The sequence below is a fragment of the Nicotiana tomentosiformis genome, chromosome 2, assembly GCF_000390325.3.
Source record: "Nicotiana tomentosiformis chromosome 2, ASM39032v3, whole genome shotgun sequence".
Classification (NCBI taxonomy): Eukaryota; Viridiplantae; Streptophyta; class Magnoliopsida; order Solanales; family Solanaceae; genus Nicotiana; species Nicotiana tomentosiformis.
The window spans coordinates 57,270,407-57,342,495 of NC_090813.1; the positions used below are offsets into that span (position 1 = coordinate 57,270,407).

A 72,089-nucleotide genomic window follows, 5' to 3' on the forward strand; every position below is an offset into this window, starting at 1 on the left:
CATGCTCCTATATAAGGACTGAAATCTCATTTGTAATGGCAGGATACAATTATTATTGAAATTTATACAGTTATTCTTTGCTTTACTCTTAAAGTTCTAAGCCGTAATTTTGGGAGTGATTATCAGTTCATTTCATATATATTTTATCGATTATTTCCATTCCTTGATCTATTCTTTCAAATTGTTGGGAAAGTAAAGTAAATCTTGGTTATCAGTAGCCCAATTTCTTCTAGATATTGACTTTGACCGAGAAATCTATTTTTGGGTTAAACAGACATATTTCTAAATTTCGAAATAATTCAACTTTAAACTCTTCATTTTACCCATTTTACCCTTAATGAGAAGCTATTATAACCACACAAATGTCATGGCCCCATAAAACTTTTAGCCCTTAAGCTTTTAATGCCACAAGTTTTAAAAGTCTTTTTTTTTAAAATTCCGTATCGAGTCAAACTATCTAATCTAAATTGAAACTGGGGTTATATTATAAGGAGTTGTTAGTTTATGTCATTTCTTTCCAAAATTCTACTTAAATCCACAAAGTATATCCACAGTCCCCCGCTGCCCTTTTAAAATTTGTTAATGACAGTGTGGGAGACTCATAAGTGCCCTTCACATGTACAATGCACCACCGCCCCATAAATAAATAGTATCCAATTCACCTTCCACCTCCCCATTTCCTCATACACACACTAATAGAGAGAAAAATAAATTTTGAAAAAAATGATATTATATAGCCGCTTGAAAAAATATATATTTATATATTATGTATATTATATATAAAAATTATATAAATTTTATATATTTTTTCGGCTATCGAATGTAAATAATTTCGCACACGAGCTAAAAGTGATAATACCTCAGTAATGGTGGTTGGCAAGTGTCAACATTGTCCACGTAATAAAGAGAAGTAGAGATAAATATGTATATATATTTTTGTGTGTTTCAAATTTACACAATCAAGAACTTATGAAATAATTTCAAGCAAAATACTTAGATAAATATTAATTGGTAATATGATAAATATAATTTAATTTGTTATCACATGTTGAATTATATTTGATAATATAATTTTTTTTTTTTGAGTATCAGTATGTATAACTTAAGTTCATATCTTTCTAGTACTACAATGGCCATTTGGTCTAATACGCGAGCATACGTACATCTATAATTGTGAACGGATTTTAACCAATCTCATCAGCTGGGTATGATAGCTATTGATTGTACATCGAACTTACATAAAGACACACAAGTACACGACAATTATACATAATTAAGTATTTTCAAAATAAATGTGATATACACATACTCCAAACTCATAGTCTATTACTTAAATATTTAGTCAGTTATTTGAAATTACCTAGTAAAGTTACTTTTTTTTTTTATAACAGAAAGTTACTTAAATATTTCTATAGCACTCATAAGCCTAGAAGTCAGAAGGTCACTCAACTTGATTTCTCAAACTTTTGGTAGCCAAATACCTATTTTTCTCTCTAAATTATTAACTTTTACATATTTAATACTTTTTAATATTATTACTTTTTCTCTTTTTACTCTATATTATGGACTTATCTATAAGATAAAATTTACTTATAAAGTAAAAAGAAAAAAAAATAATTTTCAGGTAGTTTCAAATACTCCAAACTAATAAAGTCTGGTAATATCTCTTTGAGTAAGTTTCAATTAGTGCGTGTTTAGATTGGAATAGGAGTAAAGTTGATCCTTCCTTTCACCTTTATATTAGGAAAAATCCATATCCCAACTTTTAAGGATCAAATTTGACTTTCCATGAGATAAATTTGGATCTATTCTCATTATCGGGGGACTTGGCGTCAAACATATAATTATTTGTCTAGGGCGGTTTTTTTTATTAATAAATCATGGATAATGAATAGGTCAAGCAAGGACTAAGCAAAACCCTAATCTGCATTTAATTCCGACCAACGGAACTAAATAAATCTGGAAGTAATCTAGTTAAAATGAAGAATGTGTTGACATTACTAACTATGTTTAATGTAGGAATTTAAATATTATGCACGTGTAACAAATAACTTTATTTAATACTCCCTCCGTTCATTTTTACTTGACATGTTTTTGACTTTTCACGCCCCTTAAAAAATAATAAATAAAGTGCATAACTTACCATGATATCCATATTAAATGATGCATATTTTATTGGATTTGAGAAAATGATTTGAAATAAGTAATAAATATTGTGGGTATAACATGAAAAAAAATTGTCTTCTCTTGATATGCGTAAAGTGACAAGTAAAAATGAAAATCTATTTTTAGTATACATGTCAAGTAAAAGTGAACGCATGGAGTAAGTATTACATTGATAATCTATAATAAATACTCCAGTAATTAATACTCTCTCCGCTCCACTTTTATTGATTTTTTTGACATTTTTACACATGTTAAAAATTTTATCTTTTAGCATTAATTAACAATAAAATTGACCATATTAACCTAAAAATATAACAAATACTCTTAGGCTCTTTACTTCAAGGGCTAACTTTGAAAAAAAGAAATTAATTCCTTCTTGTTATCTTAAAAAATCAAATATTGTGGACCACAAAAAAAAAACTAAAAAATCAATTAAAGTGGATCGGAGGAAGTATGTTATAACATGCTAAATTACGCTGATTTGAATAAAATCTCTCTATTACAACTTAAATCTATATCTATAAATTATTAAAAAGAGAGGAAAAAACATTCACATTAAGCCAAGTGACATCATCACAATAAGCCGCTTGTCAATTTATGACAAAGTTAGTTAGGTTAGGTAATAATTATTATTTTTAATTTAAATTTTAAAAAGTTATAATGCATTATATTTTATTAATAATTAGTTACTCTTTTTGAATTTGAATATAAAAATACTTAACTATTTTTTCGGAAATAATATTGTTATATATTGAAAATATTTATTCTGAAACCTATTATATTTTAAAGTAGGAAGTTGCCAATACATATAATTTCATATATTATATTAAAGGAATGATAGTGAAGCAAGAGGTCAAGCCAAGTGTCATATAATACTAAGAGTGTATTTAAAATTGAAGGCTAAAATATACCATTTTTAATATTCTTATTGAATTATATCATTTTGATATGTTATATATATATATATATATATATATATATATATATATATATATATTTGAATTGATATACCAAACGACCTTCAAGAGTACCTCTTCCTAGCTGCCTCACCTTATTATTGATAAATTTAGACCATTGAAGAATTAACCAAGCTTGAAAGTGAAGGCAAATGGTAGTTAAGCTTGATTTGAGGATAATATATTAAAAGTTATCTAAATTATATTAAAAGAATGGTAGTCAAGCTTGATATGAAGTCAAGTAGCGTATTGAGAAAAAGTAAAATAAATATATAGATTGATGAGACTTATTTAAATTTGAGATAAGAAAGTGATTTTTCAATTGTGATAAAAAATACAATATATAATACCACATAATTAAAATCTTAATAAAATCAAAATCAAATAATAGTGATCAATGAAAAATTTCAAGTAACGATTAAATGAACTTACTCACAAGAAAAATACAATTTTTATTATAAAATTATAGAAATAAACTTATTTGAATTTGAGATGATAAAGTATCTTTTGAATTATGATGAGAAAATTCTTACAAATAATAAAACATAGCTAAAACCATAATAGATAAAGTCAAAATAAAAAGACATAGAATAATGAATGAATTTCAAGTAAAAGAGTGATAAATTAATAATCAACTTTCTCAGGAGTAAGAAATCTATATTATATATGTTATATTAAAGGAGGTAATAATCAAGGACAATAAATCTAAAGATAAACTTATAAAAAATTCACATAAAGTGTAATCATACTGAGCAACGAATAAAACAATAACGATAATAGAGGAAAACATGGATAAAAAATAGTGTAAAATATAAAATAATAAGATTTATTAGAATTTCAAATTAGAAAGCGTTTTTGGGTTATAATGACAAAAATCATACATATATAAATTATCACGTAAATTAAATCATAATAGATAAAGTCAAAAATCAAATATATAGGTAATGAAAGAATACCAAGCAATGAAGCATAATTTTAAAACATAGTTGACTTTAATAATTAAATCTTAAAAATTAAAATTTTAATAAAGAGTCAAAAGAGAAGAAAAACTTAATTTCTAGGAATATAATTCAAAAATACCAATTATTAAAAAATTAGTAGATTTATAAACATCAAAGAAAAAATTAATTTATATTTTGGACGAATTCAAAGGAAGACAATGAAAAAATGTTTAAAAACCAATTGGAGTAAGAAAAGTATATATCTATATTATATTAAAAAGAAAGAATTAACGAAAATATTAAGTCAAGTAACAAGCTAATAAAATATCTAATAGCAAATAAAATAATACTAAATATAGTAGATTATGTAATAAAGAAAAATGAGGAACTGAAAAGTTATTAGATAACCATATGAATTTTTTTTTCTAATTTCATAATTTTTTATTGGGCATGTTTCACTGAATAAAAACAGATTAAAATTTAATTCAAGCAATATAATATAATGTGATCAAATAAATTAGATCACACAACGCGATTTATATTCTCCGCGCATCTTGTGTGCGCTATACTAATTCTTGTAATAGCAATATCATTTCTTTATGGATAGATGTCATCATTTATTCAACTGGCCGAGTTCGTGGAAGGGCACGAGCTAAAAGAAGATGAACCTTTTAGTCCTAACCATCTCTTTCGATAAAAAGAAAAAGAAAAAGAATTATTAAGTTTATAACGTTGGAAACCAAATTGGCCTACCACCAAAAAGGCCAAAGCATCATCTTCTAAAAGATTTTGTTTTTGGGTTTTAAACTTCGTATAACTTATAAATTAGAAACCAAACATTGTATAACTAAAATGAGTATAAGTTATATAGAAATTTATGTATTACTAGTCAATAGTACGCAAATTACGCGTGTATCTTGTCTAAAGGAGATTTTTTTATAAAATAATTATATAAATATTCATAAACAAAAATCACTAGAAGAATTAGAAATATAGAACATAGAAAAGAGTCCATTATTTGATTTACCGTATTTAAAATTATATTTGAGTTATAAAATAAAAGGTAAGTCATGAAAATGAAGAACATAATTTTATATAGATAACTCAACAAGGAAAAATATCACCACATAGAAGTTCTTAATCATGATCAATATATTGAAAAAGAAAGAATCATCAGTCAATATACAAAGATTAAACTATACTAATTTATCATAATTAAGTGCTAAATTAAGGTTGTGATAATGTTAAATATAAAGGTATATATCTTAAATATAGTACGTGTCCTAATATTACAAAACATATGTAATTTTTATGCTTTATTACCATATGTATTTGAGTAGCTACGTAAAATGTTCTTTGTGTATATAAATGAAGCCGTTATACCTATTATATCTCTGATTTACACAGTATTACATTTGTATTATATAAAGTTATTTTATTGTAAAGGAACCTTGGGTGACATATCTTTTAGAGTTTGTCGAATAATATGAAGTACTACTATTTTTATTTTAAAACAGAGTGGATCCTTTCCTTATTTGAGATAAAATCTCAATTGAATTTAAACTCCTAAATATTAGGATCTAATTCAATAAGAAAAGATTTAATAATTAAAGCATAATTAATTTTAAAATTCTAAATATTAGGAAAATAACTTAAATTACTAATTTATTTAATACAAAATTTATTTTTAAAAGGTAAATAGTATACATATTATATACAAGGTAGAAGTTGGGATAAGTAATATATGAAGACATAAATGTCCTTACATTATGTAAATTCAAATAATAATCACTGTACTATTTATTCTTCACGTAACAATCCTCATACTATTATTCATTATATAACAATTCATGCATCATAATCTATGTATATCTAAACTATCAACCAGTCGACCCCAAAGTGTATTTGATTTCCAGGCTTGCAATTTCTTCATTTAGACCAGTTAAGTGACCATCACTTTGAAAAGGAGAAAATAATAGAGAGCAATGAGCGAATCTTGATCTAAGGATTTGAGAGCAATAGTAAAATTATTAACTTGATATTAGTTGAAAATAATACAAATAGAAATTATAAGAAAATGCAAATAATGAGCAAAAAATTCTGATCCATACGGAGTATTGCCTAAGGAATTACCTATGGTCAAACACAAATTAGGCCTCGATTCGTGAAAGACTATATAACTCCAAACATTGTATTTTTAATATAAAAATAGTGAATAATTATGAATTATTCACAAACATTTATGTTAGACCAAAATTCATCCATTTCATAAATTCCTTAACTGCCGTTTCATATAAAAGGACCAAACTAAGAACTCATTGAGAATACTATTGATAAAAATGCCCGTTAAAGAAAGAAGACAATGTGCATAAATCAGACAGCATATAAGAACAAAAGCAAAAGCGTAAAAACGTTCAATTTTGTTTCATCAATCTTGCTCGCAGCATAGAAACAAAAAAAGCAAAGAAGATAAAATAAAAATTCCATCAACTATATTAACTAGGAATAAACAAAACGTTCACATGCACAGCATCCAAGAAAAGTTAATCACAGATTCTCCTCTTTTTCTTCAGCTTATATTAAATTAAATGCAGGTGTCTTCATTCTCTGTCCAATTCTTGGTGGTGGCAATAGGCTTCCCATTAATGTTTCATTCACTGTAAAGCACAAATAATAAAGAGCTGCTTCCTTTGTGAACTTCACTTCTAGTGGTATTTGGAAAAGGCAAAAAAAGCAACAGTCTTTAAGCTTGGGAATTGCCAAATGGAACAAATGGGTAGTTGTTTTTGGTGAAAAGGAGTAATTTTGTTGTGAATTTTGGTCTAAATGGGAGTTCATAGGATGTGGGGTGAGCTCAAAATGGAAAAAGATTCCAGCTTTAAGTTGTTGTTGGTGTTATTTTGGGGGGTATTTGTGGGTTGTGGCTTGTGTCTGGAGAATGAAGATTCAGATACTGCTGTGTATATTGTAACTCTGAAACAAGCTCCTATTTCTCATTTCTATAGTGAGCTTAGAGTGAAGGGTCACCACCACCATCACCACTCCAAGAATCAAGGTTCAGGAAATTTTAGTAGACTGGATAAACCAAGGTATTGTTTGTTAACTAATCTTCTAGCTTTTGTAAAGTCCAAGTTGTTTGGAAGTTCAAGATTGTGTATGCTAAAAGAGGGAATTCTTGTAATTGATAGTTTGTGTGTTTGACTGATGAGTTATGGCATGTAATGAATTACTTAGGTTAAGATTCTTGTGGGGTGAAACGTGATTGATAAGATTTGGAAAATTATAACACTTCCTCTCTCATAGATTAATTGTTTGAGCTGTGTATCTCCTTCCAGTTGTAATGGAGAAGTTTTAATATTACTCAATTATCATATTTTGGTATTGTCCTTAACTGTCATTTTTGTATTTCTTGCATTAAGGGACTAGTGCTATTGCTCATGGTCTGGCTTCTTACATTATATCTCTTGTGAAAGTGAGAAGCTTTACTATTTCCCATCATATTATTGATCAGCTTTATTTGAACCAGCAATATTTCGCATAAACATGGCCACCATGCTTCCTCCATATCACGGATGCACGATTCTTTATTGAGGAAAATATTCAGAGGAGAAAAGTATCTGAAACTTCACAGTTACCACTACTTGATCAATGGATTTGCCGTGCTTGTTACTCCCCAGCAGGTATGTTACCAGTGAGTGGTCTTGAAATTTTGTTTCATTAACAGCTGCATTGCCTTTTTTGTTGCTAATCACGACACTGTTGATAGTTGAGTCATTATGTAGTTTTGTGTGTGTTTTGATCTCAATATCAACTCATGCATATGATGGTATTTCAAGGCTTTCAAGCTTGCAAGTAGGAGAGAAGTGTCAAATGTGATTTTGGATTTCTCGGTCAGAACAGCAACCACACATACACCACAGTTCCTGGGTCTTCCTCTAGGGGCATGGGCTCAAGAGGGTGGATTTGAAACTGCTGGGGAAGGCATTGTGATTGGTCTCATTGACACTGGAATTGATCCAACGCACCCCAGCTTCTCTGATAATACACCTGAGCGACATTATCCTGTTCCAGAGCATTTCTCTGGCATTTGTGAGGTCACTCGAGATTTCCCTTCTGGATCATGCAACAGGAAGCTTGTTGGCGCTCGCCATTTTGCAGCCTCTGCTATAACCAGGGGGATATTCAATGCAACTCAGGACTATGCTTCTCCTTTTGACGGTGATGGGCATGGGACGTAAGTGTTTCCCTTCCCTATGGATCATTTCACTATAACCTTTTTTCCTCAAGCACTTCAATTTCTAGTAAACTAAGTGCGTATCAATTAGTTCCAACAAAGCGGCCGGGATCTAACTAGAATTTCATTCCAATCTCAGTATTGTTGGAATTGGTCTCAAAGAAGCAATTGCCTTTGGTTGAAATGCTTATTTTACATTCCATAGTGTGTCCCTTAAATATTGTTGGTCTGGATCATGATCAATCATTATCTTTATCATTTTAAGGCTCAACTTGAGCTCAAGTAACCATTGGGATAACCAAACACCTTCATTCTTCAATAAATTACAGTGGCATGAAACCTTCTAAGCCTAACACAAATATCATGGTTTTTCTGAAATAATCTTTTTGCTTTTGAGATATCCAATGATCCCTTTTGTATCCCATGACAGATCTCTTGTTCATGTAACCTACAAGACATGCGTTTCCATAAAATTCAAAATCTGGTACAGAGTAGGGTAACCAACCAAACCTGCAACGTAGTCTTTGATTTGGGAAAGAAGCAACCATATCATTTTGACTATACACTTGTTGAAATTCATTGCTTCAAATGTGATAATGTACCATCTTCCCTCGGTATAGCTGAAAAGACTGTTTTATTTAATGGGAGTTGCTTTATTTAAACTTTGGTGACATTAAAGTACTTTGAACTAGTATGCTTACAGCCATGGAATGTACACTTGATGATCCCAAGGATTTAAACCCACACTACATACAGACAAACGGACACACACACACAGGAAAAAAAGGAAATTGATGATTGTTCAGACCTTCTTGATATCGTCGACATGCTTTTTGCAAGTATACAGTTGCTTATGTCTTCATGGAATCTTTTAGTTACTGATAGTAATTCTATTAGCAAGTGGCTTGAATTTTCTTTAAACATGCAGGCATACAGCTTCAATTGCAGCAGGTAACCATGGGATCCCTGTTGTTGTAGCTGGACATCACTTTGGATATGCTAGTGGAATGGCTCCTCGTTCACAGTAAGAGACCTGAAAATTCAAATCTTTTTCTTTTTTGATTTGCAAATTTACCTATGGATTGTGATGCTCAATATGTAACTATAGTCTGTTCTTTGGAAGAGATCCCGAAAGAGATACTGATGATGTTGCTGTACTCGCTATTGATGTGTATACCTATACTAAATTACAATCAATTTTCATGCTTATTCTCTCTTCCGCTCAACTTCCAAAACTTTTCCCTCTTTGTGAGGTTTGTTTAATGGTCTGTCTGGGCATGCTAGTCTACTGGAATATGTGATCCCGTATTTGCTTCTGCAGTGACTACTAAACCAGCACCTTTTGAAAGCTATAGCTCCTGATTATAACTTTAACCAAAGTAGCTTTTGTTACAAAGCAACTGAAATCAAAGTGTTTTTTCGAATTCAGAACACTTAAAATGCTTTTGAATTTCCTGGTAATACTAGATTAGAACTCAGCTTGTAGGACTACTACTGAAGATATTTGTCTCTACTGCTGAAAGGGGTTATGATTGCCAGAAATCTTTCTTCCTGATGTTTATGATATACTTAAGTAGTTCTATAAATATGGATGCGTTGTTTCCAAGGGGAGTTGGATCCTGGATAAGTTAGCAACTGCTTCAGTTGTGAGCCCTTTGCAAAACCGACTACAGATCTACTACATCTAGTCTGCTCTGTCGACCTAACTAAGTGCTCATGTCGAAGCAATTGAGTTTACTTTGAGTTAATTTCCTAAAGTACAATATTTATTGAAATCCTATGAACTAGACTGAGATATTGATCACCAGTTGATATTTGCAGTGTTGCAGTTTATAAGGCATTATACAAGAGCTTTGGTGGCTTTGCTGCAGATGTCGTTGCCGCCATAGACCAGGTACCTTTTCATTTTTAGTTAGAGAGTAGAGAAGAAGGGTACAAAAGAAAGGAATGTATCTGTGTTTGGACTTCATACAAACGAGAGAAGAAAGTAAAATAAGTGCTGCAGGTGTTGTTTCCCTGCATTGCTTGTACTTTGATCTTTTTGATTGTGTATAAGCTTTCAAATAACTGCCGAAAATGGGATATGATCTTCTTTTCTGATTTTTGATGTGTGGACATTTACGTTGACCTAGAATCATTCCCCTCACTGGAATTTTGAGATTTCCAGTTCCATCTGATGGTGCTTTGGATTTTCTTCTCTTGAGCTGAGCTTTTCCATATAAAAAGCTAAAAGAAAACAAAGAACAAGACAGCATTTTCCAGTCTATTTCCATGAGCTCGACATTGAACATGCAGATGTAGATTTGCTATAAGTGTCACAATACCTTCAGCAAAGTATATGTGCTTAATCTTATGACAGGAGTGGTCGCCCGAATTCCACAATGTGGCAACATCACACATTGATGCTTGTGTTATTAGTGGTAAAGCAGCCTTGTTAAAAATGGCGGTATAGAAGGAAAAAGATCTCATTGTTATTGGACAACTGTTCATGTATGAAAACCTTATTTCATATTAAATTGTACTCTCTTCTTCATCATTGTAGTAAGCATAAGGTGCATCTTCACAAAGCAAAAACAAGATATATCTTCATTCCTTAGCACTGATACTTATCTGTTTTCATTGATAGGCAGCCCAGGATGGTGTGGACATAATCAATTTATCAATCACTCCAAACAGGCGTCCTCCTGGTGTCGCTACTTTCTTTAATCCTATAGACATGGCCTTACTGTCAGCAGTTAAGGCCGGCATCTTTGTAGTACAAGCAGCAGGAAATACTGGACCTTCACCTAAAAGTATTTCTTCCTTCAGTCCATGGATCTTCACTGTTGGTGCTTCAACCCATGACAGGGTTTATGGTAACTCTATAGTGCTTGGAAACAACATTACAATACGTGGAGTTGGACTTGCACGTAAGTCTATCTTGATGATCAATTTAATAATTATTCTGTAGAACTTATTGTATAAATAAAGTTCAACAATTTTTTCTTAATAAAATATCGGTCGAGAATGAAAGATGACTTTTACAGGGTTGATTTCGTGTTTGATCAAGCTACGCACTTGGACATGTTAAGACCTGTTAAAGAATATGCACTAGTAGCCTAGATATTTTGCCATAAGGAATATTTTTCTTGTTAGTTTTAAACCATATTTGCTCTCCTATCTTAAGTAGTAAAAAAAAGTTGCATAATATTTCTGGAATAACATGAGTGAAACTGTGACGATCATCTGAAATTAAAATTTTCCGGGTTTTTTTCTTTTGATCTACTATACATCTACCAAACTTGAGTCTTCCTTGTTCTTTGACATATCCATCATCAGCATACAGTCATGAATTTGGTAAACAAACCATTTGCATGTTCCAAGACATTTTTGGCTTGTACATACTACTGTTCTTTCCTATGCATAAATTGGTTAGTTTTCACTGGATAAAGATAATGGAATTAAGTAACCATTAGTTTTCTTTGGGTGCAAAGGCAGTTGTTTGATTTTAGCTTGCACTCCACTTCAGCTATTACTACAATTTATTGGGGCTAGCCCTTTGTCCATTAAGGTTCTTTACAATTTAAAGAAGTTCCTGTCATGTGATTGGCTTCAAAGTTGTGTATTTTTCTGCAGCTGGAACAGATAGCATGTACACTCTAGTTATGGCAATTCATGCTTTGAATGACACAGCAGCTAATGATATGTATGTGGGTGAATGCCAAGATGCCAGTAGTTTCAATCAGACTCTTGTTCAAGGGAATCTTTTAGTTTGCAGCTACTCTGTCCGCTTTGTTCTTGGACTTTCCACCATCAAACAGGCCCTGGAAACTGCTAAGAACCTTAGTGCAGCTGGTGTTGTGTTCTACCTCGATCCTTTTGTCATCGGTTTCCAAATCAATCCGACTCCAATGAGATTGCCTGGTATCATAATTCCATCTGCAAATGATTCTGAGGTATGTCTTGAGATATGCTACTCCCTCCATTTCATTTTATATGGTAGTGTTTGACTGGAAAGGAGTTAAAGAAAGGAAAGCCATGACATTTCATTGACTATACGAGCATCTCATTAAGGGTACACTGAGAAGTTTAAAGTTAAAGAAATTCCAAATATAGAAAGGTGCCATTCTTTTGGAACAAACTCAAAAGGAAAGAGCCATATAAAATGAAACACGGGGAGTAATTTTTATCATCTGGCCAAGTCATCTTGGATCGCTAATGAAGTTTGATAAAAATCTTATATGTACATTATCATCAGCTTACTCCAAATTCTTTCAACTTTTGGTTCCCATGCACCCAACTGTTTATTTGCAATTTGCATTTACTGATTTCAAGTAACTTGGCAGATCTTACTTCAGTACTACAATTCTTCATTGGACCAAGATGAAGTTACTAAGAAAATTATAAGGTTTGGGGCAGTTGCATGCATTTCAGGGGGTCTTAAAGCAAATTTCAGCTTGTCTGCTCCGAAGGTTATGTTTTATTCTGCTCGGGGACCAGATCCAGAAGATAGTTTTCTTGATGATGCAGACATACTTAAACCAAACCTAGTTGCTCCAGGAAATTCTATATGGGCAGCTTGGAGTTCCGGTGGCATGGAGTCGGTTGAGTTTGAAGGTAGTTGAACTAAAGAAAGCTTGTAGGTTACTGTAAAGCTATCTCTCAACAAATGAAAAAATGCTACTTGTACATGTATGAAAATGACATTATATATTTGCTTACGTATGGTACTTGATCCAATATTTAGGTGAAGATTTTGCAATGATGTCTGGAACCAGCATGGCGGCCCCTCATATTGCTGGTCTGGCAGCACTCATTAAGCAGAAATTTCCTAGCCTTAGTCCTGCTGCTATTGGATCTGCACTTTCTACCACAGCTTCTCTTTATGATAATAATGGCGGTCCCATATTGGCCCAGCGCGCATATGCTAACCCAGATTCAAACCAGTCTCCTGCAACACCTTTTGACATGGGAAGTGGATTTGTGAATGCTACTGCTGCATTGGATCCAGGCCTTATTTTTGATACAAGTAAGGCACTCTTCTTTGCTCCCGTGTATCTTTGCTGTGGAAGTTGAGGAAAATTTATTATTCGTTCTAAAATTTAAGTAGTTATCAGATGTTATTAATATGTGAATGATGGACATGGTGGTATATCCACAGTTCTGCTTATATTTTGGCAAATTGAGAGAAAAGAGTATGTCTGAAACTGGTTTAAGGAAGATGTTCTGGAAGTCTTACATTTGTTTTACTTGAAAGGTCTATGTTGACTTGACTTAGGCCTCACTACAATGCTGATCACAATTTTATGGAGAAAGTTACTTCTCAGTTTTTAGTCTATCATTTTAAGTAGTTATCCTGTATTTTATGTAAGATTATATCTACTGGAGACATATGGTGGTTACTCCCACACATGTTTGAGCAACCAGTGTATTTTTTGGGTCGAATTGGGGGTTTGAATAGATAGATCTTGTCGTATCTCTTCATCTTCTGCCTGTCTCTGATATGGCATTTGAAAATGTTCATTGTAGGCTATAGTGACTACATGTCATTCCTCTGTGGCATAAATGGATCGGCACCTGTGGTACTGAATTACACTGGTGAGAGCTGTGGAGCATCTACAATGAATGGAACTGAGCTGAACTTGCCTTCCATCACAATATCGAAACTGAATCAATCCAAAACAGTACAAAGAACATTGATAAATATTGCTGGCAATGAAACATATGCTGTTGGTTGGAGTGCACCTTATGGAGTTTCTATAAACGTCACGCCAGCACGCTTTTTTATAGCAAGTGGGCAGCAACAGGTCTTGAATTTTGTCTTTAATGCTACTAAGAACAACACTGCACCAAGCTATGGAAGAATTGGATTATTTGGTAACCAGGGTCATGTTATAAACATTCCTTTGTCAGTCATAGTAAAAATTTCATACAACACAACTAATAGCTGATTCAGCTGTTAAGACTTCTCTTTTTTGTAATTTTGTTGAGTGTCCAATTTTTTGATTTGTTAGGCTCTGTAAATGTGTTTGAAATGTAGATAACTCATTGGTTGATGATAAATAACCATGATGTGATTTTGTTCGCCGACTGATTATTGTTGTAGTTCTTAAAGTTGAGGAAAAATAAAATCTTATGGTAGAAGTTTGGGACCAAGGGCTTTACTAAGGGGTGCCATGTGGCACGGTTTCACAATTTTTATTTTATTTTACTTATAAATAATATTCTTCTAAAAAAATACATGTGCGTATGCTCAATATAGCTAGAAAATAATACAAAATAAACATTAATCTGATATAGAAGTAAAACTTTAAATCAGATTGCCAGTCTTTTGCAAAGTCTTGTTCATCAGTTTTTAAACAGCCCCTCTGCCATTTCAGGGGTAGGGGTAAGGCTGCGTATATCTTACCCTCCCCGTACCCCAAAAATGGGCAATCCTGAGCCAAATCCAGTTTTCCGAAAACAAACAAAGGTTCAGAAAGGGAAACTACTGGGTTTGTTGTTGTTGTTCATCAGTTTTATGGTCAATGCTGGAGGAACAAAGCAAAGGGGAGGAATCTCCAGAATTGAGTTCATTTAATTCACATAAAGTACAGAACCACAATGCTAAGATTGCACTTCAATGATCCAACAATCACCAAATAGCTTCTATAAAAAATGAAATCACATCGCAAACAAAAGCTTCCAATCTGCAAATCAATCCGTGGAGCGATGGTTTGTGAGATTCTTCTGTACAGGGTGTCTCTCAGACATTTTCTCATGATATAATCAACAAATCTAACAGGATAAAATAGTAAAAGAAGACTTGAGTTTTATATATTTGATTGTAGGTCACACCACAAACTCAGCACACATGAAGCTTTGACTCATTTCCATCAACTAGTGAGAGTCTAGGTCAGATCATCTTCATCCAAAGGCTCTTCATTGTCTTTCGTGGCTTCATTCTTGAACGCACTAACATCCCCCGTAGGCAATTTCCTCGCAATCTTGATGATCTGGATTTATTGCAATTTGTGTTAAATGTTAAAATAGCAAGTTGAATGGATTATTGAATGGCTTAAGTACACACTCATAAACAACAGAAGTACAATTAGATGTAAGTGCAGGAAAGAAGGGGAAAGGGAAGGAAAATAGATATCACACAAATGAAGCTTCTTGCTTATGCATCTTAATTTCCTTACTTTTTCGTCCAAGTGCAAATCAAACTCTCAAGCTCATCATTAACTGTGAAGCATTGAGCATTGACAATGATCTAGAAGCTACTCACGAAACAGCTATGCAGACCAAACAAGAAATTTTTTTGCAGTTCAATTAACGAAGGACTCTTTGAATTCTGGGAGAAAGTTCTGAAGCAAGTAGGAAAAATATTATACTGAGTAAAATGGCTTACGAAAACAAATATCGAAGAAAAGTACAAGTTTTTATCAGTCGGGACGATTTAGCTGAAAAGATGCTCCAAAAATCTTATTGCTAGAAAACTACAGAACCAGTCACTTGCGGGAGAGAAACAGTTGGATTAAGGAATGTCTAGTTTAAATAGAAACCTGGTGATACCCCATTCCAACCATTCTTACCAAAAAGCTGAGAACTAACCGACCCACTTATTGTCATTCAAGACGATGTTACAAGCCTAAGCACAACAGCCATCCAAATAATTGAAATAGTAGGCAATTGCAACTCAATATTGTCAAAAGAGCTACTCTGTGCCATGCTAAATTTGTTAGTGTAAGACAGTACTTAGCACTCGTCATCTTGACTCTAAAACTCTAATACTGTATGACTAACCGTGTGATCAAGATTTGATACAGTGCTTGATTGCGCCACACGTTTAATATCCTCAACATCGCCTTCAGCATAAGCAGAGAGAAATTTACCAGCACAGCGACCTTGATCGCTATTCAGGAAAACTTCAACCCTACAAAGAAGAGCCAACAACCGTGTCTTTAGTAGGATAAGAATTAACCTGATAAAATCATGAGTAAACTAAAAATATAAGAGAGGTTATCAAATCCAGAAGCAAACATGAACTTGAAAAATAAAACTGTCCATATAGATTCATCAGTCTGAGAAAGATAAACATGAAAAGCTGAATAGGTAGGGATACACAGAAGCCTAACGATTTTAGCCGTCCATTCCTTGTTGATCCTCTTCCCTTAGCATAATGTCCCAGATGCTCAACTCACAAAAATAAATAAGAATTAAAAAAATATTCTAGGCTAAAATAGAAGGATATTAGACAAAGGCAAGTATCTGGAGGTCCATAGTCGGTAGTTCTTTTCTTCTACTATCATTTGTTTACCAGATATTCAAACAACAAACTCTTCCCACTTAGATATGCGACTCACATACTAATTGTGTGATTTGCTGAAGCCTTACACCAAGAATAGAGGAGAGAACTTGTACAATTTGCTTACAGGACATTCATTTACTGCTCTATCACAAAGGGAACAAATATCGAACCAGTGAACAAAAATTTGCAGCAGCACATTTATTCATATATTTAAAAAAACTCTATATTAAATAGGAGCAAACTGAACTCTTGTAGTAACCATCAGTCCTTTTCAATAAAACTTGTTCTATGACAGAACTAAACAACATTTACCTTAACCATGCATGTGGAAGATCCGGGGTATGATTTCAAATAATGAGCGGATGTGGAGTCCAACAGGAGAAATACAAGCTAAGAAGGATCCAAGTAGATGGACTCTAAGATTCTAGGGACTTGATGAGGATATTATAATCCAGAGATGCCTATTTATTGGCTATTCCAGATTTCACTAAGTCTGACTAACCCAGGTGAAAGTAGTATGGGATCTGGCACTCCTAGACTTAAAGATAAGGAAGTAGATTAATGTAACTGGGCTAAACAAGGTTGAAGAAGTTGCCCGCCAAAGGGCACTGGAGAAAATGCATTGAAATGGTAAAAGCATCAATCACATCATTATACGCCTCATCCTTGGATCATTGTGTTGGAAAACTCAAAGAACGCTTTTGGACCTGCCTATTTTTTGGGTTTTCTCCATACAAGACATATTTCCTTAACCACAAACACCATAAAGAGATGTGCAAATGAAAAAGGGAATGCTAAACAGTGAACTTCACTAGAGAAAGATTGTATTGCACTAGAACCTGTGATAAGATTCAATGGGACTGAACACATCCAGAAACTGGTTTAAAACTAAGTTGCTCCAACACGGCAGTTTAGATGCCGCATCTGTGTCGACACGACACTAGTATGGGTGTGGATATGGCATCTTTTCTGGATGTATCGGATCTGGTCAAACAATTTTGGGTACTTTGACCACGACGGCCGGAAAAATTCGAGACGAAACACAATTTGATTCCCAAAATCAGAACCAAAACTAGGGTAAATTTGAAGAAAATAGCATACTTTATCTAGGAAATCAATCCTTTACTTATCTACAACTTGAGAATAAAAAATAAATCCACACTTTACAAGCTATACGTAAGTATTCCACAAAATTTCTCATAATTTAGAGATATTTTTATATTTTTGAATTATTTTTAGCCGGATCCCTACACCCGTATCCGTACTAGGATCCGTATCCCCGAATCTTAGAATTTACATCTCGAAGGATCCGACTTCTAGATCCGCACCCATGTCGGACACCCGCACTGTGTCCGAGCAACTTAGGTTTAAAATGCATTTGTATTGAGACAAGTAAGACATTTAGGTGCAGTAAAACTAAATAAATAATCCACGCAAAGCAATAATGGTGGTAAAACAGCTAACTTGAACCAGCTGACAACTAACTGAGCATGTCATCCCTACTTGCTAGGCACCCGTATATCAGTACATGAGATCGTTCTTTTCCTTTTTAAGGAGTGCACACGATATTGTTAGTTTCTCTATTTGAGTATATGGGTCCACATGGAGTGATATACTCATAACAAGAAATTAAAATTCTCAATTTGAATGGTCTAATGGTTATTATCTGCATGGTAAACTTCCTTTGCCAAGCTACCGGGAAGCAGTCTAAAATGAAAAAGGAAACAAGGCCAGCCATGCTACAAAGCTTTGAAAAGATGAACAAGAAAGAAAAGATGCTGGTCAGTACACAAAAACTATAAGCGTCAAAGAAAACTACTTTTTCCTATTTGTTAGATCTCATTTCACCTATACTATTTGCTTTCCCCCTTTCCCACCTAATAAAATGTTATTCTTTTTTCCATCAAACCAACTTTCAAACTTTAAGTTTTTGCAATGGACTTCGCTTGTCAGATCTCGTTTCACCTTCTCCATATGCTTTCCTCCCATTCCACCTAGTAAAACTTTTATTCCTTTTTCCATCAAAACCAAATCTCATACATAAATTTTTTTAATGGACTCCACTTGCTCTCGACTTCCAATTCTAGCGTTAAAAAGTAAAACAATACATATGGAGAATTAGAAAATTAATTCTTGTAGCACTTAATTGCTTAAGTCATGAGCATAAAGGTACACAAAAAGGTAAAATCAGCATACTTGAGCTGATGAAATACATAAGTAACTTACTGACAACAATCATTGTAGCACTTTTCCGCTTGCCTAAAGTCATGGGCATACAGGTATACAATGATTGCACTAAGATAAGCCTGCAAACAATTGATTACTTTAGCAAATGCTGAAAGGTTGAAACCTTCACTTCACAGAATAAATTTTCAAGTATTTTAACACTATATTTATCTTTATTGATAAAAAAAAAGTATTTTAACGTTATATTAAAAATTTATGCCCACATTAATCATGAAGAGACAAGTCATGGATGATGAGTTAGATATGGGATCAACAGATCGTTACAGAGAACCTGAGATACCCACTCCAACATTCATGCATGTGTTAACCAAGGACTACTATTCTCTAAGAAAAAGAAAACTGAAATAAAAAAAAAGAAAATACAATAAGGCCCATATAAACTGAAACCATAATCACATCCTCCTGAGACAAGACTATCTCCTCAGTAGCTTGAAGAATTGGATGAAATGAGAGGATGATGGTAACAACGCCAACAAGGACAAAGTGAAAACAGCAAAAAGAGGCAAGAGGGAAAAAAAAGAAAGAAAGTCACCAAAAAGGGAGGAAGAAAAAAGCATACATAGAAATCTTAGCAATATATATGAGCCCATAAGTTCGATTATATCATTATTATGTGGAAAATCAGAAACAAACCAAAGGATCCAAATTTCCTATATTCTAAACCGAAACCAATCCCATAACTGAATAAATTCTGTCTAAATAATCCAAAGAATATCAGCTTTTTTGTTAAAACCGAAAAATGCACACGGCTACAGATCACTCATTAAAAATGTCTAAGAAAAGAAAACTAAAATATAAGCAGCAGATGTGAAGTTTAGGCATTAAGAAAGCCACAAGGGTAGACGAACTACCAAAGAGGCCACATCAATATCGCTGACATTGGGTCCTACATACATATGCAATTGACGGACAAAAGAATGGCAAGGGAAAGGCAAGAGAGAGAGAGAGAGAGAGAGAGAGAGAGAGAGAGAGAGAGAGAGATTGTTGGTTTGGGAAGGAAGCAAAAACTGCCATTTATTATTGTTCAAACACATTGCAAATAGTTGTAGCTAATGAAGAATTGCAGTAGTAACCATTCCTTCAGAATGCGGAAACTACAGACTAAAAATTCTGGGTTTCAAAGGCTATGGCATAACAAACATGGACTTTGCTAGACTTTCTTTATCCAAGAATTAAACAAGATAATGTCAAAGTAGTGTTCAACAATAACAACAACCCAGTATAATCCCACTAGTGGGGTCTGGGGAGGGTAGTGTGTACGCAGACCTTACCCCTACCCTGGGGTAGAGAGGTTGTTTCCGATAGACCCTCGGGTCCCTCCCTCCAAGAACTCCCCACCTTGTTCTTGGGGTGACTCGAACTCACAACCTCTTGGTTGGAAGTGGATGGTGCTTACCACTACAAAGTAGTGTTCAGTAAATGAAAATGTGACTAAAGGGCTTTCCAACCTTGCACTGGCTATGTGTTGCGTTGCACTTATCAGCAGCTAATGCCAACCTTAATAGGATACCTGCAGCGTCTTCATACCTGCATGTGGTGAGTTCAAAGTCATCATCACTTACTAAAGGTAGAATCTGTGTGAACCGCTTCAATTAAAACTTAGACTGTTAGAAATGAGTCACTTTTATTTATTTTCTTTAGGTTTTGTATAACGTCCCTCACGTGTGGGTCTGATGCTTATTCCTAGACCAAACACATGAATATTTTTTTGATAGTACGTGGTATCTGAGGCTGAAAACCAGGACCTCTAAAAGATATATTATTGAGTTGTGCAAATTAAAACAACAACAAACCTAGTATATTCCCATAGGTGGGGTCTGGGGAGGGTAGTGTATACGCAGACCTTACCCCTACCTAGTGAAGGTAGAGAGGCTGTTTCCAATAGACCCTCAGCTCAGAAGAAGAAAAAGAGGAAGAAGAAGAAAAGAAATTAGAAAAAGAAAGAAAGGGGAGAGAGAAGAAAAGGAGGGAGAAATGGTGCAAATTGGTCCACTTAAAAGTTAATAGATTTAAAGATGTGAGCTCTTTTTTTAGGTCTACAATGGGAAGACCTAAAACTTAACAAAATTCCGATATATAGAAAGTCACAGTCGCTCCCAACTTGGTTCCGACCTTTTAGCTCAACAAGGTATGAATATTTTTATATTTAGAAGGTAAAAAAAGAAAGAAAAAGAAAGAGGTCAAAAGATACATTAGATTAATACACATTTAGATACAACTTCTAAATTCTAAAAGTAATATCTGCCTTAAATGTAATTCTTACTTTTCAAGCTTCAGATAAACCCTTGTAGCATCACGATATAGATCAAAGGCCATTTGTTCCTTCCCATCCTCTTCAAGCATGTCACAGGCTTCAATATACAACTGAACAGCTTCATCAGGTGCACCATCTTCTAAAGCACTATAACATTAACAACCTTTTATCAGATACGACACATTGTTTCAATCTCAGGCAAAAGGAAAAAGTATCAAACATATAAAAGGAATCTACAGTTAGAACTGGATATTATAGAAAACTGTTAGATCCACCAAAACTACCCCCTCCCTAACCAGAGTTTCCCATTGAACAGGTTAGTAAGAGAAACAGAAACAGGGCCAGTTAGGCACAGAATTTAGACTTATGCCAAACACAAAACTGGCATAGTCGGATTGTGCCAGTGATTATCCGCTTTTTCCCATTTCTTTGTTTCACACAGTGTTGTAAATAGCGTGAGGCGAGGCGATGCGAGCTGCCATCGCTATTTTACAGTGTGGCGTAGCGTTTTCAAAGTGGGGAGTGCCTCTGCCTCTGTAGCGTGTGGCGAGCTGTAGCGTCGCTTTTTTGCAAAAAAGAAAAGAAGAAGGCAGCAGCAGCGATCTGTTAAAACAAAAAATTAGGGCTCGCGATTTCTTTACTCTTTCTCCTTCAAGTCGACAGCAGACCTACAGCAGACCAGCGATTTCCTTTCTTCTTCAAGTTTCTTCATCAGGTATGCTTCTCTTCATCTCTTTTCTCCTTTCTTCTTCTCCTTTCTTCTTTCTTTGAGTTTCTGTTCTGTGACTCTGTCCAATTTTTTTCTTTCTTCTTCTTCTTCTCTTCTTCTTTCTTTTTGTTTTGGGCTCTGTTTTTTATCACTGCTGCCGCAACAGAACAGAGTCTGTGTTGCTCTGTTTTTTCTTCATTTTTCTTCTTCTTCTTCTTCTCTTCTTCTTTTTTTTTTTTTTTGGCTCTGTTTTTTATCACTGCTGCTGCACTCAACAGAATAGTCTGAGAAGAGCTCTGTTTTTTCTTCAGTTCAGAGAGCTTCTTCAGTACTTCTTCTCTTCTTCTTTCTTTTTTCTGCTCTGTTTTTTGTTTTTCAATTTTTCACAGCTTCACTTTGGATTTTTGAATTTTTAATTTTTGAATTGATATATTTATTAATATATTATTGCTATTGAATTTTTAGTTATATATATAATATTTTATTTTTTTGTATAAATTTCACATCAAAAAGGCGAGCGCTTCGCTGCTCGCCTCAGTGAAGCAGGCTCTCGTCGCTATTTGTCGCCGCACGTTATCCATGGTTTCACAACTATCAATCTAGCACATAAAGCCGGGAAGCCACCACATCTAGAACACTCGACTCCCCTCTTAGGATATCCACTAGAAGACATCAGCCAACTCCACAGGAGAACAAGGCCTTCACTCTTCAATCTTCTGTTCTTATATAACCCCTTTCAAACTTTCCAGCATTTCCCATGCCCAGTCCACCCTATTCTGTTCTTCCTCTTGACTTTATTCAATTGCCATTCTGGAGTTCTTCAATGGTGGGCGGAAAGACACCTAGTGGTAACTTTTAATAACAATTGCATGACGCGACATCTAAAATGTAAAAAAAATGGTAGCTTTGACTGAAACAGTGAAATGCTTGAATTTTATTCACGCTTAGATTTCTGTTGTACCTCCTCAGTACTTTTCGTCCTGCATTTTTTCTTAGCTGTACTTCTGGAAAGTAGAATTAAGTTTTGATGTAAGCAGGTAGTTGAACAGGTTGGATCAACATAAATGGAACTCAAAACCTCTTCTCTTGAGTTTGGTCTCTAGTTCAGTTTTAAGCAAGACTTGGCTTAATTTGGTACTTAGCTGTTCAACATTGAAATTATATCATGAGACTAATCATGAATATCACTTTAATTGATTTTTTGCATATTAGCATTAGAAACCTTTTTAATTCAGCAATGAGTAAGTTCAACACTTCTGTTAATTCTGATCAGTCTAGCAATATATCATGCTTGCCTTTTCTCCTAAATCCTGTCAAGATCTAATCATCTAATGAGAGATATTTAAAGTCAATTGACCACTTTAAGATATATACTGGAATAAGGCAACCGGCAGAATGTGGATTCCATATAGTGCACATTATACAGAAGCAATTGTTAAAATATGCGCTAAGGAATAATCAATGTTTAATCCCACTTCCGGGTTTCTACAAACATATTTTAAATTAACTTGAATTCAAGGCAGAGGTATCTTTGTTTATCAACTATTATTACTTAAAATACGGCTGAATGTTGTTCAAGGAATTGTAAAAATGCAAGTCAAACAACTGACAGAAACTAGTTAATCACTGATATGGTATAATCAGATTCAACAAATCTACACCTCAATCTCGAACTAGTTAGGGTTGCTATATCAATCCTTCCGTTTTCCAGAGCTAAACAAGGGGTTCCCTAGGATCGGGGAATCTCTAAATCTGTAATCAGATAAGACTTAGAAATCAACGATTTCAGAAATTGTAATTGATATAGCATAAAACAGATTGTGCCATAGACCCCTGCACTTTTGGACAGTTTTTGGGTTGTAAACTGGTAATAGGCAATTTACAATAACCACCTCCCACTTTTTTGCACTAAATTGGAAACAAAATAAATGGAATAAAAGCTGAAATATTCAATGAGTTTGTTGTGGATTTATAATTTTGTGCACTGAATCTGGCACATAATGAAAGGACAATAGCATTAAAGATAAATGCAACCAAATGAGTCAGCGACATACCGTGCACCTTTTCCAAGCGCGTCAGATGCAGGTTGGGCCCTCCCACATTCATTGTACAGCTCAGAGGCCCTTCTATAAAAGTCAGCAACTTCTTTCCAGTTGCCTAGTTCCTTCGCCATGGTAGCAGCAGACTCCATATGTTTAGCAGCATCCCAAGGCCTGATTTACTTGTCAAGGATCTCAAAACCGACTCAATCGACAAACGACAAGAAAAATTCAGAGAAACCGATTGGGGAAAAGGATACGAGGAAAGCATCTCTTGCCCTTTTGAAGCTTTCTCAAATGCTTCTTTTGCTTTCTCATAACTTTTAGCAACCCTAAATCCATTAGCTGTAATGCAAGAACATAGTGTCAGTCACGTGATTAACATGCTCAAAATGTTCCAATTTATGTAACATTTGTTTTACTCGAATATGAATATCGTACATACCTGCCTGCTCATATAAAACAGTAGCACTTCTCCAATCGCTACTCCACCTGGTAAAACTTAATTTTGTCCTATACAGATAGGGGAACAAATAATTACATAAAACTTAAAACGTGGAAAGAAATGAGGATTAAATATACAAAGGCTTCTTTTTGTACTTTGCATCAAAGAAACAGAATATGGTATTTTGCACCGCCATAACTACATCTAATCTCTCGGATCAAGCGCATTAACTAAAAATTTTGCTTTCAAGTCCCAAATCCAAATATTATTCCAGAAAATAAAAATATCAACGTTAATAAAGATCAAAAGAGTAATCAAGATGCTCCAATCTCTGATCAGAACACTATTTTACTGGTTGGTGACTTGGCGTAATAATTAATAGAATATCAAAATCTGATCAAGAAAATGGAAATTTTCTTAGTTAAATCAAGTGCTTAAACATCACACGACGGGAAAAAAGTAAGCACATTCCATTGCCACTCTCATAAACAATTCTTAAAATTATAACAAAATATGCCCTTTATAGACAGCTTAAGAGTTAAGACAATTACATGTAGATGTTCTGTATAAGCGTGTGAGAGTGTATTATACCATATTTACACGAGTAACTCAGAGAAAGAGACACCCTCTTACACAGGTTTGGTCAGACACCCTTAAAATTGTTTATATAACAACAAATTTATCTGACAAGAATTGAATCTTGGAAAATATACAAAGAAAATGACTCATAAATAGATAATACAGAATTCATAGAGGTGGTAGGTGAGGTTTTTACAGTTTATCGGCTTTGGCGATCAACTTTTCAGGATCGGAACCCATGGCTGATGATGTGCTGTTTGTTCCTTTCTTGCTTCTCCGGTCAATCTGAGAATCCGGTTTTGCTCCGCATTTGCAGGGACCGTATCAGAATGAAGCAACTTTCGATTAATTGCGGAGTTGGCCCCAATGTATGGTGTCGTAACTTTTGACCCAATTCAATATGGGATTGACTCCATATTCCTTTTAAGTTTTCAAATTTATATAATCTCCATCAATCGTATGGTGTCGCAACTTATAATGGTAATCAACATGGGATTTTTATATTTTTTTGACCCAACTCAATGTCATTTTTATTTATGTTAGTCTGATATGAATTTAAATAAAAAATATGATCAATAAGGATATATATAGCCGATTCTAACTTATTTGGGACTGACTCATAATTAAGTCCTATTGAGGAGCTGTACCTAAGGATTTTATCAGCGAAGAGCTTTATACAATCTATAAGGCTATATTTGATACAAGATTGATTACAAGCTCCTTTAACTTTTCAAAAGTGTAATTTTTACATGATACTATAACATAAACAAAGTTTGACTCTTCATTTTGGAGAAAAGGTCCAAAAAGACCCCTTATCCCTTGATATGGAGCATTAGAAATTAAGTTTACCAAAGTGCAACACTAATAAGGACCTCAAAAGAAAAACTCACTATTTTAAGGAGAGAAGGAAAAGAAAAAGAGAATGAAAGAAGAGAGGAGCTGCGAATTTGATGTGAAATTGTGAAGTGCTCAATTGAATGTCTCTGAACTTAGGAGAGGTGATGTGGGGACGAGGGTAAGCTACGAAGACTTTTTTTTAAGCTATAAGAGAAAAAAGTGGATGCGAGCTGGAGGATATATTACTAAATTTTAAGAACAAAATATAAAGAGTGGCCTCAAAATAGGCCATATGCTGCAAAAAAAAAAAAAAAAAATTCTCCAGTACAGAAGCCAAAAATTGACTTTACAAGGAACCAGCATTTCCTCAGTTGAGTGGGCGAGAACTCTATGGTCCTCACACGAGAGCCTAAAAAATATAACACAGGAGATAGATCTGTAAAACACAATAAATCTTTATAGAATCATTTTCTTCTATACAAATTCTAACTGGTAATAGGATATCATCTCCTCTACACTTAAGAGGAGACTGATGCAATCTAAAATGTAATCCAGTAAGACTCGTTACTAAAAGGATTCAATTAGCAAACTCAAAATAAATGAGCAACAAGGGGAAAACAAAGGAGCCCAGAATCAATCTATTCTCATCAGGAAAGGAGAACGAGAACAAGAACATTCTCTATGATATTTGATATTGATACAGGAGAAGGTACTGGAGTTTAAGGCATTGGTACATACAGTTGCTTTCATTAGTATACACTACCATATCTACTACAGAAAAATGCTTACCCTTTTGGGAAAGATAATGCTTTTTTCCTCTAAAACCATAAAACAAAAGAAAGGAAGAAGGATTTCTAATTTCCAGGGCGAAAGAATACAATCATAATGAAATTCAAGCATCTAGTCGATCACAAAAATTTTGTATGACAATTATAAGTTATTGTTTTGGACTCCTCTCCTCAAAACTTCATTCCCCCCTGGTAGACTGCACATCTGCAAAATATCAAGAATATGAGATTAACCAACAAGATAAACTTCCAAATGATATTTATCTTAAGAAAAGGAACATAGATCTTAGACATTCTAACTTTAGGGATTATAAATGCCAGTACTTGAGAAAATTGAACACGTACAAGATTATATTACTTAGCAACTTTCATACCGAAATTCAGGTCTCATATGAAGGTAAAACAAGAAAACTCGGATGACATGTGAAGATAAAAACAAGAACAATGAAATATATTTTTGGGAGAAGCCTCCAACCAATGAACTTCTGTAATTTATGGCATCCATGATTGCTAAAGATTCATAAACATATTTTCCACAACAAAGTTTGCTAGACTTATCTACCCTCATGGTACAGTTTGTAATAGAGACAAAAATACCTCCATTGTATCACACAATGGTAGTAGTTTCCAAACTTGCATTATCACTAGTTTATGCAGCTTCAGTTTGATGCATATAAAAATTTTGGTAAATCCAGACTTGCCTCAAGTCAATTATACAATGCTGATGCATAGTCTTCATGCATTGTCAGATGGCCTCCGTCAAATCAAACCTATTTGATCTTTACAAAATATGGGCTACTTTACAAGGCTATTGGCCAACTTCCTCGCCAAAATTTTTTGCCACAAATTCATCAAGTTGCCCCCAATTAGGAGGACTGGATTTGCTATCTGAAGGCAATGATCTGATACATCCAAGAATATGCTGAACATCGCGATACATTCTGTTGCAAGAGAAAACAAGTTAATACTCATAAACAACAACAACAACAACAACATACCCAGTATTATCCCACACCGTGGGGTTTGGGGAGGGTAGTGTGTACGCAGACCTTACCCCTACCTTGTGAGGATAGAGACTTTAATACTCGTAAACAAATAACAAATAAAGAAATGAATGTAAAACACAAGAAGAAAAAAGAACCCGCAAAAAAGAAACTTATCAGCCTTCACCTCTAGGATATATTTGTGCAATTAAAACTCATCACTTTGTAAAGCGACAGTGTAATACAAGTCAAGAGGTTATCATCTCATGTGTTAAGCAATGCAGTTCCATGAAATGAAAGCACTTTAGATAGGGAGGCGCAAAGTAATCTAACCAGAAGCGATTGATTGTTTGAATAAGATTTAGAAAACAAAAGAAAAAGGAGGATAAAAATAGGCATTTTGCTATGCGACTACTGACTACTAGGATCCTCTACACGTATTCAAAATCCTCATTGTTGTTGTCTTCTTTTTCATGCTTCTTGAGTTTGTAATGCCTCTTCTTCTACTACTTCTGTTCAAAATTCTCTATATTGCCTTATATTAATTGCACTAATCTATTCTCCAATATAACCTTTAAGTAATATATAAAACGGCGAGGAACATAGTTTCAATAGATTTTATGCACCTAGCTACTTGGCTACAGTCAGATACTTTAAAACACCACTTTGTAAGCGCACATGCATGCACACATATACACAGACTCTCCAGACCATTATCTGGATGACATCATGTTAAGTTGATGCTCTGGTGCTCTTACTCGCCCCTTGTATGATGTATCTTAGGTTAAAGAACTTTCATGGTACTACAGTACATTATGTAGGCATTCTAGGAACTAGTTATTTTGATAAGACAACTAAGAACTAAGGCAAGTTGAAAACAATGAATAAATTAGCTCTTCGGAAAAGAAAATAACAACTCATCGAATGATACTGCCGTACATTATGTAAATGAGCAAAATATGTTCACATATTATACACTAAAACGAAGCCATACCTTTTTTTAGCTTGTGGAATGCTAATATCCAAGTGCAAAAATGCTTCTGAAATTTGAGAATGGAAGATAGCAACCACTTGCCTGCAAGTATCACATTCATTTTAGCGGACCAAAAAAAGCAAGAACTAATATACCACATGTTAATTAAAGCAAGGGTTATAACAGAAAAATTATTTCATCCCAACACCCAATATACAAGTACAGTATTCCCAATGATACAAAAACAATGACAACCTTATGAAATAAAATGATGATCATTATGACATAAAATGATGATCACATCAATGAAATTATTTATCTTATAAAACAAATGATAATAACAACAAATATAATAAAAATAATAATAATAACAAACAATATAATAATAATAATCATAGCAACAAATATAATAATAGCAACAACAATGTAAGACATCAAAAAGAGTTACTGCCTATGTCCCATTTTAGGTGATACTCTTTCCTTTTTAGTTTTGTCTCAAAAAGAATGACACTTTTCTACCCTTGGAAACAATTGAACTCTAAACTTCCCATTTTATCCTTAATGAGATCATTTATACAAACACAAATATCTATGGCTTGTTTTAGACCATAAGTTTCAAAAATCTTTATCATTCCTAAACATCGTGCCCAGTCAAACATCAACACGTAAAATGGGACGGAGGAAATATATCAGATACAAAGATAAAACTAAAGCCTAAAGGTATGGGGTGTTAAGCAAATAAATATATTACAGTTGAAAATTGAAGAAAGCAAAGAACATTGATGCTGCAACAAGAATTGATTCAAGTTCCCCAAAAAGACAAAGCTCTTTCATGCTCTGCCGCGGACATATTCAGGAGAAAGTTTAAATGTTCACCTGAAAATAGCTTGAACATCTAACTCATGCAGGGTTCGAGATAAGACACGTTGAAGAAGGCCAACTTCCTTCAAACAGATTAAGAATGCAAATCAGTTTGATACAAGTTCCAGATAAAATTTGGAAAAAGCTCTGCCATAGGAAACAACAAAAGAAAGTAACTTGCATCCAACAACTAAACAGAGAACCGAAGTAAAACATAACCTCCAGGCCAAAATGGGAACATCAAGAGAAACAATTGAAAATGGGAGCAAACTTGCATTTTTTTTTTAATAAGGTAAATAATTTTATGAACAATTGGGGACTAACCCCGTGTACAAGCCGTATACCAAGACAAAGAGAACCTACACCAAAATATAGATCTCAACAAAAGAGATCCAATCCTCTATACTTGCATATGTTAAACCATTGCATCATGTATCAGAGAAATATCATCTCTGGAATTAGTTGACAAACTCAGCAACAAGGGTTCGAACTTGTCGTCGTTAATATTTCAGGTCAATTATAACTGACGCTTGGCAAGCCCGCATGTTTTACAATTAAGAAGGGCTGAAGTAAAGCATGACAAATTGCACACCGCGCCTCTACGTTTTTTTATAAGGTTGATTATTTTATTAAGAATTGGAAAATTCTCCTGTATACAAGCAGGATCTCATATGGTTAATATATATGGAAGGAAAGAAATAGGATAGCGCTTAAAGAGAGAACCGATACATAAGTTAGAAGAATTTGATAGGCCATTTTGGTCCAAGGAAGAAATTCTTTGGTGCAATTTTGTGTTGTTAGATAGACTGGAAGATCTGATTCTTAAGCTATCTTGTATCTTTCTCAATGACGCTCGTATGACTATGTAGCTTAATTATTGATCCAGTTAAATATTTTTCGAGAGCATTTTCAGCATTTTAGATTTCCCGAAAATAAAGTCGCAAATTGACATTGGACGACCATTAAATGCCAATTAAAGGTGGTTCAGGTGTGACAAACCCACCCTCATCCCATCCCTTTTCTCATTTTAGGACACAAACACAAGGAAGAAAAGGAACAAAAATGGGGAGCAAGACTCAGGCTCACTACTTATAGCTTGTACCTTATTAATGGAACGGGCAAATTGACTTGGCTGTGTGTCACTATCTTCTGGCCTCTTCCAACTCTCAACAATCTGTGGCAACCCACGGAGGTGGACCAGCAACCTTTCCCTCATTATCTGTACCAGCTTCGAGTGTATCTCATCTCGATGCACTTTATAGTCCTATATTTCATGAAAAGATCTAGAGTTAAAACAACATTTCCTTAGCAAAACCTTGGATTATGAAAGTCCAATAATCTCAGCACCAAACGTTTTTGACTGGGCAATACTATGTAATATTGATTGGCTTTATATAAAGAACTAGCAAACAACAGTCTTCTATGATTATACTGTAAGAATGAGAAAGGGCAAAATGCAATTGCCATGTGAGGGAAATAAAATTCATGAAATACAAGAAACTGTAAATATGAAAAATGGCATGTATTATTACTGGAAAAATGCATGATTGGGGATAAAAGGAAGCCTATGGTTATTAGAAGCAAAACATTACATTATTAATTACATTCTATTATTTTGCTAAGGATTAGTTACATCCTATTATATAAGCAGGCTACTCCAAGGCTGAATGCTTTTGAGGTCAAAGCTGCAACTAATGTTTCTAAGCACTTTTCGTTTTTGGCCATATATTGCAATATAAGGAAATAGCATTTGGCAAAACATACTCCAAGCCTGAATTTTAACAATAGAAGGGCCACATAATCCTTCATTTCATTCTAAACTTTTGCATTTACAGATTCATAAGTCACGAGGGCTTGTAAGATGCATTCATGTGATAAATACCCAAGGAAGAAACTAATCACAGCCATCTCTCTCCACTTGGTATTCAAGTGCCACTGAAGATAGTGCAAGAGATCCTGAACTTCTTATCCAGTTTTCGGCTTCCAGCTAATCTTATAACAGTTGTAACTCGATATGGTCAATTAGGAGACATCAATATAGTGATCTCTCATAAGATTCCCCAATATGAATGTTTTTGTTCCTTTCATCACAACACGTCTTGTGAGTACTGGCGTAAAGAAAATGCATAGCATAAAAAACAGATACGTACACAGGCAGGGAGGAAAAACCCTATTTTGAAAAAGAGAATGCTTCACGGAAGAAAATAAAGAATCACATGAAATAGACCAAGAAAAGAAAATTATTCATTTTGTTAGAAGCGGATTTAAGCAAAATGCACCAACAATAGCATTTAAGATTTCCAATACCTGTGCTACACGATCAACCTCCAGAATCAGAAGTCCCTTGCGTGTCTCAGGCACTTTTAAGAACAGAATCCTCTTGATTTCTTTTAACAAATACAAAACTTGTCAGGAAAAAGTGGAATTTTAAAATCACAAGGTATTTACATTAAGATACTTCTGGCCCATTTTCATTGATGAGTATGATGAGATTTGTTATGTGAAGGCTCCTTATGCCCACGCTATATCAACAAATTTAGTTTATTAGTTAATGAAAATGGTTTATATGAAGATGTTACACTTAGAATCAAAGTAGGATGTTTGAAATGGAGAAGTGCTATCAAGGTGTTGTGTGATAGAATGATTCATATCAAAGTGAAAGGCAAGTTCTATAGAGCAGTTATAAGACCTGCAATGTCCTTCCTATATTACAACAAGAACTATGCCTCAATCCTAAGCAAGTTGCGGTTGGCTATATGAAACCTTACTAACCAAGCCGCTCCATTTAAACTCATATTAATTCATATTATAATAAAATTAAAATATTAAGTAATAGAAGTTCTCTATATTTTCTACTGGAATATAAATCTTAGATAGGGCTAAAGACTCCTAGAAAACATAAGACCTAAAGTAAATGCACTAATGTGACTAAAACATAGTCCCAACTAATATGTATTGCCTATTATAGTTCTTTTTCTTACATTGTGCCTTATTTTTCGCTAGGTTTGCATGGATTCCAAGAGACGGTAGGTTTTTCGATACAGCTTCCTTCCATGTTATTTTGGGTCTACTTCGTCTTCTTTTAACACCTTCATTCGCCATAATTTCGCTTTCGCACCTATAGACGGTGCATCTTGATGTCAACGTAGGACATGACCAAACCATTTTGCTACTTGTACCTTCTGCTCAATGTGGCCTTTTCGAATCTTGACCGCCCATGAATCTTAGCATGTGCATCTCAGCGACACTCATCTTGGTATGTTGAACTTTCGCGGTCCATCATTCATTCCCATATAACATTGCAGTTCTTATAACTGCTCTATAGAACTTGCCTTTCACTTTGATATGTATCATTCTATCACGCAACACCTTGATAACACTTCTCCATTTCAAACATCCTACTTTGATTCTAAGTGTAACATCTTCATATCATCCTATTCCCTAGAATATAGAACCTATCTATAAACTTTACACTTAGGCACCACAATTCCATCTAATCCCACCTTTTGAGATGGAATTCCATCTAATCCCACCTTAACATCATTCTTCTTATGTTGACTAAGCTTGCAGTGTATATATGCAGTTTTCTTCTACTTATTTTAAACCCCTTATTCGTTAGAGTGCTCCTCATAGTTCAAGCTTTTGGTTGACACTCTTGCTGGTTTCGTCAATTAGCACAATATCATCACATGATTTTCCCTTTGAGTTCTAAAACTTGGACAATAGGTTGAAAACTACACAAATAGTAACCTTAACATGGAGTTACATGAAGGAAGAATGTCCAAGCATGAATACAATAAAGGATGAAATGCAATAGTAGACTAGGAATTGGATAAACGGCCAAGCCAAAGAATTAAGACACTCCATAACAGATAGCTTTATCATCCTTACATACCGGGAATTATGGTGTATGTGAAACTGATGACTTGACTTGCCAAGGCCAAGTGTTTAGAAGTAATAGACTTCAAACCTGACACCTGTACAACTTATCTCAATTAAAAATAATGATATTGCATACACCATTGACGAGGGAAATAATGTTAGTGGAGAGAGTAAAGTGGGGTAAAATAGTCAGTAAAAAATGCACCAAAACATCAATTTCAGATCAATAGTAAACTATAAAATATAATTACAGTTGCCTTCCAATCTTTGACAATGATTTCAGAAGAATAAATCTTTTAATGGCCAAACATCTACCACATACATTTTCTGGCAAGTTTATCACCTCAAAGAACCCAATTATTCCAACAATTGCAGTCCACAAATATGGAAATGAAAAACCCAATCGTCTTCTAGCATTTCTTTCACCTCCTTTCTCACCGCATAGTCCAGGGTATTTGGATGATGACTAGTAAAAGGAGGATCAGAACATATCTAGCCCAGTACTTAGGGATAAGGAAGGTTAAACTTCTACACTGTGTGGGGTAAAGGCGGGATTCAAATCAAGAACATATTTGGTACTAATCTTTTGTCAAAAAATAAAAAATACTGTGTACACAAAAAAATTATAAGCCAGAGAAAATATAATTAAGATAACCAACACAGACCTGCATCGCTCCAGCACCCAGGACAAGCTGACAAGTCCTTGTATTGAACAACTTCAGGATTTCGACAACACGGTGAACTACTTCCGAAGATAGGCCCGGCAAACTATTATTCATATCAATATATTCCGATAACATCTTTACCAAAATCAAGCCGCTGAAACGCAACAGGAGAATTGTCATCTTTGAAGGGTGTATTTTAATGTAAGAAAAGGGAAAAATAGGAAGGACAATCCAGCACTCTTGGCAAAGTCGCATGAAAGAGCACCAAACAGGATTAAGAAGTCATGCTATGTGATAAGTTTTCTTTTCTGATTAGGGAAAAGAAAATGCAACATGTCGAGACAACCAAGGAAAATTTACATAAGAACTAGCTTTAAACCAGTAGTTCTAGGTACTCCAGCAACCGAAACACCAACGACGGAGAAGAGAAGGGATTGAGAGAAAACAACAGTTAAGAAATGAATAAAAAAAGTCTGAGAGTGCCACCTCTACCAAAAAAGAACAGATGACTTTAACAAGTTAAAAGGAATTACTGACCAGTTCACCATATGATACCCAATGCCTCTGAAGAAAATCAGCTTAGGAGAAGATCTTCCACGCTCTCTTGAGTTAGTTTCATTAATCTGAGAAGAATTAGCTTCAAAATCAGCATTAGCACTTTCAGTTTGCAAGCTGAATCGTGAAGAACTAACCTGTGCAGTGCTATCTGATGGAATAGAATCAGTGTGCTGTGTATTTTGTGATATCTTTTGAAGTCCAGATTCTGTCATAGGGGAACCATCGCTGCCCAGGGCCATCTCGGGGCTGCTTGGTGCAATATCAGCTGAAACCTCATCAGCAAGTTCACGGGTCTCAGATTCTGAGCAGAACAGTGATGTGACAATTGCCTGAAACTCCTCAGGGACATCAATCTCAGCCCAATTTTCCTGGTCAAGAATGGCCCGCATCTTTGCCATCTGAATCAACCAGCAATACATTTAGTCTGTGAAGGCAAGACGCAATGACACAGATAATGCTCAACTGGTGAACAAGCTAACCCTGGATTCGTGTTGGAAATCAATAAAGGCCTTGGCCTGTGATTGCAGTGTTCCACGAATACTATAACCTAATCTTCCACCAATCTATATATATTGGCAAAACAGGGCATCAGTACAACTGAAATACAGATACACAACCAGTACGGTATGTATTTTACCCCCAAAAAAAACGGAGCCTTTCACCTTCTCAGTGGCAGTTATAAATTCTTGAGTGATGTTATATATATTTAGAAACTCCTGCAACCTCAATCTAGGGTGGATAGGAGCACGCACTCCGAGGACCTTTGCCCATCTGCCATGAGAAGCATCACAAGCTGCAAAAACAGCTTCTGCATTCTCTCTCAATACATCAGCTCTGTCAAAGAAAAAATAGTGGGATGAACATCTGGAAATTTTGTGAATAAAACTTGAGCAGACCCTATAAATAGAAGCCAACAATTGAAACATAGGACAGAGCATTTCGCCTTTTACAGAGTAGAATGTGAAACTTTTTTCCACTTTTAGTAAAAGCTCTAAAATGCAATTATAGAAACCAGCAATCAAGATTCAAATAATCTTGCTATGCAGCCGCTTTAAACCAACCACTTAAAGAGCCCAACCAGATAAAGATCTTTTCTAGTCAAGTTAGAAAAAGTAAAACACCTAAAACTCAGCACTGCCTCTACTCCTCTAACCCCATGCAAAAAATTGCACCCAGTACAGACAGTCTCTCGTCAATCACCTAATATGTTTTTCAGAATAGTCCTGATGTTTTACCAACATGGGCTTGTAAAAAAGTAATGAAAACCACCTTGCTGCAGAACTTGTAGTACAAACACTGTCTATACCACATCAACTCTGAAGGGAATATTTTACACAATGACACTAGATTTCTGGTAAATAAAGAGAAACCCAAAAGACAAAATTGAAAAAGCAATAGGAATGTGAATAACCTGAAATTTCTAGATAAAGTCGATGTCGTTGTACCATCATTTCCCTTCCCATGAACAGAAGAAGCCTTGGCAGAGTTCCTCTTCACAGAAAGTTGCAGCAAGGAATTCACCTGATCATCTGTTTCATGAGCTGTTTCTGAAGCCGCTGCTCCAAGTGCAATTGCAGCAGCAACTGAGTCAGCAGCATAATGGCCATCAAGATGGCACAAAATCCACTCAATGGCTTTTTTAACTTCGGATGCCTGTGCTAAGTGTGCCTGCATTCACTAAAAGACAAAATCAAGTTATATCATACCAAAATTAGATGGAACAAAGACAGAAATCACTAAGACAATTTTACACAAAGCACTTTTCCAGACCGCTGCAGTAAGGATGGGTAACAAAATATTCAAAACAACCAGGATTCCTGACCAATACTATCTCCTTTTGGTTATGTATGCAACATTTCCCATGGAATATATGTTCTATCATCAGTTCTGGTGCTTAGCAAAACTCTGCGTTTGCAGCTCTGACACTGGTGGAGAGTTGTGGACAGTCATGATAGTGATAGATGAAAACAGTAAGTACTCACACCCCACAGCAAGTAGGTACCACTGAAGTAGTAATGATTGGTGTCTTTACAACAACAACGATGACCCTGGGGTTTGGGGAGGGTAGTGTGTACACGGACCTTACCCCTACCCCGAGTGGTAGAGAGACTGTTTCCGAAAGACCTTCCGCTCAGGAAGACAAAAAGAGGCAATATATCAGTACCATCAATAAAAACCATAGAAAAAATAACAACATCACAAGAACCAGGAAATAGCTGAAGAACAAAACAATAACCAGTAGATAAAGCCCGGCACTAAGAGGAACGAAAGAGTAGTGAGAACTCAACACTAACCACTAGCAGTCTAAGACTAAATCCTAACAGACTAGCCTCACTCTGGTGCGCCGTAGAAATATGCCCAACTACCTCCTAACCTACAACCTTAATGCTCGACCTCCACAACTTCTTGTCTAGGGCCATGTCCTCGATAATCTGAAGCCACGCCATGTCCTGCCTGATCACCTCTCCCCAATACTTCTTAGGCCGCCCTCTACCTCTCCTCGTACCCACCAAAGCCAGCCGCTCACACCTCCTCACCGGGGCATTTGGGCTTCTCCTCTGAACGTGCCCGAACCATCTGAACCTAGCTTCCCGCAACTTGTCATCCATGGGGCCCACGCCCGCCTTCACACGAATATCTGCATTTCTAATCTCATACATCTTAGTGTGCCCGCACATCCACCTAAACATCCTCGTCTCTGCTACTTTCATCTTCTGGATATGTGAGTTCTTACTGGCCAACACTCAACCCCATACAACATGGCCGGTCTAACCACCGCTCTATAAAACTTACCTGAGTATCGGTGGCACTTTCTTGTCACACAGGACTCCAGACGCTAACCTCCACTTCATCCGCCCCACCCCTATACGGTGTGTGACATCCTCGTCGATCTCCCTATTCCCCTGTATAATCGACCCAAGGTACATGAAACTGCCCCTCTTGGGTATGACCTGAGAATCAAGCCTCACGTCCAATCCCGCTTCCGTCGGCTCGACGCTGAACTTGCACTCTAGGTATTCCGTCTTAGTCGTGCTCAACTTGAAACCCTTAGACTCAAGAGCCTGTCTCCAAACCTCCAGCCTCTAGTTGACGCCGCCTCGCGTCTCATCAATCAGAACTATGTCATCAACAAATAACATACACCATGGCACATCCCCTTAAATATGGTGTGTCAGTGCATCCATCACCAGGGCAACCATGGCACCTCCCCTTGAATATGGTGTGTCAGTGCATCCATCACCAGGGCAAATAGGAATGAGTTGTGCGCAGACCCTTGGTGAAACCCCATAACAACCGAAAAATGCTCTGAGTCGCCTCCCACTGTCCTGACCCGAGTCTTAGTTCCATCATACATGTCCTTAATCGCCCTAATGTAAGCAACCGACACACCTTTTGCCTCCAGGCATCTCCATAGCACTTCCCTAGGAACCTTGTCATACGCTTTCTCCAGATCAATAAACACCATGTGCACTGTTCCACCAACCTCCTAATAAGGTGGATAGCTCCCGTGGTAGAACGCCTCGGCATGAACCCGAACTGGTTGTCTGAAATAGACACCGTCCTCCTTACCCTCACAGTTCTACCACCCTCTCCCAAACTTTGTTCAACATTTCACGACAAACTAAACACTTTTTTTTTATCGGTGACAAACTAAACACCTTTTAATAGAAAAATGTTAGTGCCCCACCAAATATCCTTCGTTAGTGATTAGTATGGAAGAGATGTCCGGCACCAAGTGTGTGCTGGATATATACATCACAAAGAGGGGCAAAAAACGGTCCTTTACCATTTCTATAATGAACAGAGGAAATCTAACATAGCATCTAGTTCATGTGCATCCACCAAATGAATCTTCAACAGAGAACCAACAAAATAATATTGAATTTGTTGAGGTACACATTACCTGCACTATCAGGAAAACAGCCTTCAAAAGATGAACAAAACTTTCAGGCGACAGGCTTCTCAATCTACTGGCAAGGGATGAGCCTCCACCTGCATCAGCATATACGTGATATCAGAAACCATAGCATGAAATCAGCCAGCTCACCCTTTTGCATGAACGATGAAATTGCATCACCAATTCTTTCCCATCTTTTACAGACCTCTATTTTCTAATTACAAGAAAAGGGAAGAAGAAGAAGAAAAGAACCAATCTATTGCACACCAAATTCATTTGCATCTGAAGCATTTTCTTATGAAAATGAGATGAACTTAATGATGTAAACCCACCATCAGCATCAACTGCTCGCTCTCCTGCAACAAAATTTGAATCCATAGGTTGGGCACCAAGCACCCGTAGCATTTCTTCAACTGCCATCTTAATGGCAGTTTTCATATCAGCCGTAAGAGTGTCACGATATATTCTCAATACCGCAGGGAGTTTTGCCTGGATATCAAAAGTGAACCATGAACAAATGTTTCAGTACAAACATCAAGTAACTTCCAAACACTTAGAAAAATGCTCAAAGAAACAATATCCATAGACTTTATAGCTACAAAACAACCCAGATTAGAGTTTGTTTCATTTGCATAATTTTGCAGCTGGATGGAGCAGATGTTTAGTCAGTCTTCCACCTGCATTATTCTCTTCTAAACTAAAGTATTTAAATAATCAAATAAGCCTATCTTCGCCAACACCTGTTTCCACATAATAGATCTCCTCTTGGCCCCACATACTCTATTTAGCATTGTAGCACTGCTATAAGTGATTAAACCATGGCCAGCTCATTACATCAAATCTTATACACACAAAACTGAAGAATTTGGTATAAAATCAGTGCCAAGCCAAATTCTCTTGACAAGATATTGCTCTATTTGGATAATGACATGTGTAGGCTCGATAATTCAGCTCTTGAAATCATTCATTTTTTTATTTACACTTTAGAGTATAATCCCATCCTAAGCTACACATATTTAGCTCGAATAGTTTTGTTCACCTAACTATAAGACAGCGTGATTCTGCATCTTTTCGTAGGTGCGTTGTCTTGTTTACTTGACAGGGAGCATGATCATGATCATGATATGGCAGTGAGCAATCATTATTTACTACCCATAGAAAATCATTATGCCACCAACATTTTACAAGACAGGTGTGTAACAATTGTTACTCAGTAACAAAACAGAGATACTCACGGTTCTCAGTAACCCAATAACAAAAGGAAGTAGCCGGTCTCGCAAATTGGAGGTTTCTTCTTCATCCAATTTAACCTGCAATACATCAATGTCCATGTTCAGACGATTGGTCATCGAGTTGCACGATGACTAGCCATAAAGATATTGCTACACTAAGCATGCACATGACAAGATGCACTTCATAGGCACAGTGAACTAAAGGGTGATATGAAAGGGAGAGGAAAGAAATTCCCCCAACAATTAGAACACGAGCAACAGGAAATACATAGATTACATTTAGAATCAAGCATGGAACTTATTACCATATCAGCAGAAAAGTATATACTGCAAGGTCAACCAGAAGAAGATACAACTTGAAAGATTCAGGCACGTAGATCACCCGTTATCTTCCTAGACCTTCAAAACCCATGAACCTAATAGGACAGATACCACTAACAGGAGAACGTCCACACCAGACAAGTGCCACAAGTCACATCTATGCAAAACAGATAGCAGAGATTATGTGTTACTTTAATGTTTTTCACAAAACAATATGGTGGTAGAACTCAGAGCATTACTTAAGTGTATTAAACCACGAGCCTTTGATGATAAGCAGGTTATCAGGCATTGAAGCTGCTTTCTTATTTTTAGCTTTAGAGATGTCATCCTTAGTTACTGATGACCTGTCCACCTCCCTCCACGTGAATGGAAATGGCCTACTTCAAGCAGTACAAGTCTCTTATCCCCTCCTGCCCTAATTGATAGCTCATTTTTCTTCTTTTGTTTCAGGAAGGGAATTGAAGTCGAAAATAAGCATTACTTTGAAGGATCCAGCAGATGGAAGATAACTAAACTCGTCAAAAAGAAAGGAAATTTGCAGCAAAAGGGAATTACTGAAGTTGGTGTTGGCAAAGACATCTAGGGAACACTTTTAATTTTTATAACAGTGGTGATTGTGGCAGCTTGCGCGCACCTCGACAAATAAGGAATTATCTCAGGATTTGATGGCTGTATTCCTATACATTCTTTTGCAAATCATAATTTTGTAGGCATCGTAAGGTTAAAATAGGGTTTTCGTCTGTTACAGTGGACAGGGGCTTTATAAAAGACACTTTGAAAATATGTGAAACTACACAGATACCTTCACATTTCTTTCTTTCTTTTTCTGTTTCTGATAATCAGATACATTCCTTCACATTTCAAGGGCTTGCAAAGGTACTTGCTACTTGGTAAATTCCAGTAAACCTTTTCAAGAAAACCTCCTACTGCTGTAGGAAGAGAATAACAAAGTACCAGTACCCAAAAAAAACTTCTAAATTTTAAACTCAATATTGTGTTCCAATCATCATTTTTCAACAGGAGATATACAGTTCTAAAACTGTTTTTCATCTAAACTGTCTAGGGCCACTATCTTCTACCAAAAGTGCAGAAAGTTTCTCAATTTGACATATATTATCTAAGACCAAGTACATCAATATACAAGTATAGAAAAAATGCTTACTTCATGGCCTTCTCCATTCATGGAAATTGTCGCCCGCACTTTAAATTCTGATGTAATTGAAGCATCCACGTCGCCAGTTTCGTGTATAGATGTACGCATAAATTCTGCTGAAAGAATGCTACAAGAATGGATCCGGTAAGTAACAATACCAATATATACTAAAGTTTACTTTGAAAAAACAGTGGTAATATAGATCCTTGGTTCCAAGGATTTATTAAGCAAATACAAAATACTTGTTTAAGTAGAATGGTAATATTTTGCTGCCAAAACGTGGAAATAGAACTTGCAATCAATAGAGTGGAATAAACTAGCAACAAGCTAGTGCACTGGATGGCTATGCCCAAATATATGGTATCTTAGCTGATCAGATAAATCTTACATGTTACCAGTTGTGTGAATTATATACACACAAACTAAAGAATGAAAACATAAACATAAGTTCAAGTACTTATTTTTCTATACCAGAAAGATTTATTGATGGAAAACGGTTTGTACCCCTGTACAAAACTCAAGCAGTACAAAATAAGTATCATACGAGAAAATTATCCACGAAACCCAAACAATCATCCATGCTAACTGGAAGGTTTGGTTACTCCCTTGCGCAACACGCAAACAGGAAATTTTGGTTGCTCCTTTGTGCAAAGAAAACAAAAAAACAACTAGTTTGGTCACTCCATAATACAACTGGGATAATAGTTTGTTCTAGTTGTTATCCTTGATCCAACTAAGTCAGAAACGGAGGCAAAACCGCTAAAGATATTAGCAAACATAAGCCATCACGATTTGCTAAAGCAAATGGAAACTATGCTAAAGCTTTAATTCATTTAGCATTATCAAAACTCAAACACCTTAAAAGCAATATCATTCTTGCAATAATGTGAGTGATCCTAGACAAAAATCCTATCTGCGTAGTCTAACCTGTTAATGGAATCAATCGAAGCGGCTAACTGGTCTCGAACATGACGGAAACAATGTAGACCAGCTAACTCATCTCCATCCTGTTAAGCATAGATTAGCATTGACACTGCAGTTAGTACAATGGTCATAACAGCTTCATCTAATAGACTTTTACAACAGACAATCCACATAGTTGTACAAAATATTTTTCATTGAAGCCAAGAATAAAAATTGAAGCATATTAAACAAATATCTATTTATCCAAAAGAAAAAAATATTACCCAACTAAATCACAAAGAAGTTCGATATATTCCAACTTCAAGTTACAGAAGAAGGATGGTGACAGGTTTAGCCTCAATGAGCACAGAGGTTGATCAAGGTAAAAACTAGTCAGGTGGTGTTAAAAGGCTAGAAGGAACTAAAAATTAAAAAATGAGCGGAGAAATTATAAGACTTTTATAACATACCAATAAATTTTGTAAATCATCTATAACATCTAAAGCTCCAGCACAATCTGCAGATGCAACAAGCTGTATAAAATATGTGAATGTGTCAGATCAATACAATTCAATAACCAGTGACTTGTCAATATGAAGGATAAATTTTGAAAAATCAATAATTGCAGTAAGAAAATTAAGTTCCTCGTGATTATCTAGGCAGATCACATCTTGGTAAACCCAGCTACCCGACATAAACAAGTACCTACTACCAATCATTAACGACACTCTAGTGTTTTGTGATGCGGAAAGGGCTCTGTTGGAGTATCTAAGACCACTTTTGACATTGTTCTAACTAGTAGGGGTGGGCATAATACCGGCCGAACCGTGAATTTCGGTTTTTCGGTTTCGGTTATTCGGTCGGTGCACGGTTTTTAAATTATTAAATTTCGGTTTTTCGGTGCGGTTTACGGTTTTGGTGTTTCGGTGTTCGGTTAAACCGAAAAACCGAAATTTTGGGTATTAGTTGAGAAAAATAGGTTTGACCATACGGACTCTTTTGAGAGTCCAAAATTTATTACCCATCTGAAGGCTGAAGCCCAATAGTCCAATACCCATTTGAAGCCCACCCAATTTATCCAAACCTAAGACTTAGTCTTACTAATACGTTCCCAAACTTAAATCAAAAATTAGATTTAGGGTTCCTCTAGTCCTCTCACCTCTGTGCGACTGCTGCCTTCTTCCTCAGCTCGACTGTGACGCCTTCTTCCTCAGCTCGTCGCTCATCCTTCTTTCTCAGGTTAGTGCGACTTTTTCTGAGTTCTGAGTTCCTTTTCATTTTTCTTCCTTTGTTCCTCAGCTCATTCGATTTTGGTGGAAATTTCTTGTGTTGATTATTCCGCTAAGTTAAAGTCAGCATGTAACTTTCTTCTATTGATCCCTTTCTATGCTACGTTATTTTGTTAAATAGGAACATGGACTTGACGGGTTTCATTAATCTCTGAGCAATTTTCTGTTTCTTTTCTGGAGTGTTAATGGAATGAGTCCAGCTGTGTTAAACTGTTTTGGACTATTTTGCAGTTGCCACTGCTGAACTGTGCGGTATTTTGCTACTTCAGTAGCTGTTGTGTTCTGTTTGGACTTGAAAGGTTAGCTTGTTTGTGAAATCCAGCGATTCGTATATTGCTAGCTTGTTTGGACTTGAAAGGTTAAATGTTATATTGTGAAATCCAGCTAGTGGGCTGCCATAAGTTAATTGTTATTTTGTTCATGTTGCCAGTGGACTTGAAAGGTTAATAGTTATTTTGTTCATGTTTGGATGCTACAATGTTATGCCCACTGCCCAGTTTTTATATTATGCAAAAACCACTGGAAGTTTATGACCACTGCCCAGTTTGGAAGTTTATGACCACCGGAAGTAAATCCAAGATATAAAAATCTTGAACCGTTAATAACCGAAAAACTAAACCGGAAATAACCGAACCGAACTTTGAAAAAACCGCACCGAACCGTAAATACTTTGGTTTGATTTGGTTATTAATATTACAAAACCGAAAACCGATAAACCGAACCGTACTTTCATAATAACCGACCGAACCGACCAACGCCCACCCCTAATTCCAAGTGGAGTCGGGTTTAAAGATCAATCTCAGAACATTTGGGATCATTCCAGTTGGTGAGGTGGAAAATATTTGAGGTCTTAGCACATGTGTTAAAGACCTTTTTATTGTTCTTCCATCTATAAGTCGCCTTTGCTCCACCCTTCCAATTATTATTGACTGATCAAGCATTTCAATATAATCGTCCAAGGAATGAGCACCCATTTGGTGCTTATCACTGTATTATCATTCTACCCGGCTTCTCAAAAGAATTGTATTGATTAAGCTAAGAAATAGGGTACTAAGTAGGCAATATTCCTCTTGATCGTAAAATGAAAGAACAGGGTTTTGTATAGTCTTATATACTATTGTGGAAAAGACATCAAAATGAACTAAATGTGTCTGCCTAAATACTCTAGGGGCATTTCATCCAGAAAAAAAATACTCAAATAGGACCAGGGTTCAAAAGTTACAAGATTTTACATAAAAATCCAATCTTTCCGATCTTAGCTCTCTTCCATATATTACTCGATCTACTTTCTCGTCCTAAGGACATTTAATTCCAAAAATAGCTGACTAGACTGAAGTTATCACCATCATAAGAATTCAAATTGCCACAAGACTCCTTAACTTTTCTACCGGGTGGTTATTGAAAAATAAGACCTAATAACTTGCTTGCTGTGATTACACCGTCATCTCAGCTTTTCAAGATCCCGTAGTATCTTCTATAACAAAGCAAAACAACGATTCCATTCAATACCTATTTCTATCAGCCTCGTATATCCAGCTAATTTTGTCACAAAGCATGAGTTGCAACAACTTCGCTCTAAACTTCTGCTGTATTTGGGTCTATTCGCATTCCTTACTTAATTCATAGTAATTCCAACAAATGTTCCCCAAGTTCTTATACCATTTAGTTCACAGAATTTAGACAGAAACCAACATAAGATATACATAATAGTGGGAAAAAATATTAAGGATCAGTACATACCAACTTGAGAGTTGATAGAGCTTGATCAACATATAGTATAAGCTTCAACTTGTCCTGTAGGGAAATCAATTCACTCCTCCGTACATTCAACTCCTGCACCTTTCTAGCAGACCCCACCAAATTGTCATCCAAGAGGCTTATAGTCTCCTTCAATTCCCTTATCCTATCACACCCTTCAACAATCTTCGAATTCAAATCCTCTAACTGCCCTTGAGCCTCGAAAAACGAACTGGAACGCAACGAAATCTCCCTCACCAAGTGCAATTCCACTACATCCAAATACTGTGACAGCTTCTCCTGCATAGCCGAATTTTCAGCAATGGTCCTAAACGGGCAGGCAGCTTTGAACGTTGCACCATCCTCTAACTCAAAATCCTCTTTAAAGTATAGCGCGGGGACTTCCTTTAAGCAAGCAACGAGAGCATTTTGGTCATTTTGATCATCCAGAGACTCGAATCTCGTGTGCTGTTGAATGTCGTGGAAACGGACGTACGGGTCGGAAATTGGTGAGAGGTAGGATTGAAAGTCGGACTGCCGGATATTGGATCCGGGTTTGGATAGGGTGGATAGAGGGAGGAAGTCGGGTGTAGGAAGAGAAGGTGACGTGGACCACCACCAAAACCCGTCGGATTTTCCGGCATGTGGGTTGTTAAGAATTGAAGCTAAGCTTTGGGTATTATGGGCGCTGCTGCTGGTATCGGAATTTGATTTGGTTAAGAATGGAATATTACTGGTGATGTTAGTAGGACTGGGTTCGAACCTTCCCGGAGAACGGGAAGGCTGTGAATCCATTATTATTTCTCTCTAAAGAAGATCTCAGGACCATATGCGTGTGTGTGTAATTGTAGTGTGAAAGTGTGTGGTGATACTCAAAAGAAAGGCAGAAAGAGATAAACAGGCGAAGAGAATTAGGAGTTGTGTTGAGGCCAAAGGTGAGAGAGATGGAGGTGGATCTTGCGCTCTCTGCAAGATAGTGAAGGAAAGTGCCAACAGCAACCGGGGGCCAATGGGAAAGTGAAAACTACGAAATAAGACGCAAACAAACCGGATTCACATTTTGAAATAAAAAAAATTATAAGTCGCATTCAGGATTGCCAGCATTCAAAAATTGTGATCGAATTCTGATATTGCCATTTAATAAATCGAATTCTAACATACGATTTATAAGTCGCATTCTACTTTGCGATTTATAAGTTGCATTCAGCGATTTATAAATAATTGTGATTTATAACCCGCATTCAGCTATTGCGACATAAGTCCAATTCAGTATTCCATTCAATAATTACAATTTATAAGTGGTACCTAGATTGCTATGTATAAATAGCCTTCATCTTGCTCTTTGTAAGGTGCATCCCTCTATTTTGATTTATAAGTCCCATTCATAATTATGATTTATAATTCGCATTTGCGAGTTCAATTTATAACTCGTATTCGGTAATTCCGATTTATAGCTCGCCTTCAATAACTATAATTTATAAGTTGCATTCACTAACTGCGATGTTTAAGCCCTATGCACTAAATTCGATTTTATGTCTGCATTACTAAATGTGATTTACAAGTCACATTTAGCAAATCTTAGTTTTCAAGTCACATTCTATAAATGGAGTTTACAAGTCCAATTAAGTATATATATTTTAAGTCGCACTTAATAAATACGATTTACAAATGTGATTTACAAGTCGCATTCACATACGAGTCCCAAAGACTAAATGCGATTTACAAGTTGCTATCGGTAAATGAATTTTTATGTCCCGTTTATTACAAGTCAATATGTACTAACTGCGATTTACAAGCAAATATATGTTGCCTTAACTCTCTCAAGGCTCTTCACATTTATATTTAGTAATCAAAAGGTGACAAATATTTTGGTGCCATAAGTTGTTTGGTATAGAAATAAATTACACAAGGATTAGTAATGTATTCCTTTTTTTAAATCGGGTGTTTGGTTCATTATATTGAAAATTGAACATCAATATATAACTTTAACTTCGTTTTTGGTTTGAAACAATATAAAATTTTGTTTACAATTATAATCTTGGGGTTTTGTTAGGCTTTTCTATTTCATTTAGTTTAGTGAAGAGTTAGTGTGGTCTAATGTTCTTTATCATTCTAAGTCAAATGAAGGACCAGAACAACAATCAATATAAACATTCTCAATTACTCCAAAACTAAGCTTGGGCAACAATCAAAGAAACGAAGGATTTCTTCCATTTTCAAAAGACAAACTGTTGCTTAGCCAATTCATAAATCTGAAACATCCTGAAAAAATTCAATGCTACCATGGCAAGACTAAATAGAATCACTGTCACTACAGCTAAGATAATTACGTATTCACAAAATTCATTTACTGTTATAAAATATAACTCAAAGTAACAATATGGAATAAGAAAAAAACAAGCTAAGAGATATACGGAGAAAGATAGAAGAGATTCTTATTTCTTTTTTAAATGTGTGTATTTTCCTATCTATTACAAGGCTTTTATATAGGCATGAAAAGTGAAGAAAATATGTCATTGAATATGTCATTAAACATAGAAAATATGTCATTGAATATGTCATTAAGTATTTGAGATGAAGATCATGGAGGAAGAGTAAACATTTACCATAATTTGATATTTCTTATAACACTCCCCCTTGGATGTCCATAGATAATGTGTCTCGTTAAAACCTTATTAGAAAAAAAAAATTCAGTGAAGGAAAAAGAGTACACATATTTAGGAATACGCTCTTGGTTGCCTCATTAAAAACCTTGCAAGAAAAACCCAGTAGGACAAAAACTTGTAAGGAAAAAAGAGTACATCGCATATTAACTCCCCTTGATGAGAGTATCAATTCACATCCTTGAACCTTCGCATCCCAATCTTGTACACTAGTTTCTTGAAGGTTGACGTCGGTAGAGATTTGGTGAACAAATCAGCCATATTATCACTTGAACGGATCTGTTACACACTGATATCACCATTCTTTTGAAGATCATGTGTGAAAATAACTTTGGTAGAAATGTGTTTTGTTCTATCTCCTTTTATGAATCCTCCCTTCAATTGAGCTATGCATGCTGCATTGTCTTCATACAAAATTGTGGGTAGTTTGTCACACTTCAAACCACATTTATCTCGAATTAGGTGTATTACATACCTCAACCATACACATTCTCGACTTGCTTCATGAATAGCAATTATCTCAGCATGATTAGATGAAGTAGCCACGATTGATTGCTTAGTCGATCGCCAAGATATTGCAGTGCCTCCACATGTAAACACATAGCCTGTTTGAGATCAAGCCTTATGTGAGTCAGATAAATACCCAGTATCGGCATAACCAACAATATTGGGACTGCAATCATTTCCATAAAATAAGCCCATATCGGTAGTCCCTTTTAGATACCGCAATACGTGTTTGATTCCATTCCAATGTCTCCTTGTAGGAATAGAGTTATATCTTGCTAAGACATTAACTGAAAAAGTTATGTCGGGCCTTGTAGTGTTAGCAAGATACATTAGTGCACCAATTGCACTAAGATATGATACTTCAGGACCAAGAAGCTCTCCATTCTTTTCTTGAGGTCAGAACGGGTCTTTATTCACATAAAGTGATCGAATAACCATCGGAGTACTTAATGGATGTGCTCCATCCATGTAAAACCATTTCAATACCTTTTCTATGTAGGTAGATTGATGAACAAAAATCCCGTTTGTCAAATGTTCAATTTACAAACCGCGTCATAATTTTGTCTTTTCGAGATCTTTCATCTCGAATTCCTTCTTTAAATAATCAATTGTCTTTTGGAGTTCTGTAGGAGTTCCAATAAGGTTTATGTCATCAACATATACGGCAAGTACAACAAACTCCGATGTTGTTTTCTTTATAAAAACACATGGACAAATGGCATCATTTATATAACCTTCCTTTAATAAATATTCACTAAGGCGGTTATACCACATTCTTCCTGATTGCTTTAGACCATATAAAGATCTTTGCAATTTGATTGAAAATATTTCCCTGGACTTTGAATTATGTGTGTCAGGCATTTTAAATCCATCAGGAATTTTCATGTATATCTCATTATCAAGTGAGCCGTAAAGGTAGGCTGTAACCACATCCATTAAATGCATGTCAAGCTTTTCATGGACAGCAAAACTAATAAGATAACAAAACGTTATAGCATCCATAACAGAAGAATACGTCTCTTCATAATCGACACGAGACCTTTGTGAAAATCCTTGTGCAACAAGGCGTGCCTTATATCTTTGTACCTCATTTTTCTTATTCCTTTTACGTACAAAGACCCATTTATAGCCAACAGATTTAACACCATTATGTGTTTGGAATACATACCCAAAAACTTCACGTTTCGCAAGTGAATCCAACTCAGATTGGATTGCTTCTTGCCATTTTGGCCAATCACATCTTTGTCGACATTCTCCAACGGATAATGCTAGATGCAACATTATATGTAAATACATAATCCACAACTATATTCAATCGATTCAAATCTGTCTCAAAATCGATTGGGTTTATTGATAGTTCCTTATTTTCTTGAGTCTCAGGCTCATCGATATCCTCATGAATTTCAGGATTGGTTAAATCATGGGTTTCTTTACGAGACTCTTTCGTAATGTCATCTTGATCATTTATTTTTATTTTTCTAGGATTTCGATCCTTAGAACCCAATGGCCTGCCACGCTTTAGGCGTACTTTTGACTCATTAGCTATGACACTAGAAGATTTTCCAACAGGGACATCAATACGGATTGGAACATTCTCTGCAGGGATATGTGATTTCATTATCCTTTTCAATTCCGTAAATGCATCTGGCATTGATTTGCTATTTTCTGCAAATGGATAATCTTTTACACCTCTTTTTCATAAATAGAGGCACGTGGATCAAGATGAGATAATGATGGATTTTTTCACAAAATTTTTCATTTGATTTCACCAATTTCTCCCCCTAATTTTGGGGAAAATGCCTCATCGAATCGACAATCTGCAAATCGAGCAGTGAACAAATCTCCCGTTAATGTTTCGAGGTAGCAAATAATAGAGGGCGATTCAAACCCAACATATATTCCTAACCTTCTTTGGGGACCCATCTTGGTGCGATATGGCGGTGCTACAGGCACATATACAACGCATCCAAAAATTCTTAGATGAAATATATTAGGTTCATGACCCAAAACTAATTGCAACGCGAAATATTTATGATACTTTGTCGGTCTGAGATGAATTAGCATTGCTGCATGCAAAATGGTATGACCTCAAACAGAAGTGGGTAATTTCTTTTTCATGAGTAACGGTCTTGCTATCAATTGTAGACGTTTAATCAAAGACTCTGCAATGCCATTTTGAGTGTGAACATGAGCTACATGATGTTTCACTTTTATCCCAATTGATAAGCAATAATCATTAAATGCTTGGGATGAAAACTCAGCAGCATTATCAAGTCGAATAGACTTAATTGGATTATCGGAAAACTGTGCCCGTAATCGAATTATTTGTGCCATTAATTTTGCAAACGCCAGGTTGCGAGATGACAATAGGCCCACATGAGACCATCTAGAAGATGTATCTATTAAGACCATAAAATATCTAAACGACCCACTAGGTGGGTGAATAGGTCCACAAATATCCCCTTGTATACGTTCCAAAAACGCAGGGGACTCAATCCCAACCTTTGTTGGTGATAATCTAATAATCAACTTTCCTTGATAACAAGAAGTGCAAGAAAACTCATTATTTAAAATAATTTTTAAATTCTTTAATGGATGCCCATTTGAGTTCTCTATAATTCGTCTCATTATAATTGATCCAGGATATCCCAATCGATCATGGCAAAGTAAAAAAGTATTGGAATTAGAAACATTTTGGTTTACGATAGAATGTGCCTCAATTGCACTAATTCTTGTCCAATACATGCCACAAGATAAAGATGGGAACTTCTCAATAATCCTTTTTTGGCCAGAGACATTCTTGGTAACGATGAGATATTCGAGATTATTCTCATCTATTGTCTCAATATGAAATCCATTTTGACGGATATCTTTAAAACTCAACAAGTTCCTCTTGGACTTGGAGGAGAACATTGCATTCTCTATGATAAGTATTTTTCCCTTAGGCAGAGTTATATTAGCTCTTTCAGAGCCTTCAATTAGATTACTACTACCAGAAATTGTAGTAACATCTGCCTTATACATACTTAAATAAGAGAAATATTTCTTCTCTTTGAATATTGTAAGTGTTGTATATAAATCAATTAAGCAAATATTTTTACAATTGAACTTTGATCCAAGTTTGCTTTGAAAGATATCCATATTTATTTCCCATGATTTGACATACAAAAGAAGTATATGAATAGATATTAGTATTTTTAGAGAAAAAAGAAAAGAAATAAAGTTAAACCAATAATTTAATAGTGACCTTTTAATGCATTTTCTAGCAAATTTTAATTATTATACAAATAATTACACAGCAAAAATAATACAATTATAAGTACATGAAAAAAAAATAAGGGTGAAGTAACAAAAGTTGTTCCAGGGTGCTTGTAAACCTCTTCTTAAAGAGAATTAAAGTAACGTAAAGAAAAATCAAAAGGAATTAAAAGATTAGTGAGATTAGAACACTAATTACTTAGATATTACTCCTTGTTTGTGAAATTTATGAAATTTAGAAAATACATATATTTTTAAAAATTACATAAGAAGTATTATTAAGTGCAATAAAAATTACAAGATATTTATTTATTAGATACTACGAATAGGAAAATATAAAAATCAAAATGCTCAATCATCGTTAACCATAGATCCATCACCGATCGAGTGGTTTATTTTTCCATCAGGGTGCTCAAAAATATCTGTCATATCCAAGTGGGTGATGTCAAATTTATTATCATAGATAAAATTAGCTTCAGGAGCTTTATCCTTTAGAGATGCTTGATAAAGCTCAACCAAATGTTTTGATATGCGATAAATATTTGCCCAATACCCTTTTCCACCGCAACGATAACATTCAGTTTCTGAACCATTTGCCCTTGGCCCTTTCCATTTTTGGTGGTTATTTTTCTTTAGGGGGTGATTAACACCAGGAAAATTTCTTCCTTGGCCACGGCCACGACCACGACCATGAACAGGGCCACGATCTTTTCCACGCTTAGAATAATGGGAATACACCTCATTCACTTCAAGCAATGGCGTAGTCCCAGTGGGTCGATTTTCGTGATTTCTCATGAGCAAGTCATTGTTTCGTTCAGCCACAAGGAGAAGAGAAATCAACTGAGAATACTTTTTGAAACCTTTCTCTCGTTACTGCTATTGCAAGACCATATTGGAGGTATGAAACGTTGTGAACGTCTTTTCAAGCATATCATAATCAGTGATAGTATCTCCACAGAGTTTCAATTTATAAGTAATTTTGAACATCGCAGAATTATATTCAGAAACAGACTTAAAGTCTTGGAGCCTCAGATGAGCCCAATCATATCGTGCTTGTGGAAGAGTGACCAACTTTAAGTTGTCATATCTTTCCTTTAAGCCATTCGACAAAATAAGTGGATCTTTGACTGTGAGATATTCTATCTTTAACCCTTCATCAAGGTCATGGCGCAAGAAAATCAAGGCCTTAGCACAGTCTTGGGTAGATGCTTTATTTTTGTCTTTAATGACGTCTCCAAGACCCATTGCATCTAAATGGATTTCAGCATCCAACACCCATGTCATATAGTTCTTGCTCGAAATTTCAAGGGCAACGAACTTTCTTTTCATAATATCAGTCATAATTAAAAGAGGAGAAAAGTTATACCTTAGTCTTCTCAAAGAGCTTCTTGAGACGGTAGAGTCTCGTGCTGATAACGTGTTATAAAATATAACTCAAAGAACAATATGGAACAAGAAAAAAACAAGCTAAGAGATATATGGAGAAAGATAGAAGAGATTCTTATTTCTTCTTTAAATGTGTGTATTTTCCTATCTATTACAAGGCCTTTATATAGGCATGAAAAGTGAAAAAAATATGTCATTGAATATGTCATTAAGCATTTGAGATGAAGATCATAGAGGAAGAGTAGACATCCATCATAATTTGATATTTCTTACAACATTTACAAATTACACTAGAGTTAAGCTTTTTAATAGACAATAGTTACACAAAAATCTATATCCTCATGCTCATACCAGTCGTAGCTGAGTATCATAATAAGCGCCAATAAGACCTAAAGAATATTTTGTCAAAGAGTTAAAGTTTTATGAAGCAAGCTAGCACAGTAATGTTGGAAAGTTGGGGGTAGAGTACATTTTCATGAAGACCCCACCAAGATATGCGCCAATAATACCACCGAATGCCTTTATGGCACTAATGTGCCCCATAAGTCGTGGTTTATCATTAGTCCGATGGTTTTGAAAGTATTTACACAATCATGTCACTTATAAGATAAGTATAAGTAAATTTTTATGATAAACATTAATTAGTAACTTGGTAAAATAGCAAGAGTAACATACTATCATAAGTTAATTAAGCTACATTGATAGTGCAAAAAGTCTTTGCACTATGTCACTGTATATGACTTTACGTCCTCTATTAAATACTAATGTATAGCTCTAATTTGAACTCCTTTCCGACCAATATTGAAATCCCCGAGATTTCCATAGTAACAAACTGTCCACTCGGTTCAATATTTTTCATCATTCTTGTGCTCCCTTGCTGGTCTGATCCCATGCAACCAACAAGCTCATAGCCCTTCAATTCTCTCACATTTTTCAATCCCAATAGTGTTACCTTTTCAAGGACTAATCCTTGATCCAGTGCGTATCCTCCATTCACAGCCTCTGATTTAACCATAATTTTATTGCCGATGATGTTGCTGTTAAACCTGACTATTGTCCACCTTCCTCCATCTCTTCCCATCTGCACCTCATCATCGTCGTCCACAAATAGTTCTCCAGTGCTGTTTCCGCTGCTGCTCAGCACGACAAGGAGCTTCAATGCAGTCCTCCTAGCACCTTGTGTTGTCATTGCTTCCCCTTGCATGGCCAATATGTTCCCTTCACGAACGTGTACATTTATATGATTTGGTGGTGCATCAAGTGTCATAAATTTTCCTTGATTCAAACTCACGAAACGAGAGTAATTGAAGAGGTCAAACCAGTTTCCAGCAGGGAAATATGCCTCAACTGAGGTTGCTCCTTGCTTAAGTACAGGTGAGATCATGACACCTTTACCAAGAAGGAACTGTGTGCTGATATCATATGTGTTGGTGTCTTGAGGGAAAGAGAAGAAAAGGGGCCGTGCAATGGGAGTCCCTTTTGTATGTGCCTCGTACATCAGCATGTAAAAGTATGGAAGTAGCTGATATCGGAGCCCAAGGACTTTCTTGGCTGCTTCAGCAACTGACTCCCAAATATAGAGCTCCTGGCGGGTAGTGTCATGAGCAGAGTGGTCTCTTGCAAATGGATAAAATGCTCCAAGCTGCACAAAACTAATCTTTCTCAATCTACTTAGAATTCAAGGCAAAAGGGGCACAGAGTATTATGATCATATTCTGCTTCTAATGCATCAAATACTACATTTATATACTCAAAATTCTAAAGTGAACTATTTGAGAATGGATTTTCTTTGGTTCATTAAAGTTTATCATGCACTGCTAGCAGTTCAACCAAATTAGCAAAATCTTTTTATACAATTCTCAAGATTTTACCATATTGCCAATCCCATGCTCTTAACCCCCCCAAACCAAAAAAAAAAAGGACTAGGATGACCTCTACCATTTCCCTACTTTGTGGGATTACAATGGGTTTGTTGTTGTTGTTGATGACAACCTCTACCATTGGCCTAAATTTCTAGCTTGAGAGAGGCAAAGTTTGCAGACAAAGTTCCAAACATGAATGTACCTGAATCCAGCGGCGACAAAGCTCTTCAGTAGTATTCCCTGAAAAACCACATATATCTGCTCCAATCATTGGAATTCCAAATAGTCCAAAACTTAAGATAGTAGGAATGGAGTATGCCAAATCATTCCAGGTAGCAGCATTATCTCCAGTCCAGTGTGACGTATATCTGCCAGAGCCAAGAAAAGTTGATCTTGCAAGAATGAATGGTCTTTTACCAGTGGCATTAACCAAAGCGTTATAAGTAGCTCTGGATTCTAGTAATCCATAAAGGTTATGGACATTATACTCCATAGTATTTCCAAAATGTGTGGAAGTGGCTGGAACTGTTCTATAATTGATGGACAAGTGATCACCAGAGTTGTTTATCTTATAGGGAGGGTCATCATTGGTTGCCGATGGTATAGGAGGGGAAGTTATGAAATTAGATAGTTCATTCATGTCAAGCCACAGACCATCAAAAGGTACGAGATCGTGGAACTTCTCAATTTCTTTTCTCCAAAATATTCCACTAGCTGGATTTAGAAAATCAGGATAGTAAACGTTCCCTGGCCAAACAACCCCTTGATAGGGCATATTATCGCGTTTTATGAAGACATCTTCTTCCATGCCTCTCCTATAGGTGTCATATGTATTATTGATACTAATACCTGCAGTAGAAAGAAAGAAAATCAAAATAACACTTCTTTCGCGATGATGAGGAGTCATACTCTAATCTAATTTAGCTAGATAAATAAGAGAATTAATATAATAAAGTAAACAGGAAATTGTTAGAAGTTACCTGGATCTAATATAAGTACGTATTTCTGACCACTCTGATGGAGCTTCCTGAGAAAAATTTTCACCCGATCCAATGGGAAGTTAACTGGATCAAGTGTGAAGTCCTTAAAACCATCCATGTAATCAATATCACTCCACATAACCTCCAGGGGGATACCAGCCTTTGCATAACTATCCACTACCAGTTCAACATCATCAATGTTCTTGTAACCCCACCGGCATTGGTGAAAACCTATATCCACATACAAAAAACTACTCTGAAACACGTGAAAGTATTTGCAAGTGTAATAGCTGTTTCGTAAAGAACGAAGATTGAAGCAGAGTATCTAACGGAAAGAGCTTGTAAGTAAGCAAATGTTTATTAGCGGGTCACAAACTTTAATTTCGATCAGTATAGGAATGATAGAGTTTGAGGTATATTCTTAAATTTCTTCTTGATGCTCACCACAATTTTCAGAGCAAGGTCATCTTTTAAAATGTGACAATTTATAGTGAACAATTTCACATTTAACTAAATGTTGTAGCTTTTGTTCATACTTCTCTTTAGCAAGAAAATGATCCTTTGTTATCCTCACTAAGAACTGGTGGCAGGTTATCCAGACTGAGTAATGCAACCTACATAAATTAAGCTCACAGGCCATAGTTGAAGCTCTATTTAATGCCTTTCTCCACCTGTGTGTCTTAGGTTCATCTCAAGGTAGGATGTAAGTAGTAAGTACTGACCAGGTATATTCACTCATTTCTTAATGCTGGTTTAAAATCAAACTAAGATATTTACTTTTAACATTTATAAACTCAGATTGAATAGTTTTTACACTACTGGATAATTTCAAAGCTAATTACAGATAACTTTTTATAGTAAATGTGGATTGTTAAATTAGTCTGAAAGTGTAAAGTGTAAAGTATTTCATCATAAAAGAAAATAATTGAACGGAAAAAAAAAAGAAGAAAAGAAAGTTATAGGGGAGTTGTAATTACCAAAAGACCAATATGGCATAGCAGCAGGACGACCAATAAGCTGCGTATACTGATCCACCACCATTTCCGGCGAAGGTCCGGCGAAGACTCCGATCATTTTATAGCTGATCCTATCACCCGTATACACAATATCCATGCCATTGCTATTCAGAAGCAAAACCCCATGACTAACTCCGGCGGCCGTTTCATTCGCCGACGACTGGACGTCCATGTAAAAAGGATGGGACCCATAGAGATTAAGGTCCACGTTGGAACTGCCAATGTCAGCATTCCAAAGAGTCAAAGTCTGGTTGTGCGTGAGCTTAAACGTGCTTTTTGTGTGCTCTCCAAGGCCGTAGAGGTTGGCTCTGGTGGGTGGTAATGAGGAGGAGATATGAATGTACTGGTCTTTGAATATGAGGAATGTACTGTCGGGGTTTTGGTGCTCCGGCGATGTGTCAAAGAGAGTATCGCCGGTGGAACGCCGGCGGATGGTGAAACTGAAAGGGGTGGTGTTGTGGAGGGTGAATTCTAGGTCTGAGTTTTGGTTTGAGAGGGTGGTTGAGGAGTGGTTTTCTGACGAGAAGTAGGTGGTTGAAGGCTGAGACGGCGGTGGTGGACGGTGGAGGATTTCTTCCGGCACTTCCCACCGTTGGTGGTTAGCGTCATTTATTCGTATTCGGAGACGGTCGTTTGTTTCCAAACTGTAACAGAGGGAGAAATGAGAAAACGAATTAATAATTCAATGTATTTATTACAAAATAATTACTACCAATTACATATAATTCACTACGTAAGATACTTTAGCCCGTTTGGATATGAAAAAAAAATTCGTTTTTTTTTTACTTTTTTTCGAAATTACTGTTTGGCCAACAAATTTTTAATTTTCACTTAAAAATAAATTTTAAAATTTTTCAAAAATTTAAAAAACTCCAAAAAGTTATTTTTCAAAATTTTCACTCAAATTACTCTCAAACATTCAAAAATAAACCAAAATTATATTTATGTCCAAACACAACTCTAATTTTCAAATATTATTTTCACTAAATATTACTTTTTTCATAATTTTACCATTCTTATGTCCAAACGCCTACTTAGACAAAGGCAATAAAAAATACAATACTAATTGATAAGTAACTTGAAAAATTATATCTGATTTAAAAACGTAAAAATAACATAAATCTTTTTAGAGGAAGATAATGTATCTTTCCAATTAGCATAAGCTCAATTTTGCTTTTTGTAAATAGACAAAAATTCAGTTTAGTTTATGCAACAATTTGACTAATTCATCAAAATAAGTTTTTTTTTTTTTGACACACAAGGCTAACTAGGCAAATTATGGTTTTGATATCCATAAAATTTGGAGTTAAGTTAAAAATTAGAGATTAAGTATATAGTTATTAACACTTTAAAACTGCACTTAAAGTTGAAATAAAATATAGTGGTATCATCTAGTAAGTACTTATAAGACTGAATTGAGTAATATTCATATCTAATCATTGATGTTAAATTTGAATTCAAGTACATGTATTAACGATGACATAATAAGTTAATCATGTTTTCCGAACAACTGGAACTTAAAAACAGTAAATTAAATAGTATGTATTTTGTAAAATTCTACTTTGTAATAATGTTAAGGAAAGAATGATCCCAAGAAGATTCGGCTCCTGAATGACTTTTTCTTTTTCTTTCATTGTTTTCTCTAACTCTCTCTCTCTCTTTTTTTTTTTTTTTTGGTTTAATCCCACGTATATATTTTTTAACACACTCACTGTCACAGGATTTGTCTTGCGAGGGAACAATACTCATATAACGAGAATTGGGAAAATGACTTATATAGCCGCTCCCAAATATTAATTAATATATTATATATAAAAAATATATAAATTTATACAATTTTGCTACTGTCGAATATAAATAATTTCGGATGCTAATAAATAATCTTGCCCGCAAGAATTTGCCTTCTAATTTAAGTAGTCATTTTCCTTTCTCTGAAAAAAAGAGAAGATAAACATTAATGTTCGTAACCATACTAGAAAGAGAAAAATCACCTTGCAATTAGGATAAGAGTCTGAATGTCAGGCCCAAAAACAGAAGAGTTGTTAATGAGTTGAAGATGAGCAAAAAGTGAATTTCCAGTGGAATCTAAGGCCACAGATGTGATTAAGTAACCATAGCCAACTTGTTGCTGAGATTCTTGCTCTTTAATGGATACTACAGAATGGGGTGAAAGGATTGATAACTCTAGCAAAAGGAAGACTAAAAAGAAGGTGTTTCTGAGTAAAGATGGAAACAGTGTTGGTTTCATTTTCTCTACGGAGGAAGAAGAGTGCAATCTCATCTGCCTTGGTTTTGGGAAAGTGGTCATCTTGTGTTTGGTTTTGTGGAAAAAACTAAACGTCACTTTCCAGTTTTGATATAACTGCAACGACAACTCAGTATAATTCCACTAGTGGGGTCTGGGGATAGTAGTGTGTTATGCAGACCTTACCCCTGCCATGAGTATAATTTCACTTAACAACAACCCAGTATAATTCTACTACACTAGTGGGGTCTGGGGAGGGTAGTGTATTACAGAGACCTTACCACTACCATGAGGTAGAGAGGCTGTTTAGACCCTCGGCATCCTTCCTTTCTATAACTCCCACCTTACTCTTGGGATGACTCGAACTACAACCTCTTGGTTGGAAGTAAATGTTGCTTACCATCAGAGCAACCCCTCGTATCTAATACTAACTAATAAAAAATTAGTGATCTTTCTTTACGGTGAAATAAATTACTTATGAGTTAATTTGATTTTTTGTACTCGTCGAAAAAGCATCTTTGTCGGTGTGTCAATCTAAATTATCAATTGTAGTGTATTTTTATTTTTATATAAAAATAATAAAAATAACTCGTGCAACCATAGCATTTAAAATTTGATTTGTATTTTTTGTTTTCCTCATTATGATCCATAATCATTCTAATGCTTTTATTAATTTTGTTTTTCACAAATTATCTTATATATATATATTATAAAAATAATCATACAAATGAAAAACGTAACCTATACTTTAGATATAAATATTTTATTAGTTTTAGGGTACGCGAGTTGCGCGTGTAATTATATTAATAAGAATAAACTTTTTGAAAACAACATAAATAATATTCAAAAAATATTTTTGAATTGTAAAATAAAATTAACAAAATAAAGTTTTTAATAAATAAATATTGGTCGTATTTATATTTAAGGCTTTGGATTAACTACAAACTTCGGCTTTAAACTGATTTTTTTTAAAAAGAGAAGTCTCTTAAATAATCACTATATAAAAAATAATTCTTACCATTATCCTTTCAAACAAAGCCTTGCTAGGAATTTAGTAGCTCAGTTGGTGGCTACTTGAATTTCCACCTTATTGGTGAGGATTTGATTTTTCACTTTATAATCCGCTTCTCATTTCCCTTCTCCTATCCCCAATGTAATAAAAAAAAAATGAAGCCTAAAATCTTGATTTTAAAACCCAAAATATTACTTCCCAGCATCCTAAATATTAGTAGAAATAACGTGGTATAGTCACTTTTTAAAGTGGTATTTACTTTTTAGCCAGTATTTTTAATGTTGAGCAAAAATAGTTACTACTCTATTAAAATTGATACGAAAAGTCTTTTTTACCCTTTCTTCATGAGTGATGTGTAAATATTAAGGACATGGTGTCCTTAACTTCATGAGTGATGTGTAAAATATTAAGGACACTATGTCTTTAACATGTACATTGCACACATGAAGTTAAGGACACCATGTCCTTAACATTTATAATGCACATATGAAGTTAAGGACATGATGTCCTAAAGTTTAACAACAGAAGTTGTAAATACAAGTTAATGATATTATGTCCTTAACATTTACATTGCACACATGAAGTTAAGGACACCATGTCCTTAACATCTACACTGCACATATGAAGTTAAGGACACCATGTCATTAATACTTACATTGCACATATGAAGTTAAGGACATGATGTCCTAAAGTTTAACAACAGAAGTTGCAAATACAAGTTAATAATATTATATCCTTAACATTTACATTACACATATGAAGTTAAGGACACCATGTCCTTAACATTTACACAACACATATGAAGCTAATGACACCATGTCCTTAATATTTATACATCACTCATGAAGTTAAGGACACTATGTCTTTAATATTTACATTGCACACATGAAGTTAAGGACACCATATCCTTAACATTTACACTGCACATATGAAGTTAAGGACACCATGTCCTTAATATTTACACATCACTCATGAAGTTAAAAACACCATGTATTTAATATTTACATTGCACACGTGAAGTTAAGGACACCATGTCCTTAATATTTACACTATACATATGAAGTTAAGTACATGATGTCTTAAAGTTTAACAACAGAAGTTGCAAATACAAGTTAATGATATTATGTCCTTAACATTTACATTACACACATGAAGTTAATGACACCATGTCCTTAACATTTACACTGCACATATGAAGTTAAGGACATGATGTCCTAAAGTTTATCAGCAGAAGGTGCAAATATATGACACTTTGTCCTTAATATTTACACATCACTCATGAAGTTAAGGACACTATGTCCTTAACATTTACAATGAACACATGAAGTTAAGGACACCACGTCCATAATATTTACACTGCACATATAAAGTTAAGGACATGATGTCCTAAAGTTTAATAACAGGATGTGCAAATACAAGTTAAGGACATTATATTTTTAACATTTACATTGCATACATGAAGTTAAGGACACCATGTCCTTAACATTTATACTATACATATGAAGTTAAGGACATGATGTGCTAAAGTTTAACAATCGAAGTTGCAAATACAAGTTAATGATATTATGTCCTTAACATTTACATTGCACGCATGAAGTTAAGGACACCATGTCCTAAACATTTACACTGCACATATGAAGTTAAGGACATGATGTCCTAAAGTTTAGCAGCAGAAGGTGCAAATACAAGACACTTTGTCCTAAATATTTACACAACATTCATGAAGTTAAGGACACCATGTCCTTAATATTTACACAATACATATGTCTAGTACAGGGGTATTTTTGTCCGACGGGTAAAAATTTATTAAGCACTGGCTAAAGAGTAAATACATTTAAAATAATGGCTAAAAAGTAAAGACATCTCTAATAAGTGGATATCTGTGCACTTCCCCAAAAAGTGGATATAAGCATTAGTGTTTAAAACTAATAAGATAGTGAGAGAGATAATTAGACACTTACAACAAACTTTATGTCCATAATTTGTGTAGTCAATCAGACCGTTCTGATATGAATAATAAAATTTAAAACTATACATATAAGCACAGTGAAAGACAAGTAACAACATTCCTTGCATATTAGTTTTTGTGGAAATAATAGGGTGGAGTTATTTGTGTTTCTAGAATTAATCGGTTAGAATTTATTATAAAGAATAAAGACTCCTAAACTTAAAGGAATTCTAAGTTCGAAAGTTTCTACTTTGATTTTCTTATGGGAGTGCTTGTGCTCTGCACGGGCGCCCGATGTCACTATTCCTTTCACAATTAAACCAACTACTTTAAACTACCTTTAACTTCATAATTTTGTAGGTAAGACCAGCAATATAAGTGTAAACAAAGGAATTTAAGTGAACTTTAAGAATAATAATAAGCTTGTTTAGTGAACAAATTATCACTAACTCAATTATATAAAAAAAATTACAGTTTTACATTCTTATAATTCAAGAGCTCATTCGCATTGAGATCACAAAGCATTTCCCAGATGATCCATTCTCCAATGAGTCCTCATGCAAAGTAGCAATTCACTTCATCACGGGTGTTTGATAGGATAAAACGACCAACTTTATTTGAGAGTACAACATCGAATATTTGTAGGAGCTTTGTAATGAAGTGAAACTGAAAAAAATTTCAAAACTTCTAAGTCCAAATGTACTAATAGATATGAAATTTTGAATGAGCAGGAATGACAATGTATTAACTTGATAGATAATAGCACGGTCGACCTAATTGTTATATCTGAATGATATTTCTTGTACCTGTTGAATGTTTCACCATATGGCTAGATTTGTTTCCAATAATAATATTCATAACCTTAAAATCCACTAGATATAAAAACTGAATGGTGAGAAAGTAAAATTTAGCTCCTAAATCTCTTAGGTTCACACTATTCGGTGCAACAAACTTTGCTAGAGGTCCTTTAGATTTATCGAGACCAATCTCAATCATTGACTCCTTGCATTTTTTTGAGGATAAAGTTTCACTACTTGCAACTACAACATAAAAAGAGAAACAGTAGACACAGAACACTTTCAAATTAAGACTTTCCTATTCTGTCCTCCTTCAATAACTAACGTTTATACAATTATGGCACATAAAGCAGAAAAGGGAGGATTAATTTTGAAAAAACAGATGACATTTTTATCTTCCATCATTATCACCTCTCTACATCTTCTACACATAGTCATAAGAGAAGCAAACGTGATAGACAGTACATAGACCCAGCACTATAGTAAACAAATGAGTAGCGGAAAAACAAAATGTGTAATCATAAAAATATGCAAAGGATATTTTCCAAAAAAAGGACTTATTGAACTCCTTCCCCAATAATATCTTGCATCAAAACGTCTCAGAACCAGAAGTGATAGAGACATATAAGATGCCGCATGTTCAAATACAAGGGTTGCACCAAACCAGAAAAGTGTCAAAGGAAAAAACGATGGTCACAACATCTTATGGCAATTTCTGCCAAGAAGTTTATATCCACTCCTTTAAGAGCACTAATCTGTTAAAACAAAAGAAATCCATAAATGTTGATGTAATTTATTTCAAGGACATAGAAGCGATGCATAATGACCACAAATAGAAAGTCTAAACACAAAGATACATGTTAAAGTATTTATTAGACAATATACGTTTCTCAAGCCCATCTTTGTGTTCGATATTTATGGGGTATGCATGAAGCTGAATCCAAGTTGCGGGGTTGAACTGATCCACATCCACTGTTAAGCACCTCCATCAAATTAGTTATATGCAGTCATGGATATGTATTACATTAAATAATAACTTTATAGATTAGTTTCCATTTACACAATTCTCACACTAACTTCACTTGTGATAAACCTAGCAGAGATGGTCCATTGTATGTCGAGGAGATAAAATATACAAACATAAATATTGTCATGCTCCAAATTCCCTAACAGATATTTTTCTGTTCAGGATTAAAACATAATGTGCCTAGACAGCGACTTCATGTGAATCATAGAGTACCGCAAATAGATGCACAGTTATGTGAAGATCATGAATAAACTACTATTTTTACATGTAGGTCGTGATGCACCTTGAGATGGTCGTCTGACCCTTCTCGTAGGGAAATTGCTCCCCGGCCATCGCACTGTTGTGTATGGCCTATCCTCTAGGCACCTTTGAAAATAGATGTAAATCAAATGACAAACAATTGAGTCATCACCCCCTTTACACAAAAGGAAATCAAACTCACCATAGCTTCCAAACGAAAGTTTCCCAAAAATGGTTCATAATCTTTTATTTGTTTTTTATCCTTTCCTGTAGTGATGGAGTAGAAGTAGGGTGTATGGAATAAACCTTATACTACGCACTCAAAGTAAAATAGGATCCAATCCAACAGAAATTTGCAAAGATTTCACATACACACTCCTGTAGACTATATAAATGAATAGTAACAAATATAAATGGACAGTAACCCCAAAAAAAAAGGTTATCCTACAAATATAAATCTGAAAATAATCTACTTCAATATATCTCATGTTAATTTAGGATTCCTGGAAATAATGAAATTTACCATGCATGGAACGACTTCAGCTTTCTTTGAGACAACTATTGTTGCATTCTTCTTACTCAAACAAAGTGTTTGATGAAAATGCACTTTTTACTTTGTAGGATGTATGTGGATGACAACCTCAATTCCACAGTTATGGTTTCTGCTAGAGCCATTGTGTGTACTCTTACCTTTGACATCACCGAGGAGCTTTTTAAAATCATAGAGGTAAGACTATGGATTTAATTGCCTCAATGAACTTTGCATTGAGAGATGCAATGTTTTTTATCAGAGGATACCAACTCTTCAGAGGGATGCACCTAATGCAGAACCTTCCAATACACTTCCTTTTGCCCGAGATTTTCTGGACAATGATGAAACTGAACACGCTATTCAAGATGATGTTGTTGTTGCTGGCCAAGATATAACTGCAGAAAATTTTAGGTCGGGGATCCTTCAAAGGATTCAATATCTCTTGGAGATATGCCTCTTCTGATCGAGTGATGCTTCTTTTTTATTCTAGCTTGTGATTGTGATAGTAAATTGTCCAATATATAAATCATTTTGGACTATTTTTGGCACAACATTATGGAAATTCCCACGCTAGTTCAGCTTGTGCTTTGTCTCTCTTTCTTTTTGTTGTTAAGCATCAGGTTTTCAAGCATTTACATTGAAGTCTAAATTTTGTATTCTTAACATTTAATTTAGTCCTAAAGAATACACATCTATTGTCACGATCCGAAATTCCCACCTTCGAAATAGTGATGACGCCTAACATTTCAATTGCTAGGAAAGCCAACGTTAGAGGACCCTTAAGCCAATTTTTAATTAATTCAAATAAGTAAAACCAGTTAAACCGAAATGAAACCAATACGGAATACGGAATATCATAAAAACCCATAATATTTAAGTACAACCCGGATCTGGAGTCACAAGTTCACGAGCATCTGGAGTTTCTACAAACAAGGTTTGAATTAAATACAAATGTCTTGAATGAAAAGAACAGTAAATAGGGGAAATGGAAGGGAACTTCAAGGTGTGCGGATGCTAGCAGATCTACCTCGAGTCTCCAAATGCCAATCCGAGCTGATTCGCCTCACGGACAACTGGGACCAGTACCAAAATCTGCACAAGAAGTATAGAGTGTAGTATGAGTACAACTGACCCAATGTACTTCGTAAGTATCAGCCTAACCTCGACGAGGTAGTGACGAGGCTATGACAGGACACCCACACAATTAAACCTGTACATACGGAAATATACATACAAAATAACAGCAGATAAAGAATTAACAAGTACGATTGGAAGGGGACATGCGAAAGGGGTACAAGATACGGTAACTACAGCAGGAGATGATAACAAGAATCAGTTAATAAACCTTCAACCAATAAAATGAACAAAACATAATGAATAAAGCTGCACGGCATCACCCTTCATGCTTTTACTCTTAGCCTCACCATGAAACAGTAATAATGGCACGATATCACCTTTCGTGCTTTTACTCTCAAGCTCACCATACAATGATAAATACGGCACAACATCACCCTTCGTGCTTTTACTCTCAATTTCATCATGAAACAATAGATACGACACGACATCACCCTTCGTGCATTAACTCTTATATATGGCACGACATCACCCTTTGTGCATTAACTCTCAAATATAGCACTACATCACCATTTGTGCAGCTCTCGAATACGGCATGACATCACCCTTCGTGCATTAACACTCTCCCTTACCATGTAACAATGAACATATAATAACAGGGAGATAGAATAAGCAAGGTCAAGTCTTATGTCAACAATGGTTCCAAAACACCAATCTCTTCTTCAGAAACAATATTCAATTATCACATATAGCCCATAAATGCGGAAAGAATGATCAATTTAGTAATTAACTAGTCTAAGCATGGATATCATGATCAAAAAAAGAAATAAATTGTCACGGCCCAATTTCTCCTAAAGGCCGTGATGGCGCCCAACATTTACCGCTAGGCAAGCCAACCTTAAGATAACTCCGCGATCTCTCTTTTAACAGTTTAAAGTAGTTGATTTTCAATTTATGCACAAAATAAGAAGTGAAAGTTTTATAAACCCAACACCATCAAATGCCTACTAACATAAATTTCCAAGACCCGGTATCACAAGTGTATGAGCTACTAGTAGAATATACAAAGAGTACTACACTACTGTCTGAAATAAAATAGATAGAAAATAAAGCAAAAGAAAGACTTCGGCTGCTGCAGAACGGGCTCGAAAGACAGCTCACTGCAAAGTCTCGCAATAGTAATCAAGTGTGCGTGCCAGACTGATATCCAGAAGCACCTACCTCAGAACCTGCACATTAAGTGCAGAAGTCTAGCGTGAGTACATAAACAACATGTACCCAGTAAGTATCTAGTCTAACCTCGAAGAAGTAGTGACGATGGATCGACTTTGACACTTACTATGGGTCAACAATTAAGAATATATGTATATAACTGAAAATTAAACATGTGATATACAAATGACAAAAGAACTCAGAAGCAAGAATTTAAATAAATAATCATTTCACCGATAGCATTTACCAAATCAATTTCTCACTTTTCTTTTTTGTTTTTAACCTTTAAAACCAATGAAGCAATATCAATCATATTGAAATTTCCAGTATCATTTCGCACGAATTATGCCGAGGACGTATGACCCTATCCAAAATACATATAAATATACTGTGTGCACTGCCGAGGGTCAAACGACGCGAACCATAGATGCATCTATTAACCTGCCGAGGCGATCGACCCGCTCCCATGAGAGTAGTGGAAATTTACCCCGCTCGCGGAATATAGTTGCGACGCAGTTAAACATAGATTTCTCAAGTTATTATAATATTCCTCAATTCTTTTCAAAATACGAAAATCAAATGAAAACTTTCAAATTTTGAAATCTTCAATTTCAACTCTTTTCAAGGCAAATAATAAACATACTCAAACCTCAACTCTTTTCAAAGCAAATAATAAATATAATCAAATAACGGTATCAACAAGGCATGGTGTAAACCTAAACTACCCGGACATAAGCATGAATAGTAGCTACATACGGGCTCTCGTCACCTCGTGTGTACGTAGCCCCCACAAATAGAAGCACATTTCAATTAAGTTCACCTATGGGGTTAATTCCTTCTTACAAGGTTAGAAAAGAGACTTACCTCGTCTCAAAGCCCACTTTCCGGTCCAAGTTTGTGCTCAAACCCCCATTTCAGTGCCGGACAAATCCAAAACTAGCCAAATAGTTTAATAATAAATCAATACATGTTCAAAAGTTTATATTCCAACTATTAAAGGGATTACCCAACCCCAAATACTTGATTCCTAAAACTCACCCAGGCCCACGTGCCCGGATTTCGGAAATTTTTGAAGAAAGTTGTTACCCATAACCTCACGAACTCAAATATATACTTTTTACTAAATTCCATAACAAATTTCGTGGTAAAATCTAATTTTTGTCAAAACTCTAAATTTTCATCTAAACCCATGATTTCCACTAATTTACATGTTACAATCTACCCATAAGCTATGTATATAATTCATGTTGTGTAGAAATTACTTACCTCAAAGTGCTAGGTGAAACCCCCCTTCCAAGAGCTCCAAAAATCGCCCAAGAGATGAAAGAAAATAAGCTAAATAGCCTAAGTCCCGCATTTAATAGAGATGTGCACAGGTCTCAGATGTCGCAAATGCGAAGGTCGCAAATGCAAACAATCCATCGCAAATGCGAACCTGGGCTTCTATTGCCAAGGTCGCAAATGCGACCAAAGTGTCGCAAATGCGAACATTGTCTAACTCAGGCTTCTTCGCAATTGTGAATCCTTCCTCGCAAATGCGAACAAATTCTCGCATTTGCGAGACCTACAACAACTGCCAAGAATCACCAGAAAACTGAAGTTTTTCTCATCCTCTCGAACGTCCGAAACTCACCCGAGCCCTCAGGGCTCCACACCAAACACCCACACAAGTCTAACAACATCATACAAACTTACTCGAGTGATCAAAATACTGAAATAACATCAAAAACCACGAATCAGACACCAAAATGCATGGATTAACTCATGAACTCAAAAACTTCTAAAAATACTCTCGCGCGTCCGATTCCTATCAAATCAACTCAGAATGACGCCAAATTTTGTATGCAAATCTTAAATGACATTACAGAATTATTACCGGTCTCTGAATTCCATTTGGGCCTCGATATCACAAAAAACCACTCCAAACAAAATTCAAAGAACTTTAACAACCTCAAAGAACCAACTTTCACTATTAGGCGCCGAAACGCTCCCAGGTCATCCAAAACCAGACCCGAGCATACGCCCAAGTCCTAAATTATCATACGAACCTATTGAAACCGTAAAATCCCAATTCTGAGTTCGTTTACTCAAAATGTTGCCTTTTAAGGCCAACTCAAGGAACCAAGTATTCTGATTTCAGTCCGAACCCTTCCAAATCCCGAACTAACCATCCCCCCAAGTCATTAAAGAGTAAAAACACGTACGAGCAGTCTTATTTAGGGGAACGAGGTTCTAAAAAGTAAAATAATCTATCGGGTCGTTACATTCTCCACCTCTTAAACAAACGTTTGTCCTGGAACGGGCCTAGAATCATACCTGGAGTGCTGAATAAGTGTGGATATCTGCTTCGCATGTCTTCCTCAACCTCCCAAGTCGCTTTCCCGACTGGTTGGCCCCTTCACTGAACTTTTACCTCGGAAATCCTCTTGGATATCAACTGTCAAACCTGCCTATCCATAATAGCAACTGGCTCCTCCTCATAACCCAGACTCTTATGTAGCTGAACTGTGCTGAAGTCCAACATATGTGACAAGTCGGCATGATACCTTCGGAGCATAGATACGTGGAAAACCGAATGAACTCCCGATAGACTGGGAGGCAAGGCAAGCTCGTAAGCAACCTCCCCAACTCGTCTCAACACCTCAAATGGGCCTATAAACCTTGGGCTCAACTTGCTCTTCTTCCCGAATCTCATGATTCCCTTCATCGGCGAAACCTTCAAGAGAACTTTCTCACCCACCATAAATGATAATTCACGTGCTTTCTGATCCGCGTAACTCTTCTGTCTGGACTGTGCTGTACGAAGTCGCTCCTGAATCAACTTTACCTTTTCTAAGGCATCCTTCACCAAATAAGTACCATACAATTTAGCCTCACCGGGCTCAAACCATCCGATAGGCGAATGGCATCGCCGACCATATAAAGCCTCAAATGGAGCCATCTCGATACTGGATTGGTAACTATTGTAATAAGCAAACTCGGCCAAAGGAAAGAAACGATCCCACTGACCTCCAAAGTCAATTACACATGCCCGAGCATATCCTCCAAAATCTGAACTGTCCGCTCCGACTGCCCGTCGGTCTGCGGATGAAAGGCTGTGCTGAGCTCTACACGGGTCCCCAATTCACTCTGTACTGCTCTCCAAAAATGTGAAGTAAACTGAGGCCCTCTATCTGATATGATGGAAATCGGCACACCATGCCACTGAACTATCTCCTGAATATAAATCTGGGCGAACCTCTTTGAAGTATACATAGTCACAACCAGAATGAAGTGTGCCGACTTGGTCAATCTATCAACAATGACCCAAACTGCATCGAACTTCCGCAAGGTCTGTAGCAACCCAAATATGAAATCCATAGTAATGCGCTCCCACTTCCACTCAGGTATAGTCATCTGTTGGAGTAGGCCACTTGGCCTCTGGTGCTCATACTTGACCTGCTGGCAATTTAGGCACCTAGATACATACTCAACTATGTCTTTCTTCATCCGCCGCCACCAATAATGCTGCCTCAGGTCGCGATACATCTTCGTAGCACTTGGTGAATGGAATATCGAGAACTATGTGCCTCCTCTAAAATCCTCTCCCTCAAGACATCGATATTAGGAACACATAGACGACCCTGGAGTCACAGAATACCATCCTCATCGATAGAGACCTCTTTGGCACCACCCCATAGTACCGTCTCTCTGAGGACCAAGAAGTGCGGATCATCAAGCTGTCGAGCCTTGATCTGCTCCAATAGTGAAGACTGGGCAACGACGCATGCAAGAACTCGGCTGGGCTCTGAAATATCCAACTTCACAAGTCTGTTAGCCAAGGACTAAATGTCCAAAGCTAGTGGCCACTCCTCTACTGAAATGAAGGCCAAGCTACCCATACTCTCTGCCTTTTTGCTCAAGGCATCCGCGACTACATTCGCCTTGCCCGGATGATAAAGAATGGTGATGTCATAATCCTTCAGTAACTCAATTCATCTGCGCTGCCTCAAATTGAGATCCCTTTGTTTTAACAAATGCTGCAAGCTGTGATGATCAGTGTAAACCTCACAGGACACCCCATAAAGATAATGCCTCCAGATCTTAAGAGCATGAACAATCGCGGCCAACTCCAAATCGTGCACAGGAAAATTCTTCTCATAGGGCTTCAACTGACGTGAAACATATGCAATAACTCGCCCCTCCTATATCAATACACAACCCAAACCAACGCGTGAAGCATCGCAATACACATTATATATCCCCGAGCCGGAATGTAACACTAGAACTGGTGTTGTAGCCAAAGTTGTCTTGAGCTTCTAGAAGCTCGCCTCACAATCATCGGACCAACGGAACGGAGCACCCTTCTGGGTCAATCTAGTCAAAGGTGCTGCAACAGATGAGAAGCCCTCCACAAATCGGCGATAATAACCTGCTAACCCCACGAAGCTCCAGATATCAGTCGTCGTAGTAGGACAAGACCAACTCTGAACTGCCTCAATCTTCTTGGTATCCACCTTAATGCCCTCGCCTGATACAACATGCCCCAAGAATGCTAAAGAATCTAACCAAAACTCACACTTGGAGAACTTAGCATATAGCTTCTCTTCCCGCAAGGTCTGAAGCGCCACTCTCAAATGCTGCTCGTGCTCCTCCGTGATACGGGAGTAGATCAAAATGTCATCAATGAAGACAATGACAAACGAGTCAATGTATGGCCGGAACACCCTGTTCATCAAATCCAGAAACGCCGCTGGGGCGTTAGTCAAGCCGAAGGACATCACTAGAAACTCATAATGGCCATATCTAGTACGAAAAGCAGTCTTCGGAACATCCGAGTCCTGAATCTTGAACTGATGGTACCCCGATCTCAAGTCGATCTTAGAGAACATCCTAGCACCCTGCAACTGGTCAAACAAATCATCAATATGCGACAACGGGTACTTGTTCTTAATGGTAACTCGGTTCAACTAGTGGTAATCAATGCAAATTCGCATAGTCCCATCTTTCTTCTTCACAAATAATACTGGTGCACCCCAATGTGATACACTTGGTCTGACAAACCCCTTTTCTAGAAACTCCTCAAGCTGCTCCTTCAACTCTTTCAACTCTTTCGAATCCATATGGTACGATGGGATTAGATATAGACTGGGTACCTGGAGCCAAGTCAATACAGAAGTCGATATCATGATCCGGTGGCATGCCTGGAATATCAGAAGGAAACACATCCGAGAACTCCCGGACTACGGGCACTGAATCAATCACCAGAGATTCAGCGGTAGTATCCCGAACATAATCTAGATAAGCCAAATAACCCTTCTCCACCATGTGTCTAGCCTTCATAAAAGAAATGATCCGGCTAGGTGTGCTGACGGACGACTGACGGAAGAACCCTTCCACTCTAATCTAGGCAACTCGGGCATCGCCAAAGT

General features: G+C 35.8%; 6 protein-coding genes across 8 annotated transcripts; 1 reads left to right on the plus strand and 5 right to left on the minus strand.

Moving 5' to 3' along the window:
• The first annotated feature begins 6,540 nt into the window (after positions 1-6,540).
• Positions 6,541-14,366, plus strand: LOC104097851 (subtilisin-like protease SBT2.2). Of its 2 annotated transcripts, none has more exons than XM_009604465.4 (10): positions 6,541-7,152; positions 7,590-7,743; positions 7,900-8,297; positions 9,226-9,321; positions 10,119-10,191; positions 10,924-11,206; positions 11,913-12,232; positions 12,623-12,893; positions 13,024-13,305; positions 13,806-14,366. In XM_009604465.4, exons 1-10 carry the CDS (start codon positions 6,890-6,892, stop codon positions 14,225-14,227), a joined length of 2,562 nt encoding a protein of 853 aa, XP_009602760.1. In that variant the 5' UTR covers positions 6,541-6,889; the 3' UTR covers positions 14,228-14,366. The 2 variants fall into 2 exon arrangements, with proteins under 2 accessions (XP_009602760.1, XP_070051475.1); XM_070195374.1 differs by having other exon boundaries at positions 7,015-7,152; positions 7,575-7,743.
• Positions 14,367-14,899: 533 nt separating this feature from the next.
• LOC104097850 (gamma-soluble NSF attachment protein) lies at positions 14,900-25,303 on the minus strand. The gene is made up of 9 exons (XM_009604464.4): positions 25,036-25,303; positions 24,261-24,328; positions 24,076-24,160; positions 23,831-23,989; positions 21,077-21,214; positions 20,262-20,340; positions 18,793-18,872; positions 16,062-16,191; positions 14,900-15,271 (listed from the first exon to the last, which is right to left on the minus strand). The coding sequence occupies exons 1-9, from the start codon at positions 25,077-25,079 to the stop codon at positions 15,167-15,169; spliced, it is 888 nt and encodes a 295-aa protein (XP_009602759.2). The 5' UTR covers positions 25,080-25,303; the 3' UTR covers positions 14,900-15,166.
• Positions 25,304-26,339: 1,036 nt separating this feature from the next.
• On the minus strand, positions 26,340-45,948 carry LOC104097848 (vacuolar protein sorting-associated protein 54, chloroplastic). 2 transcript variants are annotated; one of them, XM_009604463.4, is made up of 20 exons: positions 44,923-45,947; positions 42,364-42,426; positions 41,918-41,997; positions 41,000-41,117; positions 39,520-39,594; positions 38,617-38,773; positions 38,291-38,379; positions 35,798-36,054; positions 35,049-35,220; positions 34,866-34,949; positions 34,521-34,784; positions 34,366-34,451; positions 33,829-33,982; positions 33,177-33,258; positions 31,589-31,668; positions 30,384-30,545; positions 29,297-29,364; positions 28,442-28,522; positions 27,166-27,405; positions 26,340-26,669 (listed from the first exon to the last, which is right to left on the minus strand). In XM_009604463.4, the coding sequence occupies exons 1-19, from the start codon at positions 45,712-45,714 to the stop codon at positions 27,273-27,275; spliced, it is 2,997 nt and encodes a 998-aa protein (XP_009602758.1). In that variant the 5' UTR covers positions 45,715-45,947; the 3' UTR covers positions 26,340-26,669; positions 27,166-27,272. The 2 variants fall into 2 exon arrangements, with proteins under 2 accessions (XP_009602758.1, XP_009602757.1); XM_009604462.4 differs by having other exon boundaries at positions 34,366-34,784; positions 44,923-45,948.
• A 5,750-nt stretch (positions 45,949-51,698) lies between these two features.
• Positions 51,699-52,142, minus strand: LOC104097853 (uncharacterized). The gene has a single exon (XM_009604468.1). The coding sequence runs from the start codon at positions 52,140-52,142 to the stop codon at positions 51,699-51,701; it is 444 nt and encodes a 147-aa protein (XP_009602763.1).
• Positions 52,143-52,223: 81 nt separating this feature from the next.
• Positions 52,224-52,592, minus strand: LOC138904849 (uncharacterized). The gene has a single exon (XM_070193350.1). It carries the CDS (start codon positions 52,590-52,592, stop codon positions 52,224-52,226), a length of 369 nt encoding a protein of 122 aa, XP_070049451.1.
• A 755-nt stretch (positions 52,593-53,347) lies between these two features.
• On the minus strand, positions 53,348-58,914 carry LOC104097847 (alpha-glucosidase-like). Its single transcript, XM_009604461.4, has 5 exons — positions 58,583-58,914; positions 56,553-57,235; positions 55,576-55,806; positions 54,798-55,444; positions 53,348-54,375 (listed from the first exon to the last, which is right to left on the minus strand). Exons 1-5 carry the CDS (start codon positions 58,897-58,899, stop codon positions 53,488-53,490), a joined length of 2,766 nt encoding a protein of 921 aa, XP_009602756.1. The 5' UTR covers positions 58,900-58,914; the 3' UTR covers positions 53,348-53,487.
• Between the last annotated feature and the right edge of the window lie 13,175 nt (positions 58,915-72,089).

What these genes read in the sequence shown, in the direction of transcription:
- LOC104097851 (XM_009604465.4), top strand. Translation starts at nt 6,890, where the DNA reads ATGGGAGTTCATAGGATGTGGGGTGAGCTCAAAATGGAAAAAGATTCC. An exon ending in GGAATGGCTCCTCGTTCACA is followed by an intron (nt 9,322 to 10,118) that starts GTAAGAGACCTG and finishes TGATATTTGCAG; the next exon opens with TGTTGCAGTTTATAAGGCAT. An exon ending in ACGTGGAGTTGGACTTGCAC is followed by an intron (nt 11,207 to 11,912) that starts GTAAGTCTATCT and finishes ATTTTTCTGCAG; the next exon opens with CTGGAACAGATAGCATGTAC.
- LOC104097850 (XM_009604464.4), bottom strand. Translation starts at nt 25,079, where the DNA reads ATGGGTTCCGATCCTGAAAAGTTGATCGCCAAAGCCGATAAACT. An exon ending in ATCGCCAAAGCCGATAAACT is followed by an intron (nt 24,329 to 25,035) that starts GTAAAAACCTCA and finishes CTATCTGTATAG; the next exon opens with GACAAAATTAAGTTTTACCA. An exon ending in GCGCTTGGAAAAGGTGCACG is followed by an intron (nt 21,215 to 23,830) that starts GTATGTCGCTGA and finishes TTAATGTTATAG; the next exon opens with TGCTTTAGAAGATGGTGCAC.
- LOC104097848 (XM_009604462.4), bottom strand. Translation starts at nt 45,714, where the DNA reads ATGGATTCACAGCCTTCCCGTTCTCCGGGAAGGTTCGAACCCAGTCCT. An exon ending in TCGATTGATTCCATTAACAG is followed by an intron (nt 41,118 to 41,917) that starts GTTAGACTACGC and finishes CCATTCTTGTAG; the next exon opens with CATTCTTTCAGCAGAATTTA. An exon ending in ACTTTATCTAGAAATTTCAG is followed by an intron (nt 35,221 to 35,797) that starts GTTATTCACATT and finishes TTTCTTTGACAG; the next exon opens with AGCTGATGTATTGAGAGAGA.
- LOC104097853 (XM_009604468.1), bottom strand. Translation starts at nt 52,142, where the DNA reads ATGAGAAATCACGAAAATCGACCCACTGGGACTACGCCATTGCTTGAA.
- LOC138904849 (XM_070193350.1), bottom strand. Translation starts at nt 52,592, where the DNA reads ATGGGTCTTGGAGACGTCATTAAAGACAAAAATAAAGCATCTACCCAA.
- LOC104097847 (XM_009604461.4), bottom strand. Translation starts at nt 58,899, where the DNA reads ATGACCACTTTCCCAAAACCAAGGCAGATGAGATTGCACTCTTCTTCC. An exon ending in TATGCCATATTGGTCTTTTG is followed by an intron (nt 55,807 to 56,552) that starts GTAATTACAACT and finishes ATGTGGATATAG; the next exon opens with GTTTTCACCAATGCCGGTGG. An exon ending in TTTGTCGCCGCTGGATTCAG is followed by an intron (nt 54,376 to 54,797) that starts GTACATTCATGT and finishes AGTTTTGTGCAG; the next exon opens with CTTGGAGCATTTTATCCATT.